Consider the following 60,948-nt stretch of genomic DNA (forward strand, 5'->3'; position numbering starts at 1 on the left):
AGCATTAGCCACATTCTCTTTCGATCTGACCTATAGGGCAGGAAAGCAAAACCAAGATGCTGATGGGTTATCAAGACATCCCCATGGTGAGCTGATCAATGACATGGTATCACAAAAGGAACTGGAACGGATACAGCAATTCACAGACAAGCATCTGGGTGGAGATAAAGCAGTTGTCATGGATTGTGCTGTTGTACAAGCTGTGTGGGACAAGCATCTGGTTCAGCGAGGATGTGGAACTCCTGTTGCTCTAGTGGAGTCCTTGGCGATGGAACAGGGGGTTATTCCTGGTTGTTTTGCTCAAGACCTGCCTGAAGATGAGTCTGCCGTACCTGGTTTAACTGGTATAGACCTGCAACGTGAACAAAGGGAAGATGTTGTCCTGAACCAAGTCATCAGCCACTTAGAAGAAGGCCAAATGCCATGCCGGACGGTGAGGTATGAATGTCCAGACTTTCCCTTGTTTTTGAGGGAATGGAACCGCTTAGAATTGAGGGATGGAGTTCTGCACAGACGACGACAGGTGGATGATCAAACAACTTACCAATTGGTGTTACCTGTTAAGTTCCGTGGAATGGTGATAGATCGCACTCTCGACCTTGTTCGTTCTCGCTTTTATTGGCCAAAGATGAGTGCTGATGTTGAGAGGAAGATTAAGACATGTGAACGGTGCGTGAAGCGTAAAGCTTTGCCAGAGAAATCTGCCCCCTTGGTCAACATTCAGGTTACACGGGCCCTTGAGTTGCTCTGTATAGACTTTCTTTCCATTGAGCCAGACCGAAGTAATGTCCAGAATGTACTCGTCATGACGTATCATTACACCAAGTATGCAGTTGCCATACCCACCAACAACCAGAAAGCCAGGACTGTGGCTAAGTGCCTCTGGGATGGATTCATTGTCCACTATGGTTTCCCGGAGAGGATACTAAGCGATCAAGGAGCCGACTTTGAATCTAAACTTATCAAAGAGCTTTGCGAGATGGCAAAAATTCACAAAGTACGGACAACTCCCCATCATCCTCGCGGTAACCCCGTAGAGCGTTTCAATAGGACACTTCTAAACATGCTGGGTACCTTGAAGGAACAGGATAAGTCACATTGGCACGACTTTGTGAAACCGTTAGTGCATGCCTACAATTGCACAAAAAATGAGACCACTGGATTCACGCCTTATGAGCTCATGTTTGGGAGGCAACCCAGACTACCGGTGGATTTAGCCTTTGGGCTACCTGTAGAAAAACCTGTTCATGAGTCGCATTCCTAATATGTCCAAAGTCTCAAAGCCCGACTTGAGGAATGTTACCGAATTGCCACTCAAAATGCTTCAAAGTCTGCAATGAGGAATAAGGACAGATTTGATAAACAAGTGAAAGAGTCAACTCTTGAAGTGGGAGATAAGGTCCTAGTGAGAAATGTCTGAATCAGGGGAAAACACAAACTCGCAGACAAGTGGGAGCCTACTATCCATATAGTAGCGGAACGGGTAGGAGACCTGCCGGTTTATAAGGTTCATCAACATGATAAGGATGCTCCAGTGCGAGTATTGCACAGGGATCTATTATTACCTTGTGGTTTCCTTGCTTCCCCGGAGGAAAGCATTCCAGCGTTCCAAAACGTCTCCAAGCCTAAGACACGAAGCCAAAGACAGAGATAACTGTTAAATGAGGAACAATCGGATTCAGAGGATGAAATTTGCATATTCAGCAGAATTCCTACTGGAGAAAAAAAGATTACCTATGCATATGACACCACCAAGTCAAAAGTGGCTGATGGAAAAGAAAAAGACTTGCCTCAGGAACCAGACTTACCTCATGAAACCGAATTACCTCAGACTGTGAACAGTCCAGCTAACATTCTTCCACTGGATGAAAGTTTAGGAGAGGTGACCGAGATGTATAGACCTACAGATCCTGAAGTACAAGAAACTGTAACAACAGTTAATGAAATTGGAGGATACTTACCATCATCTGATCCAACTGGTGATGAGCAGGGAAAGGATATGTCCATGGATGCTCAGGATCTGCAAGAAGAAACAGAACAAGTTAATGCATATGCAAGATCAAGTGCAGATCAATATTTAAGACGTTCAAACAGGGTCCCAAAACCTCCAAAGAAATTCCATTACCCACAGTTGGGCAATCCCTTACCTCAGTAGTCCAAAACTTGTTCCAGTCATTGAGTGAGGCAGTGGTTAATTCAATGAGTCTTGCTGATTTATCTACAACTGACTTAGTGCTGCCCAAGAGTACTGCAGGGTCAAGTAAAGGACAAAACGCAAAGAGACTTGCTTGCCTTTAAGAGGGGAGAATGTAACCCTGTATAATTTGAAGAATTAATTATAAAAAGGAATTAATTAGTTGTTAAAATAATAACCTATTCAGAAATGGGTGAAAAGTGTAGGAAAAAATATAAAATCAAAAAGAAATGCATGTCAGTGTGATGACTGACATTTTATTGATTTGTCCAATTACGTGAGGTTTATGTGGAAGTCCCGCCCCACCACGTTAGTTGCTGTGTGGGGGAATCCATTTTTTTTTCTCTGCGTGACTGTGAGACGAGCAGCAGCGTAACTTTGTGTAAAAGTTAAGATCGTCAGAGAGGACTGAATAATAGACATTTATATGATATATTTTCCTTGGATTTGGTCAGGTCTTTATCCTACACTGGAACTGCGTTCATTTCAGCGTTACGATTTAAGATGGCGAGCCTTCCCAGCGAGATGAACGTTGATTGATGCGAGATTTGAGTTAATCCAACACCTGTGGAATTGGGTAGGAAAGTTCTGATTGCCTGTTAGTTTTTTTCCTTAACGAGACTGAGCTTTATTTTGGAAAGACTGCTCAGAGTATTTTGTTTCCCTGTGCAAAACGATCTCTGGAACTGTTGAATCACTTTTCCGCGATTCTAATGAACTGTGGATTTTCTGAACTGAATCAACGAATCGAATCTTTTGAATCAAATTCTTCTAAACGAATTTGAAGTGAACTTTTCCAACTCAGCCTTTTGAACTGAACAGTTCAAACGAGTCCTTTGAACTGATCTATGTGAATTGTTTTCTTCTGAACTGTTGTTTTTGCATTTTGTTCATTTTTGTTATGTTTTTGAATGTGATTTAGTGAACTGTCCAATTTTTCAATTGTGAATATTTATCAGTGTTATGGGGTTGTATTTATATTGAAAGTGAAGTATTCTAGGAATCTTTATAACCTAGAGGGTGCACCCAACTGAGTGAACGAACAAAAGAGTCAAGTGAAAGTGTTCACTTATTGTGAATTGAAGTGAATCCCTATAACTGTGGTTTTACATTGAACAAAACCAACTTGACAATTTGTTTTGTTTTTTTCTTTTCTTTTGAATATCAACAATTACTCCAGTCATTTATTTAAATATAAAGATTTACTTTATTATTTAAACAGTGTTGTCTTTATTACACCTCCATAGTCGAACCTACTGGCCTATAGTTAATACTAGTAACAAGTGCAATATTATTTGACACGTGTGCTACACTTGCTGTTCACAATGGCTCAATGACGCAAGGCTCCGAGTTCCCTCTGATGGAGGAGTTTACAGTGACCCTATAGGTAACACTTTACAATAAAGATCCTTTAGTTTACATTATATAATGCATTAGGTATCATTTTTATGATCTTTGTTAATGCAAGTTAATGCAAATTAGGGCTGTCAATCGATAACATTTTTTAATCGAATTAATTACATGGTGTCCCGATTAATTTATTGCGATTAATCGCATATACAAATATTTGCTGAGAAAGCCCCTCATATAACAATAACTCAATATATAATGATTATACATATTTATATCAATATATAATTATACATAGTTATCTTTAAATATTAAAAAATTATATATATAAAAAATATTCAGATAATTTAAATGCATTACATTCTTGTGGCAGAAGAATTAATCATTGATAAGACAATAATAATACAAAAAGCTGCTTTAGAATACAATGTATTGTTTACTACCATATTATTGTACGTAAGTCAATAACAGTCAGACAGAAATCCATTTCAAAAGTGAATGTGTCAATTAGTTGGAGATTTATTATGAGGGCTTGTTTAAGGACCTGTCAATGTACACCTACGTCAGACGTCTCAGGTGTGTTGCATCATAAACATAAAATGTTTAGGTTACTGTGTCAAGTTAAATATAGCTTAATTCTCAATCTTTAAACACATCTTGAGATCGCTTAGATCGCATTTGCACTCCGAGTGTTTTGAACGCAAGAATATAATGCATGTTTGTGTTGTTCTGCCTACTGAAGTGTTTTCTTCACTGTATAAGCTGTACGTCGCTCATACAGCTGAAATTTCACTTACTGCCCTCTGGAGTAAACAGGTGGTACTGCAAGCTTGCATTTCTCAGGAATCGTCTTTATGGTCCGGGGACATGCGATTAATTGCGTTAATTTTTTTAACGCATTATTTTTTGTCAAATTAATCGCACTGAATTAACGCGTTAAATCGACAGCCCTAATAAAAATACAATTGTGCATTGTTAGTTCATGTTAGTTCATAGTGCATTAACTAATGTTAGCAAATACACATTTTTATTTAAAAAAAAAAAATGTATTAGTGTAAATTGAAATGAACATTAACTAAGATTAATAAATGCTAAATAAGTGTTGTACAGGTGAAACTCGAAAAATTAGAATATCGTGCAAAAGTTCATTAATTTCAGTAATTCAACTTAAAAGGTGAAACTAATATATTATATAGACTCATTACAAGCAAAGTAAGATATTTCAAGGCTTTATTTGATATAATTTTTATGATTATGGCTTATAGCGTATGAAAACCCCAAATTCAGAATCTCAGAAAATTTGAATATTGTGAAAAGGTTCAGTATTGTAGGCTCAAAGTGTCACACTCTAATCAGCTAATTAATCCAAAACACCTGCAAAGGGTTCCTGAGCCTTTAAATGGTCTCTCAGTCTGGTTCAATTGAATTCACAATCATGGGGAAAACTGCTGACCTGACAGTTGTGCAGAAAACCATCATTGACACCCTCCACAAGGAGGGAAAGCCTCAAAAGGTAATTGCAAAAGAAGCTGGATGTTCTCAAAGTGCTGTATCAAAGCACATTAATAGAAAGTTAAGTGGAAGGGAAAAGTGTGGAAGAAAAAGGTGCACAAGCAGCAGGGATGACCGTAGCCTGGAGAGGATTGTCAGGAAAAGGCCATTCAAATGTGTGGGGGAGCTTCATAAGGAGTGGACTGAGGCTTCAAATGTTTTATACCTCTTGTCAAGCCGCTCCTGAACAACAAACAACGTCAGAAGCATCTTACCTGGGCTAAAGAAAAAAAGAACTGGTCTGTTGCTCAGTGGTCCAAAGTCCTCTTTTCTGATGAGAGCAAATTTTGCATCTCATTTGGAAACCAAGGTCCCAGAGTCTGGAGAAAGAATGGAGAGGCACACAATCCAAGATGCTTGAAGTCCAGTGTGAAGTTTCCACAGTCTGTGTTGGTTTGGGGAGCCATGTCATCGGCTGGTGTTGGTCCACTGTGCTTTATTAAGTCCAGAGTCAACGCAGCCATCTACCGGACATTTTAGAGCACTTCATGCTTCCTTCAGCAGACAAGCTTTATGGAGATGCTGACTTCATTTTCCAGCAGGACTTGGCACCTGCCCACACTGCCAAAAGTACCAAAACCTGGTTCAATGACCATGGTATTACTGTGCTTGATTGGCTAGCAAACTCGCTTGACCTGAACCCCATAGAGAATCTATGGGGCATTGCCAAGAGAAAGATGAGAGACATGAGACCAAACAATGCAGAAGAGCTGAAGGCCGCTATTGAAGCATCTTGGTCTTCCATAACACCTCAGCAGTGCCACAGGCTGATAGCATCCATGCCATGCCGCATTGAGGCAGTAATTAATGCAAAAGGGGCCCAAACCAAGTACTGAGTACATATGCATGATTATACTTTTCAGAGGGCCGACATTTCTGTATTTAAAATCCTTTTTTTTATTGATTTCATGTAATATTCTAATTTTCTGAGATTCTGAATTTGGGGTTTTCATAAGCTGTAAGCCATAATCATCAAAATTATATCAAATAAAGGCTTGAAATATCTTACTTTGCTTGTAATGAGTCTATATAATATTAGTTTCACCTTTTAAGTTGAATTACTGAAATTAATGAACTTTTGCACGATATTCTAATTTTTCGAGTTTCACCTGTACATTGTTAGTTATTGTTAACTAATGTTGTTAACTAATGTTAACAAATGGAACCTTATTGTAAAGTGTTACAACCCTATAAAGTATTTGTATACTTAAAGGATTGTCCCCCCAAAATGAAATGATGACAGGATTGATTTTCATTTTGGGTTGAATTATTTCTATAACCTCATGCGACCCTGCGTCCAAATGTGTGGACATTGTCTTTTTGCTTCGCTATACACAACTCATAATTTAAATGAATTAAAACTGAGTGAAAACTGTTCACAAGATATAGACTGTCATTTAAGAGTCTAACTTCTGGTATACTGTGTCATGTGACAACAGCATAATGTCGATTTCCGTGAAGCATTACTACAGCTGCAGCACCAACAAAAAAGCCACCACTGTAAGTTTTTGGATTGTAACCAGTTTGGTTGTAAAGAGTAGCGTCTCTAGTTTTGTTTGATATGCTGCTTTAAATCAATTCATTTTTCAAAAACAAGTTTAAAAAACAAAAAACTAAAATATGAGTTATTTTGAATCATTTTCAACTTTAACACATCTGTGGGTCATTTCACTTCATTTTAATATACATTTTGTTATATTTTATTTTATTACCATTGTACATTACTGTTCTATTCATTAACATTATTAAATTAATTCCTATATATTTACTGTGCATTTTAACATACAAAAGCTGAAAATGTTTGCTTTCAGAGGCTTTATATGGTAAATGGTCTGCACTTATGTTGCACTTTTTTTAACCTTAGAGGTTACCAAAGCACTTTACACTGTGTCCCAATCACACACACATTCACACACCAATGGCGGCAGAGCTGCCATGCAAGGCACTAGCCAGCCATTGGGAAAAACTTGGGGTTCAGTGTCTTGCCCAAGGACACTTCGGCATGTGGAGTCGTGTGGGCCGGGAATTGAACCACCAACCCTGCGATTAACAGCCGACCCGCTCTACCACCTGAGCCACAGCTGCCCGCATGTGAAGTTATGATGAATATAAGGTGCATTTCGAACTCTTCTGAGACCAGTGCAGAGAGACAGCACACTGGAGGTTAAGTCATAAACTAAATAGGGAGAAAGAGTGCATAGCTTTCTATGCAGCTAAGTGCATTCACTACTAAAATCTGACCAAAAGTTCAGTTTCAGGCTGCAATTGATGTTTGGGCCACTCAACATATTTGGCAGACATGGGACAATCGTAATCAAAACATAGGCACACAGCAGTCACAGGGAGTCTCAGGAGGTTAAGCCACACTTAACATTTTTGGAATGTCTTTGCAATAGACAGTGTTGGATAAGTTACTCAAATGTAATCCACTACAAATTACTAACTACTTCTCTAAATGGTTATCAGATTGCTGATTCACAACAACCCTAATAAAATTACATTTAGACTCATTATAACCATGAGTGTAACATGCCAGACTTACTGAAATTACAGTATATGCAAACAGCAGTAGTTTTATCTTAGAGAGAATAGTGAGGGTTATATACCTTTCATATTCTCTTCACGTAAAGGGAATGATTGAGGGACGGATCGATTATGGCCTGGCTGACACAGCAAACACATGGGAGACGCTGTGTGTATGTGTGTGTGTGTGTGTGTGTGTGTATGTGTGAGGATGCATCTCATGCTTAAGACTGTGAAAGTGACCGTGTCAAATATGACATGAAGTTAAGCTGTAAGCATATGCTGCTCCAGACCCTCTCTCTCTCTTTCTGTCTCTCTCACTCACACACGCCACTGCATGCCATGTGTGTCTTCTGTTTTCTTTAAGTCTCTAAACCTGCTTGGCATTTCTGAAAAGGCCAAGCCATAAGAGGGGCGAGATAAGAGAGAAAGAAAAAGGAAGGAAAGAAAGCAACTATGAATGATTTTAAGCACAAGAGAGATATGGTGTGGAGAATCACATTATTTTGGCAGACTATTTTAAACTCCTGTCACAGATTAGCTTTAATGTCTTTTAGTCATACAAATAACTGTATTGAAAAAATGTTTTATAACAATGTCTTGTTCTTTTTCTTGTCCTCAACTCATTTAAAAGGATAGTTTATCCAAAAAAGGAAAATTCTGTCAACATTTATTCACCATCATGTTGTTTCTGTGGAACACAAGGTTTAATAGTTGTACAGATTTAAGAGTTTCACGTGAGGCTTGAGCCCAGCTAGTTAAACAATATGTCAAATATGGAATGATCATTGCATTAAAATATAATCTTGCTGCTTTTATGGTCAAACAACTTCATATATTGAATATTTGATCAATTAAACTTTACTGTGTTTATAACTTTCTTAACATGCATTTTGAATGTAAGGTTAGAATCCATAGTTATACCAAGATACAAATTTTTCTCCCATGACATAAACATTTGGTTCAGAATCACTGGTTTGTCTCTAAGGTGGAGACACGAATCACTTTGTGCCATTGTGCAATACATTAAATCCCAGCAGTGAGTTTACATGTGACTTGTTGTTTAGTCTTTGCATGCACATACACCATTAGTATCATCTGCATACATCTGCACCTCACAATCACTACAAACAGTGGGTAAATCATTGATAATTAGTCTAAATAAGAATGGTCCCAAAATGGATCCCTGGGGTACATTAACACCTCAATGAAGGGCCGGAGACAATTCCCTATTTATCTTTACTCTCTGTGTTCTTCCATCAAGTAAGATGTTGTCCATTTAATTGCATTTGGTGTAAAATTGAACTTTATCAACTTTTTAAAAAGGATACTATAATCAACTGTATCAATGACCTTTCTTATATCTAAAAATATGGCTCCAACAACTCCACCCTTATCTTATCTCGATGTAACTTTCTGCAGAAACAGGCAATTTGCCATATCCGTCGAATGATTTGCTCTAAAGCCAAATTGCTTTGGATGTAATCTGAAAGGGCTGTGGTTAAGATGAGTGGTAAGTTGTTCCACTACATGCTTTTCGATGATTTTCGACACAACAGGCAATATACTAATAGGTCTATAATTATTCAGCTCTGTTGGGTCACCATGTTTAAAATATGATGGCGCCTGTGTTTGGCTTGGCCGTTGCTGCATCGCACTTGCGTAAACTTTTTATGTTTGTATTCACCCTATATGTTGCCATATTAGCCCTATCGTCTGACTATTGTGTCTTTGCTGCTCGGACTTATGATCGACGCTCGTTGTTGGACATCAGAGTGTCTATGGAAAGTCTCTCTGAAAGTTGGGAAAGTTTCAGACAAACCTTTTCGCCCCCGTTTGTGCGTCCTCCTTCATCACCTGAGTACCGGCTCCTGTTTACAGCCAGGGGACCTGGGAATCCTAAGAAGAGACCGAAGAGAAGGGGCTGCAGAGCGGTCCGGGTATCGTTCGTTCATTTGTTTTTGCTTTCATATATAAAAACGAAAAAACGAGAAAACAACTCCTTTTTTCGTTTTTTTTGAAAAACGAGAAAACTAAATTATGACTTGATTTTTGGTTTTCCCATTCTTGCACGGAAATCAGAAAAACGACTTGATATTCCGATTTTCCCCTGTGGGTGGGGCTAAACCTGATTGGCAGGATATGCATTCATTGTTTTTCAAATTAAGAGTTTTCCAAACACTGTATTTGTTAGCCTGTAAAATTAATAGTCTATATGCATGCTATTTGTCACCCAATTATTTGGCTTCACTGACTGAAAAAATCTATTGAAATAGCCTAAATTCAAGCCTAAAAGCCTGTTCACGCACTGACAGTTGTCATTATACAAATTTAAATAATACATTTATTCTTTGTTTTAGATGTTTTTATGAACTTAAATTCTTATGAATAATATATTTTCTATAATGTCTATTTGTTATTTATGGCCTGTATGCACATACACATAAATATGCTTTGAGGTTCCTAGTAATATGCCACATGCAGGCTATAGTCAAAGTTTAGTGCTATATTACATCGTCATTATAATGCAATATAATGCAGGATTGTCATCTGTCCTCTTATGTCAGATTCTTAAATTTAGTCAACAAATTCAATCAGAATGCAAAGACACTGTGTTTGGTGTATGGTTACTATGACCAAATAAAAGGAAGTCGGTATCAATATAATACATTTTTGGATTGAGATTTTGGATTGAGATTGACCCAGGCTGTTTAGCCTGTGTCATGTGGATTTACACATACACAGCAAATTATAATTGCATAAATTATGTTAAGAGATTAATGTTTTAAATGTAAAAAATTGTATGTAGAAATATGAAATTATTGGAAAAAAAATGAAACGCCTACTTTTTAACTATATGAAACTAACACCGCCATTAGGTGGCGGCAAGTCTCTAATGAGGGAGTTGATTCCTTTATTCCAGGGGTCGACAAGTAAGGTTGGCATCGGGCCAAAAAATATTTTTGACACTAGATGGCTGGCCAGAACATAGTCAATGGATAATTTAAGAAATTAATTGATGAAAAATGCAACTAGAATTGCATGTGACAGACTGTTACAGTGTCTTTTGTAACTGGTAGTGAGCTGTTGCTCTGTGTTAAATCCTGTAGTAGGACAGTCATTAACAAAAAGCCACATTTGTGTGGGGGTGTCCGGGTTTAACACTGAATACATTAATAAAGCAGTAGGGATGAGTCACGATTTTCGAATATTCGATTTGTTGATTTAATTATAGAATATCGAATAGGTCGTGCGATTATTGTCTAAAAAAAGATTGATGAAGTGTTTCTGCCAAATGCCTCTGTTGCAGCAGATATGTATCATCAAGAAGTTGGGTCAACTCTGACCAAGTTGTCCATGTTTGGCAGTAATCCCATCACATCAGGAGAGGACAGAGCCAGTGTGGAACAGCACTTCACAGAACAGTGGCCTGACATTTCTGTTCTTTTTGATGAGGCAGTGAACTACAATGGCACACCTTTCAAAAATGCATTGATGTGTCTAATAAACACAACAAAAAGATTTGCCTAAAAATTGTTCATGTTTTATTGATTATCTGATGTTTCAACGATTTACTTAATCAAAATAAATGCATGTAACAAGCTAAAATTTCTGTAAGTGATTCCATGCATATTGAAATATAATTTCATTTACATCTTAGTGAAAGCTACCCTACATTTCAGATGACAAATGTGGATATTTGTAGGCCTATGAGATTATTAATTCATGATTCAAAAGTGTAACAGTTGTTACTTATTTTTATATATTTGATATAGTCTATTGGTGAAGTAGCTTTTTTTAATATAGAACTGCTTTTGAAATTATTATACAAATGTAAAGTCATTCTGTTGGATAATATTTGTTCCTTAGTGTAAAATGGAAGTATATGGTAATTTTATTATATGAGCAAAAAACTATGCTGTAACAGTTTTAGAACTAGACAAATCTCTGCATTAATAATATGGTATTAAATGCATTAATAGGCTAATATAAAAATTGCTGTGTTTGCTCGGGATTTGAACCCGTGTCATGATCGTAACGTAAGTTCTACCACTCGGCCATGAGTGTACTCACTGAGAAATGCCCAAACGTTCGTTTCTCCAGTGTGTGTTCGCTCACATGAGCGAGAAGCTCTTCATTCGTTTCATTCCTCAATAGAATAGTAAAAAATATCAGCTTAATTGCACCTAATTTATTTTTGTTTGTTTATTTGATTTTTTTTGTTATCGCGCTGCTCCCGGCCCGGGAATAGGCTTATGTCGCCAACCGACGTCAAGATAGGCCTACAATATGAAATATATAGGCTATATATTGTTCTTGTCTCTATTTTTTCTATTTTTCTGGGCTAAAAATGTTTTATTCTGTTTACCATATTTGTAGTATTTCATCTTTACTGTTAATTGACATTAACCCCACTTACATTTCAAAATGCGGCAATTGCTGCTGTTTTGCACAATATCCATTTGCGCCACCTGGCGGTCATTTCACGAATGACTTGAAATGCGACTGGTTTATTTTTTCTGCGGCGATAATAGGCATTTTGGTTGACTACTGTAGGTGTTTGCCAATGACTGTCTTGAAAGGCATCCTCAAAACTGTAGTGAGCAGGAGTATAGGGACGGCAAAAGTAACCTATATTGCGATGGAATGCAATATAAACTATAAGAAGGGCCTTCTCTCCATTCAGCCTTTTGTCTGATAACCACCGTGACAACTTCAATGCGTGAACATGTTTACATTTAGGCTATTTCAATAGATTTTTTCAGTCAGTGAAGCCAAATAATTGGGTGACAAATAGCATGCATATAGACTATTAATTTTACAGGCTAACAAATACAGTGTTTGGAAAACTCTTAATTTGAAAAACAATGAATGCATATCCTGCCAATCAGATTTAGCCCCACCCACAGGGGAAAATCGGAATATCAAGTCGTTTTTCTGATTTCCGTGCAAGAACGGAAAACCAAAAATCAAGTCATAATTTAGTTTTTTCGTTTTCAAAAAACGAAAAAACGAAAAAAGGAGTTGTTTTCTCGTTTTTTCGTTTTTATATATGAAAGCAAAAACAAATGAACGAACGATACCCGGATCCAGAGCTGGCGTTCAAGTGAAGAGAAGGCGCCAATCCTGGACGGGGGTGCTCTGGCCATATCGCGGGGAACGATTTCGGTGGCTGCGACTAGTTTTCCCCCTAAATACGGGTGAAAATGCTCCTCAGCACCAACACCCCGCGATGCTTTTACCGGTTGGATGTGAACCTCGCGTGTATCAGCAATTTGTTGACGGGATCGGGATGGTCTTGCCATTACCGATGTTCTCTGTGCCGCCTGACCAGCGACTGTCAATTCGCCGCAAATGGAGTCCTCGTGATTGTGTCAGCTGTTTACGGTCAGTTCCGTCACAATCAGCTGTTCTTGATGCCGGTATGTCGAACGCTACATTACTCCACTTTGCCTTGCTTAACGCCCGTTCCATCTCTAATAAATCGTTTATTCTTAACGAGCTTTTTATGAGCATGAACATTGAGCTTATGTTTCTTACGGAAACGTGGCAAAGGGAAAATGAGTTTGTTTACCTAAACGAGCTCTGTCCTGTTGGCTGCTCTGTTACTGGGATGCCTCGATTGGCACGTCGTGGTGGTGGACTTGCTGTTGTGCAGCGTGACAGTTTCATATGTAGAGTGATTAACTCAGAAAATTTTGCCTCTTTTGAATCTCAAATGCTTAAAGTAGGCTCTTCTAATGTTTTTTACAGTGTGTTAATTCACCGCCCTCCTGGCCCGGCAGGTGTCTTTCTTACTGATTTTACTGACTTTTTATCATCTATCATCAAACTTGAGAGGGTTTTAATTTTGGGGGACTTTAACTTGCATATTGATGATTTTACATGCAATACAGCTGCTAATCTCTTTTCTATTACAGACTCTTTTAATTTCATTCAGCACGTTACTGGACCCACACACATTAAGGGTCACACCCTGGACCTTGTTTTTTCTCTTGGTCTAGATATTGTAAATGTACATGTGAGTGATCATAGCTGTGTGTTTTTTAATATTAACTTTCCTCAAGATCCTCCGCCCCAGAGAATTATGACACAAAGGCGGATTATTAATCAAGACACTGCAGAGAGGTTCTCTGCCTTGTTTGACCCATGTTCTCTGAAAGGATGTACTGATGTTGATGAATTTATTTTATCTTTTAATGGTCAGTGCGTATCGATTCTAGATAAAGTAGCACCAATTAAATTGAGCGCTGTCTCCCACAATAAAACCTGTCCATGGATTGATGAAGCTATCTTAAGTTTTAGGAGAAATTGTAGAAAAGTAGAGCGTCTTTGGAAGTCTTCTAAACTCGAGGTTCACAGGCTCCATCTTAAAGATCTAATGGTCACCTGGAATGAGATGTTGAAAAAGGCGAGAATGTGCTTTTTTTCTCAACTTATTTCCTCGAATAAGCACAATCCTAAAATCTTATTCGACACCATTAATACAATAGTTTCTCCAACTAGCTCTCAAACAACAGTGTTATCTAGATCTGACTGTAATGAATTCCTTAACTTTTTTGTTAATAAGATCAGAGACGTTAGGGCTAACATTGAACCACCATTGGCTCAGAGCTTTGCCTGTGACATGTCCCCCCCCATTGTTGGTCCACTTTTACACCTGTGACGTTACTTGACATTACCTCTCTGTTACATTCTATGAAACCATCATTTTGTCCTATGGATGTTGTTCCTACTGTGCTATTTGTACAAGTTTTTGACTACATTGGCCCCTGTATTGTTGAGATGCTTAACTCCTCACTCTTAAATGGTGTTGTTCCTGCTTTTTTTAAACATGCGGTTGTTAAGCCTGTACTTAAAAAAACGAATCTGGATCCGCTACAACCGGAAAACTATAGACCAATTTCGAAGCTTCCTTTCATATCAAAAATTCTAGAAAAAGTTGTAGCTGAAAAACTCACCCTTTTCCTAGAGAATAATGAGTTATTTGACAAATTCCAGTCTGGTTTTCGCAAAAAACATTCCACAGAAACGGCGTTACTTAAAGTTTCAAGTGATATTATGATGTCAGCTGACTCTAAAAAATATACAGTGTTGATCTTATTGGACCTCTCAGCAGCTTTTGACACAATTGATCATAATGTTATGTTAAATAGACTTCTTGATTTGGTTGGCATGTCGGGATCAGTTTTAAAATGGTTTTCATCCTACCTGTCAGGTAGAAGCTTTAGTGTGAATTTGAATCAGATTGTGTCTGAAACTGCAGAGTTGTCGTGTGGGGTACCGCAGGGTTCTGTCTTGGGTCCTATTTTGTTCCTCTTGTATATATTTCCTCTTGGTAAGGTTATTAGTCAGTTTAGCGACATATCTTATCACTTGTATGCGGATGATATCCAACTGTATTGCTCCTTTAAGGAAACTGAGTTGTTTAAATTGTCCTCTTTAATTAACTGTCTGTCTAGTATTAAAAAGTGGTTATGTGAGAACTTTTTGCTTCTCAATTCTGACAAAACAGAAACACTAATTATCAGCCCCTGAAAGTAAAATCCCAAAGATAATACAACATATTGGCTGACTTAGGCCCGTCTGTCCATCCGAGCCTCAGGAGCTTAGGTGTTGTCTTTGAGTCAGCTATGTCCTTGGAGCTTCATTCGAAACAATTAGTTAGAAACTGCTTTTTTCAATTGAGGAACATTTCAAAATTAAGATCATCTGTGACTAAAGGTGAGTTAGAGATGATTATTCATGCATTCATCTCCTCCCGTTTAGACTATTGTAACAGTCTTTTTACGTGTTTGAGTAAGAAGGAGCTTCATCGCCTCCAGGTTGTTCAGAACTCTGCTGCAAGGCTTTTAACCCGCGTTAAGAGAAGAGAACACATCACACCTGTTTTAGCTTCACTTCACTGGTTACCAGTCCAGTATAGAATTCATTTTAAAATTCTAGTTCTTACTTTTAGAGCCTTGCATGGCCAAGTCCCTACCTACATCACTGACCTGATACAGCCGCACACTCCTACCCGGAGTCTCAGGTCTTTAGATCAGATGCTATTAGTTGTTCCCCGTACCCATTTTAAAACTAGAGGGGACCAGTCATTCCAGGCAGTCGCTCCCAGGCTGTGGAATGCTTTGCCTCTTGTTTTACGTTGGGCAAACTCAGTTGATTATTTTAAAAAACAACTGAAGACTTTGCTCTTCAAGCAGGCTTTTGGTTAGTCGAGGGTTTTTTTTTATGGTTGTTTGTAGTGTTTGTTGTTTGTATTTTGGGGAATGTATTTAATTTGTTTTTGTATTACATTTTACTGTGAAGCACTTTGTGATGTTTATCTGTGAAAAGTGCTATATAAATACATTTTACTTACTTAAAAGCAGGGGTTATTATTGATGTCTTATAATAGACTTATGAATAATATTTGTAATTAGACCAGATAAACTGCCACTAAATATTTTAATGAACACTGTATCAAGACCATATACATCCTTTGCTTTTGAATGCTCAAGGGTACTTATCAAAAGCCCAACTTTGGACTGTGTGACATATCAGTAATGTCAAATAGTGGTTGGCTATAATTTTTTAATGATTTGTCTCTGTAATGTCTGTAATATATTGTTGCTGGTACTGGCAATGACATCATCATAGATGACTATGGTGTAAAGAACCCAAGTGCAAATTTATTCCAATGTGTATCTAAAAACCCTAACTACAAACATGAATTAAACATAAACATGAACTTAACATAACATAAACATGAACTTGTCTTCTTGAAGCATGGCTAGTAGGGATGGTAAGATTCACTGATTCGCATCAGTGCATTGGCATAAAAGTTAATGATGCAATGTGAAAAGTGTGCATCGGATTCAATTTGGCATTTGTATCGTGATGCATCGTTTCTAACATATTTGCATTGGTAAAAACCGATTTATTTAGTAGATGCAATGTACTTTTTATTATTTTGAAAGTGACAAATAATTTGTGACCAATATTTCGTATGTAGATTGATTTCACCTCTCTAAACTGTTTCTCAAGCGCGGTCTGTCATCACCACTGCTGCTACGTGAATATGACGTATCACAACACTACGGAGACCGAAGAATGTCCTGAGAGTCACATAGAATATACTGTAGATTAACATGGCTGAAGTGGAGCTGCATCTTCCACAAAATAATTACAAATCCAATGTTTGGAAACACATTAGGTTTTATAAGATAGATGGACATTTTTGATAAAACCCATGCAATTTTTTAAATATGTCATGCTGCTACCCTCCTCGCCCTTGGATTCAGCTGTAGCTACAAGCCGCTGCAGTACCACTAGCTGCATGCTGGGTGAGCAAATGATTAAAGCTTTTTTTCACTCCCCGCTGGCTAACAGCTCTGCTCGTTCCAAGGCAATAACCAACGTGATCGCCTTTTTTATTTGTAAAGATATTCAAGCTTACAGCGTTACATAGAACGCAGGCTTCTAATACCTCTTCCACGCCTGGTAAGTTACGGAACATTTCTTCATGGTTTATCCCTGAGCATCCTTAAATTAATTCACTGTTAAATGTGTAACTGGAGAAAGAACAGGAAAAGAATGTCTGGTTTTATTTGGAGAGAGAGGGAGAGAGAGAGAGAGAGAAGAGTGCTCTCCGCCCCCCGTGTACTCTGCCATATGGTCCTCAGCCAGCTGGACCACCTCATCCAGCGATGCAGGTCGGTGCACTGGACCCAATCTGCTGTCCCTTTTGGTAGCCGGGTGATACATAGTTCTAGTACCACTAGATCGAGAACCTCCTCAGCATTGTGATCTTCAGCCAGCAGCCACCTTCGGCAGGTGTCACTGAGCTGTCGAGTGAATGGGCGGCCGAGCTCGCCGTGCGTCAGCAAGTGGAAGTGTTGACAATGTTGCTCTGTGCTTCAGCCGACCTGGTGCATAATGGCTTTCTTCAGGTCTTCATACACCAGGAGGTTGGATGCAGGAAGTTGTTGGGCCATGAGTTGGGCTTCTCTGGACAAGAGTGGCAGGAGGTGGGTCGCCCACTGAGTGATAGGCCAGTTCCATGGTCCAGCCATCGCCTCCGGGTCATCCTGAGGTCCCATCTTCGCAAGCGTGATGTGTGGTACTGCCATAGGAGGGTCCGGGGTCGTGGCTGGTGTACCAAGCGCCGTAGCACCTGTCAGTCCTCTGCTTGAGCCTGGAAGAGCACCTGGAACTGCTGTTCCTGTTCCATGCGCAGCTCAAGCAGAGATTGATGTTGGATCTTGGGTCTTGAAAACTTCGGGCCAGCGACAAGGACTCCATGACAGCATCGGCACCACAGTGGTAAATCACTAGCACTCTTTGTGAAGAAGGAAGTGAGGGCCGGGTAAACTGTACAACGCAAGTCTTTTTTCCCCCACTTTTCAGTATAACACAAATGTTTTCTTTTCAGCATAACATAAATGATGGCACACATTAACACAGCTGCGTGCATCTTTATCCCTCTCAAACTCTCACTGCAACACAAAACAGCTGTTAGAGATAATTTCCCACAGGTGTCAATCCTTACCGTTCTTCCTCTCCCAGCCTCGCTCTCTATAGATGTCGCTCGGCCACGCCCCCATTTCCAGAGTATGTGTAACAGTTGAATAAAACAATACAATTACAATTACACATGCTGGTCTGTCAGATTGTTTGAGGAAATTTTCCTAGGTTGCCATGGAACTCTGTTTTTTTTTTGTAGAAGGATTGCACTTGGACTCTGGAAATTTGGAGAAATCCCTCCACTGACAATACAATTAATGACAGACAGGGGTGTCATAATGGGGGTGTTTGGGGGGCAATTCTAATGGACCCGGACATACAAGGGGCCCAGCAGAACCCCCAAGACTTTTCCTGCATAATTGTTTTATAAATGGCCCTTCCCATTTGAAGCTTACTCACATTTTCGAGCTGGATGTGTCACAAACCAGGCTTGACTGGATCATGCGGAGTGCTAAACTACGCGGAACAAACCACAAACCTGACTTAAACAATTCTCTACTTTGAAGCACTGTGGAGAATGTCAAACATCTCATAAAGCCAGACAGGCCAGACATTCTAAACAGCACTGGGGGGGAAATAAATAAAAGGGGAGGGAGATGTCTACTTAGTTTTATTATAACAAAGGCAGTTTTAATTATAGGTTTTAAATATTTAGGCTACTCTTTGTTTGTTTGTTTTTTTGCTGTTGCTTTTTTTAGGGCCCAAGCCTTGAAAAGGCAAGGCCCTATTGTTTTCGTTAGAATATTATTTTTCTTACGACTATTCGGGCACTTTTGGGGCTCTTAACGTGCTCGAAAACTCTTGAAACTTTGCACACGGGTCAGAACCCGCGGCCATTAGGGCCGGGCTGAAGCTGGTACCCGGGCGTGGCAGGGGGGCTCGACGGCGCCACCTGGAACGGGGTCTGAAAACTTGGTCCATAAATCAAACATGCTTGCATGTAATAATATGAAACTCGGTACACATATAGATCTCATTTATTCATATATCCTTCATACTCTTACTTTTTACCCCAGCCCAACAGGAAATCGTCTATTTAGGGTTGTTTGGAAAACGCATGCAATGGAATTTGAAATACTCCTCCTAGAGAATTCCACCAATCGCCACGAAACTCGGTCAGCTGGCAGATTTTTGATATCTCAAACGGTTTGGCCGTGGCGAGGAAACGAAATGATGGCGCGAAAAGAGAAACAGGAAGTCTGTTATAACTTCTGCATACATTAATTGATCTCGATGAAACTTCAGCAGTGTGTTGGCTGTAAGAGTCCGATCGCATGGATGTGACTATTGTGAGTCAAAGTTATAGCGCCACCAACTGGCAGAAGGAAGTGTGTCACTTTCAAAATGCTTTGAAATCACCCTCTTATTTTTACCCGATTTACTTAAAACTTTTGGTGTGTAATGTAAACACATGGCAGATGTAGACATGTGAAAGGATTATTGATATCTTATATACTGTTGCCGCGGCAACGCTTCAAACTTGAATATTCTTTTTTGATGCTTTTGAGACTCTTAGCATACTTGAAATTGCATGAAACTCGACAGACACATCACATTTATTAGCCAGTAGACATGTGCAAAGTTTCAGAAACGGGCGTGGTGCAGGGGCTCAGTAGCGCCACCTTTTGACAAAAGTGAGGGGGTTGGTTTTATACTTTGACCCACAGTCACAAAACTCAGTAATTATATTGTTCTCATCGAGCCGGACAACTTTCTAATTTACAGTCATTAGCTCAGACCAACAGAAAGTCAGATATTTTGGTTTGAATGTGGATGTTTTGGAGAATTTTCTCTGCCTCTCCCACTGACCCTACGTCTCTCTGTGTCTGGGGGGAGGGGGATGATTTGGCTGTTGAGTGAGAATGCTTTTATTTTTGTTTTTCAAGGTTTTGGGGCCCTTAACGTGCTCGAAAACTCTTGACACTTTGCACACGGGTCAGAACCCGCGGCCATCAAGGCCGGGCCGAAGATGGTACCCAGGCGTGCCAGGGGGGCTCGACAGCGCCCCCTGAAATGGGATTCGAACACTTGTCCATATATCAAACACGCTTGCATGTAATAATATGAAACTCGGTACACTTGTAGATCTCATCGGGCCGAACAATTTTCGTGCTCTAAGTTTTACGCCAGCCCAACAGAAAGTCGGCTATTATGGGTTGTTTGGAAACACATGCTCTGGAATTATATATATTTCTCCTAGAGAATGAATCCAATCGCCACCAAACTCGGTCGGCATGAAGTCAAGACATTGAGGATGCTACATTCCGGACGGATTTTTGATATCTCGAACGGTTTGGCCGTGGCGAGGAAATTGATTTAGGACTAAAAAAGGACACATAAAGTGTGTTATAACTTACTTAGTTCTATCTACAGTTACAAAACTCGGTGTGTATATTGTTCTCGTCGAGCCGAACAACTTTCTAATTTCAGTCATTAGCTCCGACCAACAGAAAGTCAGATATTGTGGTTTGAATGTGGATTTCTTGGACTTTTTCTCTCCATGTCTCTCTCTGACAGACAGAGTGCCCCTGCCAGTGTGTGTGAGTGGAGGGGAGGGGGAGGGAGCCGGACAGCTTTTCAATTTACAGTCATTAGCTCAGACCAACAGAAAGTCAGATATTTTGGATTGAATGTGGAACACATTGCAAATGAACTTTGAAGCTCCAAAAAGCACATAAAGGGAGTATAAAGCAAGGAAGTGTGTTATAACTTCTGCATACATTAACTGATCTTGATGAAACTTCAGCGGTGTGTTCGCGGGAAGAGGCCGGTCGCATGGATGTGACTATTGTGAGTCAAAGTTATAGCGCCACCAACAGGCAGAAGGAAGTGTGTCACTTTCAAAAAGCTTTGAAATCACCCTCTTATGTCTCAAGTGAACAAACGGACCAACAGAAAGTCAGATATTTTGGTTTGAATGTGGAACACATTGAAAGTGAACTTTGAAGCTCCAAAAAGCACATAAAGTTAGCATAAAAGCAAGGAAGTGTGTTATAACTTCTGCATACATTAACTGATCTCGACGAAACTTCAGCAGTGCGTAAATTATAATTACATTAATAAACCTGTACAGAGACCTCCGGATAAATACTGGCCTTCTGGATTAACACGTTTAAGTGCTGCAAAAGATATTGACCTATGACATCCTATGACATTAAAAATTATTCTACATTTGAATTACCTCTTAGATGTGACTATTGTGGTTCACGGTCATAGGCCCTGTCCCAAATGGCACACTTCATATGAATTTTCAGTCTTGTGTACATATTTCGTGTGTCCATTAACTCCATGAGACCGTAGGGTGTGTCATTTTTCATTTTAGGTATCAGAAGGGTGCTCACGCATACTTTGTGGTTGATATGTGCCCTCCATGTGCACTTTTGCAGAGCCCGTGCTGATGCGAGCTCTGCAGCACACGTCTTCTCGACGGTCAAAGCGAGGTTACGTTATTGCCCATCGTGCACAGCAACCCTAAAGGCACGGGGGTGGCGGTGCCACCAGCGACCCTAAAGGCACGGGGGTGGCGGTGCCACCGGCTTGGGCCCGCCATCGCTGCTTGCAGCTATATTTTGTTTTTGTTTTTTTTAAACAAAAGTTTATATTGTTTTTATAGAAACCATAGTTACATTGACCAATTCAATAATGATGAGCCATCCATGGTCAAACCTGGTAATCCTTACAAATAAAAAAAGTAAAATCAAAGTGTTTAAAGCCTGGACCTCATTGAATTATTGGCCAAGCTATCAGTTTTTCACCTGTAAGAAATCTGTTCTATTTTAGAACAGCTCTTGTAGGGGAGAAATTATAGTTTTGTTTGACTTCAGATATTCCAAGGGACGACTTATACCCTAGAATGCATTTGTAACTTCACTCCTCTTTAATACGTGGATCAAAAAAGACCAAGGTGAATTCTAGATGCTTATTCTTTACAAAATTACTTATTTTTTGAGGGAAATTAACTCTAAAGATAATCTTATTTGTAGTTTGCATTTTTAAATAATATTATTATTATTATTATTATTATTATATATTATTATTATTATTATTATTATTATTATATATATATATATATATATATATATATATATATATATATATATATATATATATATATATATTATGAAAGACTTTCAGATTCATTGAAAACAAAGTGCTTTTGGGTGAGAGTCTAAAAAAACCTAATTTTTCCATGTTTAGTAAAATAAGAAATGTCTCAACTTGGATCAAATATGTTTTTACAAAAAACTAAACAAAAACAAAACAATTGTTATAAACTTGTACAATTGCAACCTTATATTCCCTATATTCCCTTATATTCCCTATATGAATGTGCAATTGTGATTATGTTCACATTTATTATGAATGAAAACTTTTAATGAAAAAAAAAATAACTGTATGCAATAAGATGTTGTCAAAGTTGCAAAGTTGTCATGGGGCCCAAAAATACTTACGGCACCCCTGATGACAGACAAAGAGTCACTCACAGTCCAGAAAAGACCAAACAAAGAGAATATTTAACATAGATAGAAGGGAAAGGAGAATGATAGAGTGTAAGTGATGGAGAGAGATGAAAACAATACATTTGAGACAGAGTAGAAAGGATGGCTTGTGTTCAAGTGAATTGGATATGAGCAGAGACATCCCAGAGGACTCGCCCTGGATTCTAAAAAGTAGACTTCACTCTGATAGCTGATTGGTCCACGCCACCTCCAATTCAGCCGTTCCTAAGGTGGATTTGTCTGATAGGCTAAATTGTTCAATAATGAGTATCGTTAAGACGAAGAGAGAAAACATTAATGACACAAGATCTCATCAAGACCTTTTTCATTTCACACTCAAGCGCAGCAAGGCACACTTCTCTCTAGCAATTTCTTGAAACGTGTCGCATTTGTAGATTTTACAAACAGCCTGAAGAGGGATTTTAACCTAGTTTTTCTTTGCTGCTGCAGTTTTGTGCTATCAGGTAAAGAATGCTTAGGAAGAACACAAGCATACACATGCACACGTCTTGCATTGTTTCCTGGAGGCTTAGTGGTCATTTATTGTCCAGAGTGTGTGTGGAATGCCATTGTGCCACATTACAGAATGCAAAAAAGTCTTCCTGGCATTTGAACCAGGGCTGATAAAATTCCACTGCCCTTTAAAATAGATAGACAGAAGAGTCCAGGGGTAGGGTCTGGCGGCCTGGGAAGAGGATCCAGGTAGAGGGTGGGATCCTGCGGCCAGGGAGGAAGCTTGATGAAAGGGGCAGGATCCGGTGGCCAGGGAGGAGGCTTGAGGACCGGGATGAGGTCAGGCAGGGAGGCGGAAGGGAACTGGACAGTCTCATTGACGACCGCAGGTAACAGGACAGACTGGGCAGCGGCGCCACAGGAAAGATGTCAGGGTTGGTGGGGCCACAGGGTTGAGCACAGAGACATAAGCAGCCCAAACACAGAGGAGGGCGGTAGCCAGGTATGAGATGGTAAGATTCACTGGCATACCAACCTTCTGTGACCAGGACCGGGAGAGCTGCTTGCAGGGGAGTGGCCACCATGGCCGAGAGCTCTGACGGCAGGGGAAGTCGAGGACTCAAATGCAGCAAGAAGGATGGGCTTTATTTTAATTAAAAAATAAACAAAACATACAGAAACTACCCCAAATGGGAAAACTCCAAGGTCCAGGGCAGAACACTGCAGAACAAACTGGTTCACTCTCAGTCACATCTCATTTAAGTATCAACATTGTTTCAGGTATTTCTCCTACAATTCTGCAGGTATTTGCTCTGAAGCAACAACATCTTAAAGGGATAGTTAAACCAAAAAAAAAAAAAAAAATCCCTCATCATTTCCTCACCCTCATGCCATACCGGATGTATATGACTTTCTTTCTTCAGCAGAACAAGAATAAAGATTTTGAGAAGAATATCTCCGCTCTCACCTGAACCCTCACGGCTCAACGATTGGTAGTTATCTGGGCTCGCGGCGCGCTCACAGCCACACCCCACCCCAGTTCCTTACATTTTTATAAAATCACTTACATTCATTTTTATGTTAAAACTTGTGTATTATTTAATCTGTTGAGTTTTTAAATTGTTGTTTTAATTGTTGTTTTAGCATTTATATTTTGATCAAATTAGTTAGTAAGAAATGTTGTCACATTAAAATCACGTTTTGTCTTGTGGTTTATGGCATAGATTATATACATGCTAAATCTTGTGACTTCTTTTGAAACAGTGAATATTTTAACTGGATTTAACTGGACTTCCATTGTACAGTAAGTGCCTTACTGTAGCCCACTTAATAATTTATTTTTGTGATATTCAACACTATGCCACAAATATTGTTGATTGAGATTAACTTGCAATGAACCCGGCATAATCCTTTAAATAAACATAGAAAAGCCCGAAGGGATAAAAGGGTTGCAGATTTAGTCTAATTTGAGAGATGGCTCAGTAGGGGTTAGGCAACAAATGATTTATTATTAAGCTTATATTTCCCATAAAATGAAGCCATTTTTTTTTCTTTAATGATAACTTTTATTAGAAAAAGATTATGAGCTTCCCTTCTCTCTTTTATTATCCTTTTTGGGTGGGTCTTAATAAAAAGGGGTCTTTGGAAGGGCCATGTTTTTTTTCACATTTTCAGAAATCACAATTAATGCATTATTTTTTTTTTCTATTTTATAAATATATATTTGATGTCAAAGAATAATCTCTAATATTCTGGGTGGGCCTAATTTGCCAACCCTTGGCTATGTCACCACCATTTAAATAATAAAACTAAATTCCCGAATCTTACTTCTCTCTGTGTGCTTTTTGCTAGCTACACATTGTTAGCTAAATACAAGAATGAGAACACAAGCAAAGTGTTCCCATCCAATATTACGCAACAGCAAGGTCAATGACTCTCTTGTCAACATATTTGTGTTTGTAAAAATCTGGGAAGTTTAAAGCAAGTGGACATAGTGGAACATCATAGTTGAACATTCTTATTGGTATTCATATTTTGCTATGCTGCTGCATACCTGGACAAGCAAAAAATAACCCAGTGTGTTTTCTTTCCAGATATTCTTATTCCCATAATAAGACAGCAGTTACCAAACTAATCGTCCAGTTTCAAAATATATACGTACATAATACATTTATTTTTACCTTTGTGTTATATTGTGATATCACAAGTTTGCATGGGTGTATGTCATATCATCTTATAAACACTTCTTCATTCTGTACATTCCATTCTGTCAGGATTTCCCAAGCAAATCACGTGACAATGTGTGAATGTGTTTGTTCAGTAAGTATGCAAAAGATGATGGTGATGATGTTAACCATGTAATTCTGGTTTATCATTCACCTTTAGAAAACAAAATAAATACACTGCACTTTTTCATCTTTGCAAAATAATCATAATCTTGGAGCAACCTAGATGTCAGAACAAGTACTATTTTCATATTTAAAGATTTTGTAAGATGTCAACATTTTAATCTAATCCTTTAAACTGTAATTTTTGTTGAAGTGATACTGGTGTTTACAAATACTAAACTATAGTTTTCCCACTTTTTACTCCAGTAAATGTATCCTAGGGTAGGTCTATTAAAAAAAAATAAAAAATCTGTATGCATTTCCACTTTTAATTGTTCAGGGGGGAAAACAGTTAATTGAAGACATATTTACTTTTTATGACCATATCAGGGCATGTTGTCAGACTATATGGATTAAGTTTGCACAATGTGAATACAGTTCAACGTACAAAACCGATAACCAAAATTTTTAGAAGAACATAACCGAAAATGGGAACGAAATTCCTTTCAATTGTTCCAGAGTAAAAACATTATTTTGAAATGCTGGTAAGCTTGTTAATTTAGTTCAGACAATTTTTCAATGAAACCAAAGGGTTTATCGCAGTAAATGTTTGAAACTACACCACTTCCTGTTGCCTGAAAAAATGTGTTCCCTATCGGTCACTCACTCGAAGTTGTGACAATTTAGTGACACTATGTGTCGCTCTTGGGAGCCCAAGACATCTCGGATCTTTTATAAAAGGCCAATGGGAATTGGCGAGTGGTATTTGCATGCCACTCCCCCGGACATACGGGTATAAAGGAGGGCACGTGCAAACCGCTCATTCGGAGCCGAGCGGTTGCTATTTCATTGAGAAATAAGCGAGCTGAATTCCCACGGCTTCCATTCACCTCTGCTGGATCTTTAAGGCACATTACAGCACCTTTCTTCCCACTCTGCATGGGTGCATTGCAGAGATCACCCCTGGGTGCTTCAGCATATCATTTAGATTGTATTCTAAAAGAGTATTTTCCTTTCAAAAAGAGTATATTCTAAAAGATGTGTCTTTTTAAAGATGCCCTTACAATTGTGTGTTATTCCTGGATGCAGTCGATATCTTTCGCCTTAAGACAGCCACGATCGTTGTCTTTCGTGCCTGGGCGCTGCCCATGCCGAGACAACTTTCGTGGATGCTTCATGTCCTCATTATGAGGACCTGACCATGGCAATGTTGCGGTTGAGGCTCACTTTCGTAAGAAAGCAAGCCACCCCAGCGGCTCCCTGCCTCTGTCTTCCTACCTACGGGTATGCGGCCTGCGTGGCGAGCACTGGGGCCGATTCAGGGATCACAATGGGACCACCTCCGCCAGGGTAAATCCCCACGGACCTCCCATTCCCCGGCACGCTCGTTTGCTCCGATTAGGTGCTCGGATAAGTGCGCCGGCTCGTCCCAGGGCAAGTTCGACCTCTTGTTCGGTGCCCGCGAAGGTGATGAACTCTCGAGCGCAGCTTCAGAGAGCGGGCTCGTCTAGTCGGACACGAAAGCCTTGGTCGGGCTTTCCCCGTCGGGTGAGGTTGCCCGATCACACGCTGATGCAGAAATGACTGACATGCTTTCCCGGGCAGCCGCGAGCGTCGGGCTTGAGTGGAAGTACACCAAGCCAAGGCGCTGAAAGAGCTGCACGAGGGTATTTCCGCCCCAGGAACTGCGCTCGGCGACCGACCTCGCCCGGGCGGCGAAGGTCACGGCGCGAGCTCTCGGGTGGGTAACATCCACCTTGTTAGTCCAGGAGTGCCACCTTTTGCTCAACCTGGTCGAGATGAGAGAGGCCGACAAGGTATGGTTCCTTAACGCTCCCATTTCCCAGGCTGGCCTTTTCGGCGAAACTGTTGAGGACTTCGCCCAGCAGTTCTCGGCAAATAAGCAGCAGACGGAGACCATCCTGCCCAGAAAGTGGCGTGGCTCAAGACCCTGCACCCAGTCAGTGCTGCGGCCCACCCCTGTGGCCCCGCCCCGGCGTCGAGCCCCCCGCAGGAAGCGGACGCATCCCATCTCACGGCTGGCCGCCAAGAACAAGGCCTCCCTTGGCCTCCTCTTCACCTCCCTTGAGCTGAAGATTTGCGTTGTTGACTCCCAGGAGCATTCACAAATGTGTTCCCTGGTTGACTACCTCCTAGTCCTGTGGCAGGCGAGTTTGCAGAGAAACTCGCTGCCAGCACAGTACTTGTGCTAACTAAGCGCCGTATTGGGACAGGTGCTCCATTGGTTCCCTGTAGGTAACCCCTTGCGGCGTATATTCAGCTGAAAAATGTTTCCCTGTTGGCAAACTGCATCTTTTGTGGGCAGTTTGCGGCGGTGTCTTCCCCTTGGGAGTGACACCCCCTTGACATAGACACTGGCGTATGGGGAGAAAAAGAAAAAAGAAGAGAAGAGGCACGACTGGGCTAGCCTGTCATTATCCTTTGGGTAGTCGACTCATCCCCAAAGGGCTGTTCAACACACATACTAGCGTCAGGGGAGGTTACGTGCCGGCCTGGTGTGCTGGCTATGCGGCACACACCTGGCACACACCTGGTCGAGATGAGAGAGGCCGACAAGGTATGGTTCCTTAACGCTCCCATTTCCCAGGCTGGCCTTTTCGGCGAAACTGTTGAGGACTTCGCCCAGCAGTTCTCGGCAAATAAGCAGCAGACGGAGACCATCCTGCCCAGAAAGTGGCGTGGCTCAAGACCCTGCACCCAGTCAGCGCTGCGGCCCGCCCCCGTGGCCCCGCCCCGGCGTCGAGCCCCCCGCAGGAAGCGGACGCATCCCATCTCACGGCTGGCCGCCAAGAAGAAGGTTTCGAAACGACCAAGGGACCTGGAACCCGCTGTTCTGGAGCTGGTGAACAGACCACTCCATCCCCGGTGGAGGGCCGGTAGGAGAATCTTTTGTTAATTTAATTTTGCCGCATGCACAAGTAGTTGTGGTACCCAAATGTTTAACCTTCCTTATTCCCTGGGTCACATAACCGGTGTGTACGGCCGTCATTACGACCCCCGAGTGGCGGCCTCCTGGGCTCTGACCAGTGGCACCTCTCTAACAGACATTTGCTACACCCCATACCTTTGCGAGGAACTGCGCTGCAGCCCGCCCCCTTTCTGGGCAGGATGGTCTCCATCTGCTGCTTCTTTGCCGACAACTGCTGGGCGAAGTCCTCAACTATAATCTTCGGGTTGTACCGGTATCATCCCGTGTCTTAGCAGGAATGAACAGGTAAGTCCTGGTCAGCCGGCCGGGTATATCGCTTGCGCTTAGCACCGTTCACCTCCCTTGAGCTGAATATTTGCGTTGTTGACTCCCAGGAGCATTCACAAATGTGTTCCCTGGTTGACTACCTCCTAGTCCTGTGGCAGGCGAGTTTGCAGAGAAACTCGCTGCCAGCACAGTACTTGTGCTAACTAAGCGCCGTATTGGGACAGGTGTTCCATTGGTTCCCTGTAGGTAACCCCTTGCGGCGTATATTCAGCTGAAAAATGTTTCCCTGTTGGCAAACTGCATCTTTTGTGGGCAGTTTGCGGCGGTGTCTTCCCCTTGGGAGTGACACCCCCTTGACATAGACACTGGCGTATGGGGAGAAAAAGAAAAAAGAAGAGAAGAGGCACGACTGGGCTAGCCTGTCATTATCCTTTGGGTAGTCGACTCATCCCCAAAGGGCTGTTCAACACACATACTAGCGTCAGGGGAGGTTACGTGCCGGCCTGGTGTGCTGGCTATGCGGCACACAGTAGTCTGCCCGTCTCGCACCGCTGATCCACGTAACACAGTTCAGCTAGTTGTGCCGTTTTTTAGTGGAACCCTAGTGACACAACATTGAGTGAGTGACAGATAGGGAACATCCTGGTTAATTCTGTAACCTCCTTTCCCTGATGGAGGGAACGAGACATTGTGTCCCTCCTGCCACAACGCTGATTACGTGCTGAAACGGCCGGGACCTTATTCTCGGCTCCTCAGCACAAAACCAGAATGAGCGGTATGCACGCTCCCTCCTTTATACCAGTATATCCGGGAGAGTGGCATGCAAATACCACTCTCTAATTCCCATTCCCATATCAAAGATCAGAGGTATCACGTGCACCCAAGAGCGACCCCTAGTTGACCCCTACATCGACACACGTCTCGTTCCCTCCATCAGGGAACGGAGGTTACAGAAGTAACCAGGACGGTTAATCTCTTTTACATTTACATTTATGCATTTGGCAGATGCTTTTATCCAAAGCGACTTACAGTGCACTTATTACAGGGACAATTCCCCTGGAGAAACCTGGAGTTAAGTGCCTTGCTCAAGGACACAATGGTGGTGGCTGTGGGGATCGAACCAGCAACCGTCTGATTACAACTTTCTGATAATCAGTTCTGTGCTTTAGCCCACTATGCCACCACCACTCTTTCAGTAGAACATATGTTTATAAACCAATGTTAACAAAAAGTTTAGTCCAAACACGTCCATGCAGTAATTTTAAGTGGGCGTTCCTCATTAGAAGAGGGTTGATGAAGAACTGTGAGGTCATTGTTCTCATTCTCTCCTGATTTCCTCAATCCATACAGCCATAAAGCTTATGGAATCCTTCCTCAGACACACACACACACACACACACACACACACACACTGGTCTACCTATCATTATGAGGACTTTCCATAGACATAATGATTTTTATACTGTACAAACTATAGATTCTATCCCCTAAACCTAACACAACCCCTAAACCTAACCCTCATTGCAAATCCTTTTCATTGCAAAACTGCATTTTTACATTTTCAATAAAACATAGTTTAATATGTTTTTTAAGCTATTTAAATTATGGGGACACTAGAAATGTCGTCATAAACCACATTTAACCCCCCGCACACACACACACACACACACACACACACACACACACACACACACACACACAGAGTCAGCAGTCAGCTTGTCTACACTAGTGGGTTCTTTTATGCCTTTCCAGGCCTTCACTTGCTTTAAAATAGCCCCTCTCTGTGGACAGGAAGTGGGGTGTGTATGGATAGGAAGTAGCTGAGATGAGCTGGAGACGGCCGTCTGCACAGAAATGTCAAGAGTCACACACAACACTTGTCACAACTCAGCAGGAAAAAAGCATGTGTGCACAAACACACACACAGTACAATAAGTAGAACATTGTTAAAGGAAAAGGTTGCCCAAAAAAATTAAATATAGTCATTATTTGCTAATTTTAAAACTGTATGCTTTTGTATGGTTATTTTTTGAATGGAATACAAAAGGAAAAATCTTCACACTGCTGTTTTACACACAACAGTTTAGAGAGACCATGTCTGGCCATGTCTGACCATGTCCAAATAAATTTAAAAAAGCACCAGTTTGGTCCAATCCATGATTATTTTAAATAATTTTCAATGATAAGAACCTGCTCAAAAGAACAAATATGACTGATTTATTTTCAGAGTTCAACATAAAGGGTCAAGGAGTAAATAATGATAGAATTTTCAACACAAAAGGTCAAACACAGACTTTAGCAACAGAATATATCACACAGTAAGCATAGCACACACACACATAGTACATACACACATATACAAATCTTCTCTGTCATTCCTCTTTCCTGTCTCCATCATTCACTAACTATTGTTTAGTTTTAGACCTTTATTGTTGGACAGAGAGAGAGAGTTTGACAGTATGTGTGCAAATCAGGTATCTTCCTTTGTAATGCATATACTGGAAATTTGTCTCTGACAGCAGAATGTCTAATGCATAAGCTTTCTTCTAAGCAACCAAAATTATTCTCTCTCTGCCCATCATACATGATTGGTTGCCTGTATTTGTAACCTCCAATAAACTTCAAAACTCTCTCAGGCACAAAAAACCAATGCTTTTGGGACATATTATCTGTAGGATGTGTAAGTACGTGTATCTGCACATGTGAGGATGCAAATAACATACCCATTTAATTTGTAACCAAAACAACTTTTACCTGTGGATTTAGACAACGTGGCAACATGTGTTTGTGCACTCCTGTGATGCATAATCATGTTTCTGACTATGTCAATGCACTAAAACATGGCAAATAAACACAAACGCAAAAAGAGAATTATTGATTAGTATGCTCTAAAAAATGCTGGGTTATTTTGTCTACCCAACCACTGGGTTGAGACTGTTGGGTAAGAAAGCTGGATTGGCAACCCTTCCTCACCAGTAACCCAACAGCACTGGGTTGAGAGTGAGGACGTGATAGAGAGTAGGCACGTCACGTTAAACAAGTTCCATTGGTTCTCTTGAGTATTCATATAGTATCACTCTGCCCCTCTGTGTTTTCAGGGCTCATGCCAGGAATATCTGTGTAAAAAATATATATATATATATATTGCAAATCAAATTGGAATGGAGAGAGAAGTGGGAAATTTTCTGCAGTGATGAGCGTGTTGTTTTAAGCTGGTGGGTTTTGGATGGAGTAATTTCTATCACACCAAGTCCGCAGATGCACAGGAAATATAAAAGCTGAAGTGGAGCTGTGAAATAGCTCAAGGACGGGACGGAAACAAACGTCAACTTAAGGGGTAAGTTTTTTTTAATTCTTAAGTTTTTACAGCACATCAGAGACAGTCTTCCTTGGTTCTCTCTCTTGCTCTCTCGCTCCTGCCCTCTTATGCCGCTCTCCTCATGTTACTGAAATTAGACACAGGTGTTAGTTATCATTTAGCTCAGGTGTGAGCGCCCTTACCGCTTTTCTGTCCCGGACGGGCGCTTGACCACGCCCCCGCTGCCACATACCCCCACCGCCCGACTCAGGCCGGGGCGTCATCCGGCCTGCCTACCACTCCCCCCCCATTTCTGGAGAGGAAGTCAGCGGCAGCCATCTGCACCCGGTCTGTGGACCACCTTGAACTTAAAAGGCTGGAGAGCGAGATACCAACGGGTGATCCGGGCGTTAGTATCTTTCATGCGGTGGAGCCACTGCAGTGGGGCATGATCCGAGCAGAGGGTGAAGGCCCGCCCCAGCAGGTAGTATCGGAGGGTGAGGACCGCCCACTTGATGGCCAAACACTCCTTCTCTACGGTGCTGTACTTAGTCTCCCTCAAGGAGAGCTTCCGGCTAATGTACAGCACCGGACGTTCCTCTCCCTCCACCACCTGCGAGAGCACGGCCCCCAGCCCTCTGTCTGAAGCGTCCGTCTGCAAAACAAAAGGGAGAGAGAAGTCAGGTGAATGCAAAAGCGGCCCCCCACAAAGTGCAGCTTTAATCTCTGTAAACGCCTGTTGGCACTGCTCTGACCACTGGACCGGATCTGGAGCCCCCTTTTAGTAAGGTCAGTCAGCGGGCTGGTGACATCCGAATAATTAGGTACAAACCGTCTGTAATAGCCAGCCAGCCCCAGGAACTGCCTCACCCCCTTTTTGGTCTTGGGTCTAGGGCAAGTCGCAATCGCCGCGGTCTTGTCAATTTGGGGTCGCACCTGGCCATGACCCAAGTGGAACCCCAGATACCGTACCTCCACACGCCCAACCGCGCACTTTTTCGGGTTTGCCGTGAGCCCCGCCCGCCGCAGCGATCTCAGGACGGCCCTCAGATGTTGTAAGTGCCGCTGCCAATCATTGCTATAAATGATGATATCATCTAGATAAGCAGCGGCGTACGCAGTATGCGGTCTGAGGATCCGATCCATGAGTCGCTGAAACGTGGCTGGTGCCCCGAACAAACCGAAAGGAAGCGTCACGAATTGGTGTAATCCGAACGGCGTGGTGAAGGCCGTTTTTTCACGGGATATTGGTGTCAAGGGGATCTGCCAATAGCCCTTCGTTAGATCCAAGGTCGAATAAAACCGAGCAGAACCTAACCGATCGAGCAGTTCATCAACACGGGGCATTGGGTACGCGTCAAATTTAGACACCGCATTGACTTTTCTATAATCTACACAGAAACGTACAGACCCGTCGCTCTTGGGAACAAGGACGACTGGGCTGGACCAATCGCTGTGAGACTCTTCTATTACTCCCATGTCCAGCATCGCGTCCAATTCTTCCCGAACTATTTTCTTTTTATGTTCGGGCAAGCGATAAGGGCGGCAACGTACCACTACACCCGGCTCGGTCTCGATGTGGTGTTGTATGATGTCTGTACGGCCCGGTAGAGGAGAGAACACGTCTGCAAATTCCTTTTGTAGTTCGGAAACCTCTGCGAGTTGGCGTGGTGAGAGGTGGTCTCCACAAGGAACCGGGGTGTTAGGATCGCAGGCTTTGTTTACCTCCGGTCCGAGCTCCGCCCTCTCCGAACTACCGTTGCCAACGTCACAGAGGCCGCCTCTTCCCTCCACAATTTCAGGAGGTTGAGGTGATATATTTGACGCACGCCCCCTCTATCGGTACGTTTAACTTCATAATCGAGGTCCCCTACTCGTCGTGTGACCTCAAAGGGTCCTTGCCACTTGGCGAGTAATTTTGAGCTCGATGTTGGGAGTAATACAAGTACTTTATCTCCCGGTGCAAATTCCCGTAGCTGAGCACCCCTGTCATACAGCCGGCGTTGGCGTTCTTGAGCCTGGAGCAAATTCTCCTGTGTTAATTGCCCCAGTGTGTGGAGTTTTGCTCTAAGATCAAGAACGTATTGAATTTCATTTTTGGCATTGGAAGGCCCCTCCTCCCAAGTTTCACGGATGACGTCGAGGACCCGCGTGGGCGTCGTCCGTATAGCAGCTCAAATGGGGAAAATCCCGTGGAGGCTTGCGGAACCTCTCGTACCGCGAATAACAGGGGGTCCAGCCATTTATCCCAATTCCTAGCGTCTTCGTGCACGAATTTACTGAATCATATTTTTTAATGTTTTATTAAATCGTTTCCACCAGCCCATCCGTCTGCGGATGGTACACGCTAGTGCTGAATCGACTTAATGCCCAACAATTCATAAAGTTCGCGAAGTGTTCGTGACATAAACGTAGTGCCTTGATCGGTGAGGATTTCTTTCGAACCCCCACCCGGGAGATTATCTTGAAGAGTGCCCCGGCAACACTGCGTGCTGAGATGTTGCTCAGAGGCACTGCTTCCGGATACCGCGTTGCGTAATCCACCAGGACTAACACAAAGCGATGTCCGCGTGACGTCCGTTCTAATGGCCCGACGAGGTCCATTCCAATTCTCTCGAAGGGAACCTCGATCAATGGAAGGGGCGCAAAGGCGCTTTTGGGGTGGCCGGTGGGTTTACCAGCTGACATTCGCGGCACGCCGCACACCACCTGCGAACGTCGCGCCAATGCCCGCCAATAGAAACGGGCTATTAGACGGAAAAGTGTTTTCCGTTCCCCTAGGTGACCGGCCATAGGATTATAGTGAGCCGCCTGGAAAACCATTTCCGGCGGCTCCGTGGAATCAACAATTGTGCCACCTCCTCCTTTGTTTGAGCGTCCTGCGTCACTCTATATAACCGATCTTTAATAAGTGAAAAATACGGATATGAAATGGCGACACCCGGCCGGAGTTGTTGACCATCGATTACTCTCACTTGGTCAAAGGCGTGTTTAAGGGTTTCATCCCGCGACTGCTCCAAGGGGAAGTCCCCCTCAGGGAACTCCCTGAGAGGAGGGGTGACCCCCTCGCCCCTTCCCTCGTCACTCGGAGCAGCCGAGGACGGCCCCGGCTCCGCCTCCCCTGCCAAAGCATCGCACATCACACACCTTTTCACTTTCATGCAGGACCCATCCGCACAAACTCCCTCTAATACATTTCTAAAATTCGGCCAATCAGTACCCAAGATTAGCGGATGGGTGAGGCGGAACTAACCGCTGCCTCCACACTGTGTTTTTCTCCCCGAATTTGATTGCTAAAGTCACCACGGGGTACTTGTGAATATCCCCATGCACACACCTCACCCTCACCCGTTTAGCTGTGCCCAAAGCCCGGGTTGAACCAAGCGTTGGTGGATGGTGGTCTGATTACAGCCGGTATCCATCAATGCTTGGTATGTACCCCCCTGGATCCTTACCGGGACCCGGTACGCTCCAGCCCGACCGGGGGCAGCCTGCGGGACATCGGAGACCCGCACCACCGTCCCCACCTCCATCAGTGGACACTGATCCCGGAAGTGGTCCGGGTCTCCGCACCTCCAACAGACCGGCCCAGGCGCCACGGCCGCACCCGTGCTGGCGGGCGCCACCACCTGAGGAGGAGAGCGGCTGAAGGACGGGGAAGGATTAGGCGGGTTCTCCCACGGCCGGGAAGTTGGCCTGATGTATCCTCCACGCCTGCGGGGGGCAGGAACGGGCCCTGGGGAGAGAGCAGAGCGAGAGGGAACAGGGGGAAACAGGGGAAGACACAGGGGAAGGGGAGAGAGAGAGAGAGGGGGAGGGCTCATCTGCCCTCGGGATCGCCGCCAGGTGGTCCTCCACGAGCTGCACAGCTGCCTCCAGCGACGCCGGGCGGTGGCACTGGACCCATTCCGCCGTTCTCCTGGGCAGTCTTTGCGTAAATTGCTCCAGTACCACCTGATCGATAACTCCCTCGACGTCGCGGTCCCCCGCGAGCAGCCACCGCCGACAAGCGTCCCGGAGCCGTTGAACAAACGCAAACGGGCGGTCGGATTTCTCCAGCTTCATGCTCCGGAAGAGCTGGCGATTCTCTTCCGGGCTCCGACCAACCCGCTGCAGAATGGCCCTCTTCAGGTCAGAATAAGCCAGGAGGCTCGTCGCTGGCAGTTGTTGTGCCGCGAGCTGTGCTTCCCCGGACAGGAGAGGAATTAGCCGGGCTGCCCATTGTTCAGGCGGCCAGCCCCAGATTTCAGCCGTCCTCTCAAAGAGGTCGAGGAAGGCCTCAGGATCATCTGCCACCCCCATCTTCTGTAACATGGGCGGGGGCAGCGTAGCGTGGGTGTCCGGGGTCGCGGCTGGGGCTGACGCAGCCTCCTGGCTGAGGAGGCTCCGGATAGCGAGTCGGTCCTCTGCCTGAGCCCGCATGACCTCGAAGAACCGCCGATCTTGATCCTGCCGGAGCTCAAGCAGGGTTTGTTGGTGGCCCTGATGGAGATTAGCGAGGGACTGGAGGATTTCCGCCAGCTGGGAGGACTCTATGGGGCGACTTGGTTCCATCACATAACCAAAAAAAAAAAATAGTCCCGGGTTTCGGTACCACTGTGAAATAGCTCAAGGACGGGACGGAAACAAACGTCAACTTAAGGGGTAAGTTTTTTTTAATTCTTAAGTTTTTACAGCACATCAGAGACAGTCTTCTTTGGTTCTCTCTCTTGCTCTCTCGCTCCTGCCCTCTTATGCCGCTCTCCTCATGTTACTGAAATTAGACACAGGTGTTAGTTATCATTTAGCTCAGGTGTGAGCGCCTTTACCGCTTTTCTCTCCCGGACGGGCGCTTGACCACGCCCCCGCTGCCACAGGAGCTTAAAATGATTGATTTTAAAATGGTTTAAATGTAAAGATGCTAAAATCATGTGGATTCCCTCACATACTTTATTCAGATAATCTTTCAGTTTGTGTGCTTCTTGGCGGCAAGACTAATGCTTTGGGTTTAGTTGGACTACTTTCGTTGGTGGAGGAATAAAATATTTTACTCCGTAGCTGAATGACATCCATGGTCTTCAATGTTCAACGTTGGAGTCTGGATGTGAAAACGGAACCATAACGTATCCATTAACTTTGCTTATTTCATTATAAATGATATAATATATTGCCTATATTGCTACCTAAATGTGATAGGGTGAAGTTAATCTTTTTACCTCGATAATCTTCTGTCAGAAAGTTACTTCAAAAACTTTCCCGCCCTTTTTCTAGCTAATTATCGCTCTGTTTAGCTGTACATTTAACAGAAAACATGTCTAACTGTGCTTTGTAGTATTTTGTCTGAAAGTTGCTTGGTAGTTTTGTGTGTCGAAATTTCCCTACTCTGCTTCCAACTAGTTTTAACTGCATCAAGTTTTACATTTAATTGCAAATGTTATTCATCGACACTCATTACACGATTATTATAGAGATATGAGGCATTTTTACCTAATTTTCAGTTCTTTTTTTTTGTACATTAGACCTGACAACACATTATAAATAGCCAGAAATGCCTAAACAAAGATAAATTAAGTCTAGTTTGCTTCATGTGACATCAAATTCTCTTTAATTTGGATATAATTAAAAGGTGGCCATAATGATAAGATGCCTTTTAACTGGTATTTATTTTCTTACAGATGGATGAATATGTGAAAAGTAAACTGACAGAGTGGAATCTTGAGGAGTTCATTCCTACATATGAAGATATGTATTAATTTCTAATATTTTACAGGGTTCCTGAAGTCATTGCAAATACCCAACTTCAAATAGCAACATAATGAACTGATTAGACTGATTTTAAATTCCATTTTACATGTAAAACACTGACAGAAGTAAAGTGCATTTAAAGCAACAGTTTGTCTAACCCTCAAAACATTCTAAATCTGAATCAAGAATATTATATATTATAATACATATTTTATAGAATTATATACAAAGATTTTCTTTACCCGCAAGGCCAGAATCTAAAGATACTGAAAACATTAAATTAATTGAGGAAAAAAATTCACTGTGACAACATGCCCCAATGGTGAAACCTATAGTTGTCACAGTGGAACATTGGTAATTTTCCAGCATATTATTAGGGCCTAAATAATATTAAAAAATATATTTTAAATATTTTCTTTAAAATATTACCCTTATTTAAAATTTCTAATTAAGACAAGTCCACTGCTTTCTTAAAGGGATAGTCCACCCAAAAATGTAAATTCTCTCATCATTTACTCATCCCTTTGCCACCGGGTGACTTCCGTTCATCAGATGACCACAAATTAATATTTTTAACAAGATATATCAGGCATTATGTCAATGGGTCCAAACACTTTGAATGTCCAAAAGTCTTTAAATCTTAATTTAAAGGAAACTAGAACTTGCTTTGTTTCATTATATCTTCATCAATATATCTTTGTTCTGCATATCTTTTCTCTTGCAGCCGAGAAGATTGATCAAGAAACTCTCGTCCTTCTAGACGATGTCACACTAAATAAATTAGACTTCGTCTAAAATTCCAGAAGTACCTCAAGAAGGTGCTTGATGTCAGTGCAAGGCTTTAGGTGTAGTATATGGGTTACATCTGCTTTAAATGCAAAAGGTCTTTGGGTCCTGAAATCAGAGATTTTTTTTTTTTTAAAGTAACTAGATGTATTTTCTACATCTAGTTACTTTCAGTGTGCTCAAGCTGGATGTTATTGCTCATTCATATTGAAGTTCCAGTTCTAACCAGGGAGATAAAGTTATATTGTATTTTAAAGGACTCAAGAACAGTGCCTGATCTTGGCACTGCTACCAGACAAGAACCCATACAAATTTCAAACTTTGTCTGATAATAAAGTCAATATCAACAATACTAGGAGAAAAACTAAATGGCCCTGAGCACAGAATATCTGAGGTACATGTAGCAACATTTGTAGGTTTACTTTATCTGACCAGTCTAGACTTGACTGTTTTTATTCATGTATTTACAAAACCTGTTTTAATTAAGATATATTTGAAGCAATATGTGGGGTTATTTAAACTTTTTCTTTTTAGAATGCAAGAGACATCCTTCTGACGACACCTGATGGAAAAGATAGTTTAGATATTATTGAAAAAAAGTACTGCATTTCACTTCAAGATAGACGAGACATTGTACGGATATTGGTGTCACATCTGATGGAGCGCTTTGGAGAAAAATAAGTACACTTTTGAATAGAGCCAAGTGCCCATAAGCAGTGATGGCAGCATGCGGGTGACATACTTCCAACAACCATTCCATTGAATGAAAATGCTAATGGACAGCATTCTCCAAGTATTTGACACCTTCATGGGTTGCATGTGAGAGCTTCAGGATGCTTGTGCCAGTCTAAATCGAATTCCCCCGTGGGAGTCCCTCTGGGATGTCCAATAATCCGACACGTCCGTTCACTTTAGGGTGGAACAAAGTGACTTTTGTTCATTGGTGTCTTTTGTTTGCAAGAACCACCTCCGTTTACAGAGGAAACCACTGATGAAAGCAAAACCCTGTTTTATTATGTGACACACGCACATAACACAAGCATTTTGGCCATGACCGGTGTAGTGTTGCCAGTGGTACAGTCTGTACCCTCTTTCACAGTTTCCGGAGAAAACTATTCTTTCTTTCTTTCTTTCTTTGGAACATTCTTTCAAACTTTCTTTCTTTCAATCTTTATGTTATACATTCAAACTGTTTCAATCTTTCTTTTTTCAAACTTTCTTTCAAATTTTAAAACTGTTTCAAACTTTCTTTCTTTCTTTGTTTCCATAGGGAAATAATTAATTATAATAATATTTTACGATTAAATGTATTGCTATATATATAATTGATATATATTGTAAATATATTTATGGAAATGTGTTTTGAATATGTTTAGTTATTTATTTTGTATAATTCTAAATAAGAATAAATTAATATCATTTTTGAAATCAAGTTAACAGAGATTTTCTTAAATTAATAGATTTATTTGCCACTTTGGTGCATTTTGTAATATATTTAGAAATGTGAAGGTTTAATTAAAATATTTATTCTATTTGTAAATATATTTATTTCAATCATGTTGTTTACAACATCTATTACTGTAACAATATTTTCTAATATATTTTATTGATAATAATAATAATAATAATAATAATAATAATAATAATAATAATAATACAGGTAAAAAATAATAATGTTTATTATTATTATTACTTTTATTATTTTTAATAATTATAATATAATGATACTTTTTTGTTACATGGGTGTCCTTGCTCAAGAGGGATGTGTTGCATAAATTCATCTTTTCATCAGTGGTTTTGTTCACAATACTGTAAGATTGATGGAAAAATCTGAATGTTTTACAGTTGAAAGAACATGGCTTTGATGTCTCAGCAAAGATGTCTCTCTGTGCCATCTGAAAGGCTCCCTGGAGAGTCTCTGAGTCACATTCATTTACCTGCTGCGTTCATATAATGTGTGTGTCTGTGTGTGTGTGAGTGTGTGTCGGAAGGACAATGTGGACGGGGAAGAATCCCAGGAAATGCTCCTTTCCCTGCACTTTGTTCAGGACAGGAAATAGGTTGTTGCATGCTCATTGAATACTGTAATAACACACATACAGAGACATAAGTACTCAAACAAACTCTTGATACACTCCCTGAATGGTTGACAGAGGCGCCTGTCTGAAGCTTCAGGAGTATAGTGCACTGAAAGAGACATTCACACAAAGCATCTACACGCATGCACAGGGAAAACAGTTGTAGTCTTCGGAGTCAAGACGTCTCGGTTTTGTCTAATGAATGCCACACCTAAAAACACACTTACAGCAATGGAGTCAAGCTGTCTGCCTCTCTCTAGTCACTCTCTAGTCACATTTTCAAAATGAACATGCCCTCCATCCATTAGCTCACCTGAAGAAGAGCAAATAAATCCTTTGTTTTTCTTAAGCAAAATGTGTCCAATAATTACAGGTATATATGGCCTTGAGATTGAACTCCCTGAGATCAGTCTCAGTCACCATTAGCTTTCATTGTATGGGAAAAATGCAATGGTCGGGCCAGTTTTGCCGTTAAGAACTGGACCAGGCATTTGAAGAGAATTGTCATCACTGTTATAAGCTTCATATTAAGGCACATACTAGCTATTTATGTTATAAGGTTAGCTTGTTATGTATTTTATAACAGGTTCTGAATTTGGCGCAGGATTGTATTGCACAGCGTAAAACGTTCCTGAAAGTTTGACCTCCATAATGCGGGAATTCCTGCACAAATCACTCAAAATATAACATGATGGTGAAACTTAGTCAAATTAATCCCCACAGATGAACAAATAAAATCAATAATTGTTTCTTTAATCAGTGTGTGTTGTGTATATAAGCACTATCGGCCCACCATCCCCTCTCCCTCCCTCCTGCACTAGTAATGTCAAACATTGACTAAAGAACGCGCCTTCTCACATATTTGCTCATTTGTTGTTTTACCATATACCCAAAATAAATGTAAATAAGAATATGACATTAATAACGTGGAAAATTTTAAATGTATAAATAAAATATAAGAAATGTACAGTAAGTCAGTACATCACAGCATAGATTTGCAGGGAAACAAGTGACTGAAAAGGAGCACCATAATGCATAATGCGTAAGACATGATCAAAGTAAAAGATGGTAATGAAGAAAAACAGGTCCATATGAGATACGCAAACAGTTAGGTAAAATAGTATAACTATAATTATTATCATTTATATACAATATTGAATAACTTTGTGTCATATAATAAAATATGTTTTAGATGCTAAATGTTTACATTCTTCACTTATGACCCCTGTGCTGTGGAGTCAGCTGCAATAGTTCCTCATTGTTTATACATGTTTGTTTAGTTCAATCTTATGCCACAATGTCATCTGTATAGCATAGAAAAGAATGAACTCATTGAAGATGAAACAGAAGAGCACTAAGAATTATCAACTTTGTGTTTGAATTTCATTGAGACATTATTCAATATAGCATGATGCACCACACTTTAAAAAAAATTATTTATATATATATATGTAATGTTTGTTGATCAAAATACATAAAATCTGATTTGTTCTCTTTTTTTTAAGTAACATGAAATTTCAATGACCTATTGACCACTGAACTTGAAATGTCCCCATTTTTCATTTCAGAAAATCTGGTCACCTTAGAATTTGACCTCCACTGATTTCTAATATTTAGACTTGGTTCGATGTTCTTACACAATTTTCTGCCCTTGTTGCTAGTATTTGTCACCAAACACCAAATAAAAATATTTTTATAATTTAATAACCTGTAAAGGATAAACCAGTGATATGAAGTTAAGTCAGCAATGCAAAGCAGCAGTCATTTACCAAGTTACCTAATAAAGAATGATAAGGTGGAAATGATGGTGTTGTGATGCAAGTGTTATAACACATAAGAAATGGAAATCAATGAGAATGTAAATAAAGCAATGACGCACTAAATATCTAGGACAAGGTCAATCACCTGTGTGTTTGGATTGTGTCTGTGTGTGGGTGTGTGTGTTTGAAGGGACTGTTAAAGGAGGTGTGTCACTGTCAACCTATTCAAACAGAGGAAAGGTCTCACATCTAGTTGCCCGCCTGCATTTCTACACAAAAAAAGGGAAACTTAAATGGAAAGTTCACAAAAAAAAATCAAAAGTCTTTTGTTATGGCTTGACAAATTGTAATTCCTCCCAGAGCTTTCAAGCTACATCAAACCTGGCAGAGACCTTCAAACTGTTCTGATTTTCTGTTTGGATGGATCTATCTATCTATCTATTAAAAAATGTATCTGATGGTTTCTCTGGTTGCTATCTATGTGACAGTCTGACTTTGTAGCTAGCTGGTTGTTTGTCTTACTGTTATGTCTGTATTATCATCACAACTTAAAACTTTAAAAACTAGTTCACATTTTCAAACAAAGTCAAGCCAACATCAAAAGACAAACTTTACCTATCTAGTTTACATTTGTTAATCATTTACTCACCTTCATGTTGTTCAAAACCTGTATGAATTTCTTTCTTCCTTGAAACTACATTTACATTACATTTACGCATTTGGCAGACGCTTTCATCCAAAGCGACTTACAGTGCACTTATTACAGGGACAATCCCCCCAGAGCAACCTGGAGTTAAGTGCTTTGCTCAAGGAAACAATGGTGGTGGCTGTGGGGATCGAACCAGCGACCTTCTGATTAACAGTTATGTGCTTTAGTCCACCACACCACCACCACTCCATACTAAAAAGATTTTAGGCAGTACCAGTCAGTAGGCAGTAGTTTCAGTCACCATTGACTTTCATTGCATCTTTTCCATACAATTAAACTGAATCATGGCTACAAAGAAAGTCATACAGGTTTGGAACAACACAAGGGTTAGTAAACAATGATATCATTTTTTTGTGTGTGTGTGTGTGTGTTGGGGGGGTGGGTTGCATATCTGCCATGCCATAGCTATCTTATCATTCTGTTACAATTTTTCTAAATAAATTTGGCTAATTTCTCTAATGAGAATTATTTTTATTTTTTTCAAAACATTAAGTTCAAATCTCTGAACAATTAGTTTCTTGTTCACACCAGATTTGAATTTCTTATTCATTTAAGCAAATTGCACGTGTTTTGGCACGTGTGCAAAAGAGTAAGTACAATTGAATATAATTTGCACAATAAATAAATGCACATGGCTTGCTGATCAAAACTGATGAATAGATTCTCAGTGAAATTGTCACTTTTCACAACTTCTAAATATTCTTTCATCGTGTGAACCATCGCATGCAAAATGATCCATTCAATGATCAAAATCTGTCAGACATACCTGTATATGCCATAAATATATTTTACATGGAATGCTTTTTTTTCATTGTTTCGGGTTGCTGTTTTTTTATTTTTTTATTTTGTGGCAATTTTCTGTTCAATATACATGACTTTACATATAAGAAATGTGTAAAAATTTGACATACAAATGTGAGTTTTCAGTTTGAATGTAACACATTAAATTTATTCAATAAAAAATTAATTTACATACAAATGTGCATATCCTCTTTCTGTGTACTACAGTATTGTACAATATTGACTTTTCCCAATAATCTTTTACCTACTGTTCAAATCGTTATATAAAAAGCTCAGTGTGATACACAATAGCATTCAGCTAGACAAATCTGGCACTCTTGTATAGTACAGCAAGCAGTCAGTGTCAACAAAAAAGCAGAACAAAAATTACATTTTTATATAAAAAACATTTTTAGGGTTGACTGTCATGGTGAAAAAACATCTAAACGTTTTGACCAGTACAGCTCACACGATCACAAAAAAACTTTTCATTTTGGTGGCATTGGCCAATTTATGACAAAACATCTTGGTTTTGAAGCATGAAATAAACGTTTTGGTTACTACATTTTACAGACATGCAATAGAGTTGTGATGTCCCATAAAACAGTTGTGACAATTGCACTTGCAGTTTAGAGAATGTGAAAAACTGTAATACACTTTGAAGTATCATAAACGACCTAACTCGCTGCCATAACTTCCCCTTACGACAATAGGAATTACGCACAAGCCTTATCTTTTCATCATAAATGTCTGTATTGTTTACATATCCAGAACAAATATCCATTCATCATAAGTGTATGAGTGGTCCATAACTAAGTTTTGAATCAACCGAGTGCGTTTCAAGGTGCGCGATTGGCCCTCACTCTGTTTCTCTCTTCAGGTGCTGATTCACTATGACGCAGGATTTGATTGATGTGTTGAGATGCTTATTTCATGTGATAAACTGTCTCATTGTAAATGCCTCTCTTATGATATTTTTGCTCTTTAATTGTTTGGGACACTTCTAAGTTATCTGATGATGCAAATCACACTACAGTATAATCTAAATTGACCACAGTTGATTATGTCTTCATGGTTTAAGTCAGGTCAAGACACTGACGAGACACTGCAGTGTTTTTATTCAGCTATATTCTGAAATAATTATTCTAAAGTCAGCAAGAGATCACAGTTGTTTAAATAATTCATAATTCTCAGAAAACCCCCATACATGAAGAAGAAGAAAAAAAAAGATCTCTTCATAATATCAGTGATTTTTACCTTGTAGGAAGGAGATAATATGAAGAGCAAATGAAGACTTTTGCTTAAGTTGAGGTTTATCTCCTGATAAAAGACCTCAGTAATCTCATTTGTGTTTCCACTGGAGATCTCAACTATGTTAAATTGTGCTCAGATTGGCCAAAATACAAAAATCTGCTAGTAAAGGTTGATTATTTTTCATATGAACTTTCATATCTCATATCTTCAACATATGGTATCTCATCAAATTCTCAAAACGAAATGATCTGCACTGAAAAAATTGGTAACCTCCAATTGTTACATTACCTCAAGGATCTATTTCTACTTGATTTAACCAATAAAAATGATTTTGTTGACCTAATTGTTTACGTTGATATAGACAGATACAATTACATTGAGCAACAAAAAATGTCTCTTTTATTTCACTGACTTTTATGATAAAATATATATTTCTGATAGCTTCCTTTCCACATCTTAATTCCATAAAACAATTGTGACCTCACATTCTCTCTATGTCTCTTTCATTACCACACACACACACACACACACACACACTTGGAATCTTATATCAGACACAAACAGAGGAACACAATTTCACCAACACGCATAAATGTGTCTGCATGTGTGGTTGTGTGTGTTGTTACCATGGAGCGAGACCATCTGGATAAGCTGTACAACACTAGTCAGCAGAAAGGGATCCAGCAACACTTAAATTCATTTACTGTAAGCATCAACACCACAGTGAATGTGGTCATGCTGAGGAAGACTGTCTCATATAAGACTGTACAGTATCTGTCAGTACATCTTACTTTCAAATGAAAAGATGACGCCAGAGTTGGGAGATTGGCATAAGGTGTACACTACTCACTGTTATGCTCTAAGAACAAAGCATTGCATTGCATTAGATAACAAAATATTAAACCAAGTGGCATGTATATTAAAGAAATATAGCATAAGTACATTTTTCAAGCAAAACATTTCACCAAACACTTTGGTTTAGTTTATTAAACAATAGATTTACGGTTGAAAATTAAGACAATAATGTATTTAGGCACTTTCTGGTTTGTAAAACTTTGCGCAATGTGTACATAGTTAATGTGATGAACTATACCTGTAGTTACTCTGCTAGGACTGCACTGAATAAATACAGTGAGGGGTCAATGTGTCCTGACATTATGGTAGTAACGTACTACTTTTAAAAGCTCAGACATCATGTTTCCTATCCTCACTCGTGAACACTCACAAACCCAGTCACAAACACAAAGACAGATACCCAAAAACACAAATTGTTTGACCCAAACTGTCTACTTTTTGGCATTGCAATTGTGTCATAGAGCTTACATTTTAGTCATTACACAATTATGTTGCAGAAGAAGTTCCCTGTACAGAATATGCATTTATTTATTTTTGATTGCGGGGTGATATGGTTTCAGAATGGATTTAAATATGCTATTATATGTTACTGTAAATGAAGCGGAGTACTACTACATTCTTATTTGTAGATGAAAGCATCATCAGATTAGCCAAAACTTTTGTCAAGTCATTTTTATTTGTATAGCACTTTTGGCAATACACAGTGCTTCAAATCTGCTTTACAGAAAATCATACCTTAATGTCTTAAAGCCCCCAGTGAACCGCTTTATTAATAAACATTCTAGGGCCAGAGCTAGAAGCTAATTCCATACAGACCTTATGAGTTCCATAACAGTGTTAAAAATATATAATACTAAGATTTTAAAGAGTCTGATTGCTTCCAGGAAGCTTGGCTCAGTAACTGACTGATAGTTGTATGCCATATTCACATTGCCTGAAATAACACAACAAATTTAAATGAGAAGTATCCTGTCTCTTTTTTATCCTGAGAGTGAATCAGATCTTGTATTATAGGTGCATGGATTACGTGATTGCTTCAGATCATTAAAGTGCCATGTGATGAGAATAATTTAATGTGTACCAGCCCTAAAATATCTGACCATTTCCACAGAAATACCATCTTTTCTTCTTTTCATAGTGTAATTTTTTCCTCCACTCCTCTACACGTGTCTATCGGCATAAAGGGCGGACATGACCTTCGCTGTCATATATCATGAAGAGCTAACAAGACTTATCGAAGCATTAAAAGCCACAACATGTATGTTAGATCCAATAACAAAAAGCTCTTAAAAGAGGTATTCCCAGTAATCTCAGAACCTCTTCTTAATATTTATAACTCCTCACTATCCTTAGGACATGTACCAAGAAACTTTAAAATGGCAGTTATCAAACCACTTACTAAGAAGCCACAGCTTGATCCTGGAAAGTTTGCTAATAATAGACCGATTTCAAATCTCCCATTTATGTCGAAAATACTTGAAAAGGTAGTGTCCTCCCAACTATGTTCATTTCTACAGAGAAAATGGTATATATGTACAATTTCAGTCAGGATTTAGGCCCCATCATAGTACAAAGACTACACTTATACAAGTTACAAATTACTTGCTCTTATCATCTGATCACAGCTGTATTTCTCTTCAAGTGCTTTTAGATCCTAAAATATAATTTGACTGTCGATGGATGTACTGTTTCATCATCTTCTACAGTGAAGAAATTAGGTGTTATTTTTGATACCAATCTGTCCTTTGAAAATGAAAATGTTCAGTGTTTACAGAACAGTATTCTTCCACTTCAGAATGCTCTCTGTTGCTGATGCCAAAAAACATTCATGAAAAAATTCAAGCGTTCATGACCTCAAGACTAGATTATTTTAATGCATTGCTGGTGATGTCTTACAAGTTCAATAAATAAACATAAATTGGTTCAAAATATAGCAGCCAGAGTGCTGACTAAAACCAAAAAAATATGATCATATTAGCCCAATTTTATCATCGTTACATTGGCTACCTGTTAAATTTCGTATTCATTTTTAAATTCTGTTAAATACGTACAAAGCTTTGAATGGTCAAGCTCTGCAGTTCTTAAATTAACTTCCACCCTGCTATATTCCATCACGTTCATTATGATTACAAAATGATTGCCTGTTCATAGTTCCTAGAATATCAAAATCAACAAAAGGAGGGAGATCCTCATCCTATTTGGCTCCTAAACTATGTAATTGTCTCCCTAACACTGTTCGGGATGCAGACACACTCACTCAGTTTAAGTCTAGACTAAAGACTCATCTATTTAGCCAGGCATACACCTAATGTATCCATCAACTCACAATTAGGCTGCTTTAGTTGGGTCTGCCAGAACCAGAAACATTTATCATGATCTATAACTCTGCAATAAATTGAATGGCATCTACGCTAATATTTTCCATTTGTTTCCCTGTCTCAACCTCGGGATTCACACCAGAGCCGGCCAGATCCAGCTCCGTTCCCGCTCCGTGTTGGACTCCACTGCTATGTGTTGCTGAATGATGATGATTAACTGCAGCCAGTGCCAGCCACACATCACTTCAGAGGATGAACTGATGCCAACTCCAATCATAAGACATGGGGTACTTCATATGTCACTGCCTGAACCGTGGACTTAGGATAGACCTCAACGAAATGACCTACCGGTTTAACTGCAATGCACATTACTGATCTTTACCTTCATCACCTAAGTCTATTGATGTACAAGACTCTTGAAATGGAATACAAAGACAATCAATTAACTGACAACAAAAGCCTTCATCAGCCAACTAAAAAAGGACAATTAATCTATGTGGACTTGTGCAGTTAATCCAGGATGGTATCAAAGGCATTAGTCATGCAAAATATTTGTGTAAACACTGGCCCTTAACAATTACTTAGTTTACAAATAACTATTATTAGCATTATATCCATGCTGTTTGGCCAGAGGGGAACTGGCCCCCACAGTGAGTCTGGTTTCTCACAAGGTTATTTTTCTCCATTAACCAACATCTTTTGGAGTTTTGAGTTCCTTGCCACAGTCACCTTCAGCTTGCTCACTGGGTTTCTAATTATTTATTGTTAAACACAATTTACAATCATATGTAATCAAACTACACAATGAATACTCTGAAACGATGTGTGCTGTGAAAAGCGCTATACAATTAAAAATGACTTGACGACTTGACAGGGTGGGTGGTACAGACAAAACATTACACACACACACATATTCTCTAGACTTTTTTCTGTTGCAGGACGTTTTATTAGCTACTTGATCTTCTGCCATTTTCTTCATGGGTCACGCACACAAGAGACAAATAAATGAATGGGCAGAGACAGATGGGGAGGTGAAAGAGGCAGCTTTTTAAATTTCTCCTTCTGTTTCCTTGAGTTTATTTAACCTGATTACACTCGACGTATTTCTCACAAGTCAACAAAATTCATTGGAGCATTAGGTCCCCTCCACCAAGCATGGGCCTTGATGGAAAATTGCTTTGATATGACCTGCTGTTCTGTTCACACAGAAAGTTTACATGCATAGTTTAATCTGGCTGTCTAAATGGACACATACAAATGTCTGTTGCTTTACAATAATTATTTTGTTTTTTTTTAATAATCAGTATTGTTTTATAAATTAACACTGGTGGTCATGAACAAAACTAAAACTATGAGCAAGTACACTTGTTTATTATGTGTTCTTGTGTATTAGTCTATTTTTCTTTTATGTTATTAACATTTCACAATATTTTCTGAATTTTATGCATAAATGCAACATCTTTTTGTTTTCAAATTTATACAATTTACATATACAAGTATGTACTGTCTATAAACAGTATTTGTGTGTGTGCTATAATGGTAACACTTTACAATGAGGTTCCAATTGTTAACATTAGTTCATTAGATCCAGTGAACAATATATTTTTCAACATTTATTAATCTTTCTTAATGTAAGTTTTTAAAAAAATACAATTGTTCATAGTTAGTTCATGTTAGTTCAAAGTGCATTGGTAAATAAAAGAATGCAAACTAAATGTATATACTGTCTATGTATGTACAGTTTATGTGTGTGTATCTGTACATGTAATATGTTTACATATACACATACATGCACAGGATATATATATATAATGTGCGTGTGTGTGTGTGATGATTTTAGTGTATGCATAAATACATACAACACATCCTCTTTGTGTTTTCTAATTTATAGCATATGAAAACCCTGTATATACACAATGTAAAATATATACTGTATACAGAATATATAAAATAAAACTTATGGTTCATATTATATTATATTGTAAAATTAGATTATTGCCATTTAAAAATAATTGGATAGTTACCTCCCCCATCAAACCTGGAAAATACAACCCTGGGTGTGGGTGAGAAGATGATCAATACTAAATCCTTTTTCCTTCACATTCACTTTCTCCTTTTTTTGTTTTTGGTGATTCGCATTCTTTGTGCACATCTTCGACCCCTTCTGGGCAGGGAGGAGAATTTGCTATAAAAACAATGATTAAATATTGATATTTTTCGCACCCAAACCTATCATATCGTGTCTGAATGCATGGATTTAACCACTGGAGTCTTATGGATTACTTTTATTCTCCCTTTATGTGGATTTTGGAGCTTAAAAGTTCTGGCACCCATTCACTTGCATTGTATGGACCTGCACAGCTGAGATATTTCTCTAAAAATCTTAATTTATGTTCTGCAGAAGAAAGAAAGTCATACACATCTGGGATGCACAGATGCAAAAATATATTGTTAAATGTTTGTTCATGATACCTAATGCATTAACTAATGTTAACAAATGCAACATTATTGTAGTGGTGGTGGCGTAGTGGACGAGATCCCCACAGCCACCACCATTGTGTCCTTAAGCAAGGGACTTAACTCCAGGTTGCTCCGGGGGGATTGTCCCTGTAATAAGTGCACTGTAAGTCACTTTGGATAAAAGCATCTGCCAAATGCATAAATGTAATTGTAAAGTGTTACCAAAGACCGGTATCATCGTCTAGGACAAGAATGAGTACAAGTAGTATCTTCAGAATGTTGTGCATGAACGTGTGTGTGTAAGTATGCGTGCTCACAGGGTGGTACAGGTCTTCGTCTGTGGTCAACCCATAATAAGATCTGCCAGTGTGAGCTCTGCCCTTTGAGTATAAATGGTGTGTGAGCACGCAGAGACGTGACTGAACACATTCACAAGTTTCCTTCAGTTTTCTCACACAAACGTGCACACGCCCTTAATTAACTGAGAGAACCTTTCAATACAGATCCAAGATATCACTGTAAGAGCTTTCAACATGAATTGCCCGTTGTGCTTTTCTGCACTAGAGCTTGGCGCACACGACGTTTCTTGGTGTGTGACTTATATGCCTTTTTCAAACACAAAGTTAAACTAAAAAGTATTGTTGCAGTACCATGGTAAAATTATGGTGTAATATGTTAATACCATGGTATAATGGGCCCAAAAATCACAAAAAGATGCAGTTCATTACATCAAATGTTGACAAGTTCCAATTCACCAAGTTCGTCAAAAGAAAGCGTACACATTTGGTCTATTATTTTATTGTTTCAAATCCTTTCACTTGAAAAGTGTACTTTTCCTCTGTTTCTTTACAATAAATGTCACCTGGTTTGATATTTTGGTATTTTAAAAAGGTCAGTTTTATCTTCACGTGTGTCCATCACTGGTGTGTAAATCCAACTCATGAGCTGATTCATATGGAACATTCTGAAGCGCATTGTGAGTGTCTGATTGAAGCACAGAACAGCAGTGGGCTTTTGCAGAAAGAAGCACACGTGTTTGTGATGTGCTATGTGTCAGAAAGTCACTTCCCACACTCTGTAAAACTCATGCTTTGATAGTTCTTGGAAACAGTACACTGATTCACGCACCCTGTGGAAAACGAACATGCAAGAATCTGTAATCCCAAACCCAATCTTTGTGCCCATATGGTGTACCATAGGACAGAAAAATCACATATAATGTCTCTTTAATCTGATATGTTTCTTCTAGGCCACAATGAGAATAAATGGAGAGCAAAGTGGAGCAAAATGTAGGCTTTTGCTTAAATATTCTACTTCTAAGAAAGACACAGATAATCTAAATGATCCAAATCCATAGTTTCAGAAGTGATCTCAACAATGTCTCAGACTGTGATCAAATTTGCCAAGATACCAAAGTCTCCAGGCAGAAGACTGAGATTTCAATATGTACTCAACAAATTCTTCCAAAACACAATTATCTAAGCTAAGGTAGCCACATTAATTTAATAGTTATGTTTGCTTGACAAAGCCAACATACTGTAATGCTACAGACATGGTCTAGGTTTTTTTCAAAAGTCACTAAACCAAGACTAAAATTATTCATTGTAAGCTACATCCACAACACTTAGTAAAGACCTTCAGACTGTTCTGACTCTGGTAGCTATGACATTTCTTACTGATCTCACTTATGGTTTTCGCCCAACAGACACTCAAATCTCAGAACAAATCCTATAGACTTACATTGAAGAATGTTCATATGTGTCTCATCACGTCATGCTTATGGTTTCCCAAAGGACTCTTATGTTCAAAGTTTGAAGAGAATCTTATTTTGAAGTTCTGTATCTTTCTCTGTTATGTCTGTCTTCCTGTTCATTGCCCTAATTGTGTCCCAGGTGTTACTCATCTTCTCATCTTGTTAGCCCATGTGTACAAATACCCTCTTGATCTTTGTCCCTGGTTGGTGCTTGTTTGAATATAAGTGTGTTATGAGCCAGCATATTGCTGTAGTGGCTTGCTTGCACTCTTTGCAGTTAAATGTGTCTCCACTGTGATACGATGAAAGTTACCAGTGCAAAATGGAAAATGCTTCTGACATATTACATCAGAGGAATTGTTAAGTGAAAAGTCTCCTTTTAAAAACAAGTGAATTTCAAAACACTAATAGATAATTAAAATGCTTTCAATCACTATAACAATCAGGGTTTTTCCATTTAACATTTTTTGGCAGCCACCAAAGCTAAATTTTGGGTTGCCGAAGCAAATTTAAAACCATATGGCCCAGAGTAAGTGCTTATATATGCTTCTTGTCTGAAATGCGTGAAGCCTGGTTTCATGTGAGTGTGGTTCGAAAACAGGTAAGAGGTGTGAGTGGGGATTTGAGAGATTGAGTTGCTCTCTCTCTCCCTCCCTTTTTCGTGCTTTTCCATTTGGTTTTGTAAAACTTTCAGACAAGGCTTTGTCAAGCCAACAAATAGTCTCGACAAACTTTACCTGCCTAGTTCTATACATTTATTGTATGCCAACAATTGTTTCATTTGTGTCTTTTTTTTTTTCACTCTCAAAGTATTTTTGGTAAAACATCTGAGACCAAGTTGATAATCAAGTGGCGTAACACTTTTTTTTTTTTTTTGAAAGCCCAATAGAGCCGCAGTGTTTACATGATTCATGGACATTAACTTGCATTTGCCTGTGATAAGAGAAAGTATTTAGAAACTGACACTTCACAAGGGACCGAAAAAATAAAGTACTTGTATTTTGTGATTCATTAACTTTTCCAAATCATACAAGACTAAGATTATGCTGAATGCTTCCTCTATATAATTTGTAAACCGATTTGAAATGACAGATGAATCACACAGTGACTCACTCACCCTGCATATTTCGCTTTATCTTGAGTGTGTTTGAGTACAGCTCAGTGTTTAATGATGACTGATTTAACCTCTGAAGAAGTGGTATGAGTTTTTCATGCCCCCAAATGAAAGATTTAAATCTCTGACAAGCCAGCAGTTGGTCTACACCAACCCAGCCTGCAGTTTCCTAGCAACCCTGTGCATGCGCCCAGCATCTGAGGACCAAACTGTGGTGGCTAAACCACAGCGTACACCATTGCAGCATTAATTCACTTCCTCTTTGTCACAGGTTACGGGACCAAATATCTCTTCCTGCATTAGTGCAGAGGAGTCCGTTACCCCAGAAATGATGGTGGCAACATGTAATAGCCACCTGCATTCTGCTGTGGAAGGGTTAGTTTGTCCACACCCTCCCCGCAATGCATCTAGGCGTCCTCTTCACCCTTAAATTGACGTAAAAATGCCTGATGGGGGATGGCGCTTGTCAGTAATTCACTTGAGTGGGGCTGATTTCAGGGTAAATTAACTTTCGTAAACAGCATGTTGATTTTACGTGTAGTTTGTGTTTTTGTTTTTTTCTCCATCTTAGCACAATGGCCTATGAAAGCCCTGAACCGCAAGGTGAAAAATACAAGGTGAAGAAAAAGAAATTGTGTTTTAGTGCCTGCCCAAGTCCTACAACAACAAAAATCTATTTTTCTCCTTTTTTCCAAAAAACACTTTCTCCTCAAGAGGCAGCATATGAGAACTTGTTTGTTTGCTAGCTAATAATTAGCATGCGCCACCAACCTTGGCCACAATGTGCTGCTACCATTAACCATAATGCTCATGCTTCAAAGTTGACAGAATGTCTGTGGTACCTCATCTGTGGATTTATGGTTATTTAACACAATAACAAGAATAGCAAGGCAATCTTAAGAAAAAACATCTATAATATTAGAGAGTTTATTGATGCATGAAATCTCAAATTTTAATGAATATCCCTTAAATGTATGTATTTCATATGGTATTTGTTGTCAAGTGTGACTAAGGGAGTTATTTCTGATTGTTTAATGGCCTTCGCCATTGGGAATCTCGATGCTGATTTTGATATTGTGCTTTTTAATTTGTTGGCCTATGAAAACATGCGCTATATGGACGTCTTTGACCGTTGCCACGCGTCATTCAGTCTTGTCTGTCTTTCCCATTATTATCACTGACACTGTCTAGTCTGAAAGCACCCGTTGTTACATATCGCGTCTCACAATATTAAACAATCAGAGATAACTAACGTTGTCACACTTGACAGTGAATGCCACACGAAACGTGTAACCTGAGGTATATTCATTAAATTGTGTGATTTCATGAATCCGTAGACTAATACTATTAATTATTTTCTTGTCTTGATTAAAGTTATCAAAACTTACTTATTATTGTGTATAATATGTATTTTCTATTGTTACTATAAATCCATGGATAAAGTACAACAGACAGACATTCTGTCAACTTGTAAGCTAAAGCATGTATGAGCATTATACTTCCTGGTAGTGGCACCTGGTGGATGAGATTGGTAGCGCATGCTAATTGTTATCTAGTAAACAAAAGTTTTTGGAGATAACATTTGGAGAGAAAACAAAATTAGAGAGAATTTTGTTTTTGTAGGACTTTGGCTCGGAAGGCACCTTGCAGTTCAGGGCTTCTGCAATGTCCAAACTAGTAACACAACCAGCATTAATCTACCAAGAAAGTGAAAACGCTATGTGATGCCACACTTGTTTGATTACACCAATCAGCCACAACATTAAAACCACCAGCCTAATATTGTGTAGGTCCCCCTTGTGCCAACCTGCATCTCAGAATATATTCTGAGATGATATTCTTCTCAACACAGAGTGGTTGAGAAGAGCGGTTATCTGAGTTGCTGTAAACTTTGTCAGATCTAATCAGTCTGGCCATTCTCTGTTGACCTCTCATCAACCAGGCATTTCCGTCCATAGAACTGCCCCTCACTGGGTGTCCCAGGAGATCAGCAGTTACAAATACTCAAACCAGCCCATCTGACACCAACAATCATCCATGTGATTATCTAATCAGCCAACAGTGTTCCTGCAGTGCATAAAATCAGGCAGATACGTGTCAGGAGCTTCAGTTAATGTTCACATCAACCATCAGAATGGGGAAAATTGTAAACATGTTATTGTCTCACCTTCTGTTGGGGGTCTTTGCTGGTGAGTGCTCCATTGTTGTTGGAGGGATCAGAGGGCACTCCAGTTTTCCACTGACGAGTCGCCTCCACAAAATGAGAGGAATTCTGGGTAAAAGCTCAGTTCAACACAGATTCTGCTGGTACACAGACAGATTGAAGAACGAAGAAAGAGGGGGGAAGAAAGGGAGGTAAATAAGTATCTTTAACAAATAATGAAGGACTTCGATGTCTCTTAAATAAATCATACAATTATAATTGGGCTCTGTAAACTCATATTTGGATGCGTGTGTGTGCGTGATGAAAAACTCAGAGAAATACAGAGAGAGAATAAATGTTAGAGATCATAATATGCTTTGCTCCTACACTAAATGCATTCTGAGCACCTCGGTGTGGCAGAAATCAGAACTACAAGGCAGACGAAGTCATTTCTTGACTATAGACAGTTTTAAATGGAATATTAGCTTACTGCATACTGTGTTGTAGACACTTAATGCTGCATACTATGTGCAGTAACAATAAACATTTCAAAAAGTATTTTACATTGCACGTTTATTTCAGTGAGTGACATCCTGTTATATTTCAGAAATATAAACAGTAATTATTATTTTTTTTTTGACAATATCATTTTGATTGGATTGTTTGAGCATAGTATTTTCATTTGTTTTGCTACAGAAAGCAAGTGTAATGTCAATTGGCTACACTAAAAAATATATTCTGATTGACCAAGCTGTGTATCACCTGACCAGCGGAGAAGCTGGTTCGTACTGTAGTGCTGATGCATTGCTCCATGCCAGCATCGGCAGATGTAACAGCAGGGTTTAAATGTAAATAAAGCTTCTTACAATCTGGCGCACTATGTTCAGTTATCAGTCTCACTGTGCTCCCCATAAATTTGATCAATAGCACATCAGAGTGGGACACCAATGCATCCCCCGCGTGCGGGCCGTACCAAACACAGTGTTGACCACACCAATTGGAAAACCATGAAGACACACACCCACATAATATATAGAAATATGTACACAATTCAGATATGGCAAGTATGGTGAAGCCCAGGGCTGGACTGGTAATCTGGCATACCGGGCATTTTCCCGGTGGGCCGACGCACTTTGAGGCTGATCAGGGGCTGACTGGCCATCGGGAGAACTGAGCAGGCCGGTGCCCGAATGGGCCATGATAAGATAAAATGAGCCGCCGCGTTATGCAGAATGGACCACAAAATGGCACCACGATATGCAGAAAAAGACAGCGAAGACAACTCAATAACTTTTGGCCAGTTCTATGTAAAATCCTGGGCCGATTTCTCTTCCCAGTCCAGCCCTGGTGAAGCCAATGTATTTTCGCCCCTCAACAGCTTCCTCCAATGGCTGACACGTCATCCAGGCAGAGACTGAAATAGTTTCACTTGGCTTGGCCACCGCTGTGTTTCCTGTAGCAAGAGCAGGGGGCTATCTTAAAGGCCAGGAGGTACAGTGGTAGGTTCTTCAGGCTTCAGACCAGCAACAGACAGAAAGTGATTTCACAAAATACACAAACCATGTAATCAGACCAGCTAGACATATGTTATGGTAAAGCCCCCATTAAATTATGTGAGATGCAAAGTTTTCTTTACTCTGTTGAAATATTTTGTACTGAAATGGCAAGTTTGGCCTGTACAACTCAAACGACTCATCCCTTTTTCAAATTGCCAATATCTTTTAATTTGTGAGTCATGTGAGTAAGGGTGACAGTGGAGTTTCTGGTGCCCCCTAGGGTATGATGGTCCACCACTAGGGAGTTGGTGCCTTGATTAACTTACAACACAATTCATGGAGTGGACTTTTTATCTGACCTGTTACTCGTCTTAGGTAACGACACTTCAAAGTTCAAAACTGCATTTTTTGCTTTCTTGAGGGGATGCCACTCAAAAGCTCGTTCAAAATGAAAGTGAGAAAATGAATCTCTTCTCAGAGGGCCCTTCCACAAGACAGTTAGCAAAGGTAATGCCATTACATACAGTAATGCCATTCCTTCAGAGTACCCACTTCAAGGGCTCTGCAGTTCTGAGTGAGTACATGGCATAGGGAGCATTGATTGAGCCCTTGCTTTCCCAGTTCTATGCATGTCATTACTTTTGGTCTGTTTTTCCGAATGAGTGATATGGCAGATTTACACATTTAAATTTGGTTATTTTTGTTAACTTTTAGAAGTACAGAACACTAGCATATAGATGGCCTCAGAGCTAATAGATTTGGACTAAATGCCACATAACTCTATTCGATTTCATAGGGTCTTTAAAATTGTAAGTACACAACCCAACTCCTACAGGACAGCGTATTGTGTAGTTGAGACAACCCAGGTGGCCCATCTGACTACAGACATTAGTGTGATGCAAGACAGATGAAGCAAAGTAACGGAAGTTGTATGCTGCTCATAGAATGTTATAGACTTCCCTGGGGAAAAGAGCTAGAATGGTGAACTGTGGCAGGGAATACAGCATACACTAGGGCTTAAACTGAAAGAAATTGTTCAGTCATCATAGTAAATGATAGACTGATATATCATCTGGACAGATTGACTGGCCGATATGGTTATATTGGCCACCCAGCTCACTAGATATTGGTATCTGTTCTAATTTATTGCCTTATACTATGGTGATATAACACAGTACAGTAGTGTTACCCCAGTCTTTAGACTCCGCCTGGGCAAATTTCTCCACACTAGCCTCTAGTCTGCCAAATAGGTCTGCCAGTTTATACAGTTCTTGAGATCTTTCAGCAGGGCTTTTAGCTGACCAATCTGGAAAGGCTCATTTGACTGCACTCACTGCAGCTTCCACCTACAAGCATTCAGAAAGGGTTTACTCGCTTATCCACGTTTTTCCTGAAGGCAGAAGTGTACCATAACAGACGCCTCTTTTCAGTTTCCGGTCTCAAATATTTTCTTCAAGTGTGATGTGGAGTGTATTAACTGTGTAAAAATTGTCAAGCATGTGTGATACATTATAGAGTTGCAATGACCGTTTTTTGACAGTGCCTCACCTGTCAAAGTTTAAAAAGTGGGTGCATGACATGAGGCTATGAACAGAGGTGAGTTACGCTGATATCATAAACTAAAGTTGTTATTACAGCCAACAACTGCACAAGTTGACCCTGAACTCAGTTTTACTCTAACTGGCTTAAAATGGTTGTTGTTCTCTGTCTGGAATGCTCCTATTGGTAGATTTTGTCTTGCTGCTTATGGAGACCAGAGCCAATAAACAGTCCAGCAACGATTTGAATCCTCATGGTAGAGCCCAGTGGTTAGTCTGGAAAAATATCCAAAATTCAGCCATGCAACTCTCTGTGGCGTAAGCGGAGGCACACATAGAAATTTTGTTAATTAGCATTACCTAGTTAGCATACACTAGCTAGCATGTTCAAATGCCAACTCAGTATGTATGTGTATTTTCTAGCAGGAGCAAGTCTTGGTACTAGTCCGCCAAGATACGTATAGCAAAGTTCAGCCATGCAACTCCTATTTGGGATAAACTGATAGGATCTTTGACTTATCAAAGTAAAATAATCTGTTATCTGTTAGCCAACTGGCTCACTTGCATGTTACATGTTAAACCAATTGGATCGCATGGTGTAAGCAGATTGGTCCTGTGGCTTGTTATCGGGTAGCCGATCAAATTGAATCTCTATTTGTTAACATATAAATGGCTCAGTTTTGCTGATAAGCTGGTTTCTTTGCAGCGTGCTAAAAGAGTTGTCTCTGAAACCCTCCTCCGCCCCAGCTTCCACATGCCTAGATCTGCTTCATGGGGATTGTTTGTAATGTCACAGCATCAGCATTGTCAATATCAAGAGATGTCTCTAGGATTTCAAAACTTCAAGAGCTGAGGCCAAAACATTAGGGGGTGAGGGTATCTTTTTTCATTTTCTTTTTTTTTTTTTTTTACAATTTGTTTCTGGTGACTTTTAGAGCAGCATTTTTACATTTTTAAGCATCTAAGGATTCACATGAAATTGTTAAAGTTTCTCACTGTGACCTAAAAAAAAAAGCCAGCTGTGACAGTACCATAGTAAAGTGATGGTAATATTATGTATTTTGATATACTATAGTATTTACAGGATAGATAGCTTAAGTGTCTCAGTTCTCTGAATGATTTTCATCTAAACATCTGGAACCTTCTGAATGTAATTTAATTGACACCTTATTAGTTCTAGTTATTTGCACTTATTAGGACTACAGAAGACTGTAAGGTGGGGGGGTGGCCTTTCAGATGAGCATATTTCACAAGTTGTTTGGTGTCTTGCTTTATACTAGTAGTTGGTAGGATGTTGTGTAAACTTGTGTCTAAAAAAAAAATAAAGTTATGCAAAGCCCATGACCTTATTTTCAGAAAAGTATAAATACTTAAGCACTTTAAGTTGAATTAAGGTGGTGTCTTCCAATTTGTCCTATTCATCAAATAACATGCAGCATATAATATAACACAAACATGCCCAAATCTAGTCCTTTTCTTCTGTTCCACTGACCCTCATGACTTCTTGCGGTGTGAGACGCAGCTTACTTTGGTTTAATATTTATCAAATGGACCTCGAGGCCCACTAGATTTCTTTTGTTTTTATGACCTGTGAAAAGTAAATGGGACCAAAGGTACATCAACCGGCTCAGCAAACCAACTTACTTGGAATTTGTGTCTTCAGCCAATTAATTGTGTCGGGTTACATATTTTTTAAAGGTGAAACTGCTGTGAAATTTTTACAATTGACACCATTATTAAAATGCTCACTTATGTGTATGTTCCAGATTATATACATTTTCCAAGTATTAGATCTGCAGAGATGCATAATGTATTTGTACTTGAAAATGAACATCTTTATGTTGAAACTGAGGAAAAAAACATAGAGACAAATATCTCACCTCTTCTGGTCCACTGTCTGGAACTTTGCCATAACTCTCTCCAGTGGACAGGTCATAAGAATCTAGAAGTTTGGAGCATGGGACACATTTTTCACCGATATAGTTTTCCATCAATAGATAATTCATGTCTTTTGCCTATTTAGAAATTGCTGAAAAAATCTGACAATGTGATCTGAAATGTTTGCAGAGCCGGCAACAGCCCTGTTGCATGAGAGCTTCCACCAGTCTGTGGTTTACTCTATTGCAATGCATTTATTTACTCATGCAATGAGTGTTTGTATAAACCAAAAGGGCTTCTCCAACAGATATATGACACTTATGTATTAGGCCAGTAGTTGGAAATGTAACTAATAACAACTAACAGCATTGAATCAGAAACTCA

General features: G+C 40.0%; 1 pseudogene; it reads right to left on the bottom strand.

The window, feature by feature from the left end:
* Window positions 1-23,264: 23,264 nt before the first annotated feature.
* LOC127628577 (2-aminomuconic semialdehyde dehydrogenase-like) lies at window positions 23,265-60,677 on the bottom strand (annotated as a pseudogene).
* Between the last annotated feature and the right edge of the window lie 271 nt (window positions 60,678-60,948).

Source organism: Xyrauchen texanus, chromosome 35, assembly GCF_025860055.1.
Source record: "Xyrauchen texanus isolate HMW12.3.18 chromosome 35, RBS_HiC_50CHRs, whole genome shotgun sequence".
In the NCBI taxonomy this organism is placed as follows: domain Eukaryota; kingdom Metazoa; phylum Chordata; class Actinopteri; order Cypriniformes; family Catostomidae; genus Xyrauchen; species Xyrauchen texanus.